This window comes from Lemur catta, chromosome 10 (assembly GCF_020740605.2).
Source record: "Lemur catta isolate mLemCat1 chromosome 10, mLemCat1.pri, whole genome shotgun sequence".
Lineage (NCBI taxonomy): Eukaryota > Metazoa > Chordata > Mammalia > Primates > Lemuridae > Lemur > Lemur catta.
Genome location: NC_059137.1, coordinates 82,868,829 through 82,940,917, shown reverse-complemented (window position 1 = coordinate 82,940,917; position 72,089 = coordinate 82,868,829).

Here is a 72,089-nt window from a genome sequence, read left to right as displayed (position 1 = left end):
GTAGTTTGCCTGGCTATAAACTTACCCATTTTATTGATCTTTTCAAATAACCAGTTTCTGACTTTATTTTCTCTATCAATTTATTTTTAAAATTTTATTGATTTTTGCCTAATTTTTATTACTTCATTTTATCTGCTTATATTGAATTTAATTTGCTCTTTTTTTTTTTTTTTTGGTTTCCTAAGGTGGAAGCTTAGATAACTGATTTTAAATCTTTCTTGTTTTCTAATATTTGGATTCAATTCTATAAATTTCCCTCTAAGCACTTCTTTTGCTGCCTCCCACAAATTTTGAGTTGCATTTTCATTTTATTTAGTTCAAAGTATTTCTAAATTTTTCTTGAGATTTCTTCTTTGACTCCTACATTATTTAGAAGTACATTGTTTGATCTCCAAGTATTTTGAGATTTTTCTAGCTATCTTTCTGTTATTGATTTCTAGTTTAATTCCATTGTGGTCTGGGAGCAGACAATGCCTTATTTCTATTCTTTTAAATTTGTTAAGGTGTGTGGTCTATCTCCTACTTGTGGCAGCCAGTGAGTGTTTCTCATAGCTTCCTTTCTATTTTTTTAAATATGACAGCTTTATTGAGATATCATTCATATACCACACAATTCACCCATTTAAAGTGTACTATTTTAGTTATGTTCACAGATATGGGCAACCATCACCAATGTCAATTTTAGAACATTTTCATCGCCTCCAAAAGAAATCCCATTGCTTTCAGCTATCCTCCCTCTATTTCTCTCCCCATTTTACTCCTCATCCTGAAGAAGCCTCTAATTTGCTTTCTGTGTCTACGTATTTCCTGGTTATGGACATTTTATATAAATGGAATCTTATGTGGTCTTTTGTGACTGTCTTCATTCAATTTGCATAATGTTTTCAAGGTTCATTCATGTTGTAGCACGTATCAGTTTTTTATTCCTTTTAAAGGCTGAATAATATTTCATTTTATTGGTAGACCACATTTTGTTTATCCATTCATCAGTTGATGGACACTGGGGTTGCTTTTAATATGGGGCTATTATAAATAATGTTATAAACATTCATGTGAACATTTTTGTGTGGACATACATTTTCATTTCCTTTAGGTATATACCTGGGAGTGGAATTTCTAGGTCATAGGGTTTAACTATTTGAGGAATTGCCAGACTGTTTTTCCAAGCACCATTTTACCTTCTCACCACCAGTGTACAAAGGTTTTAATTTCTCTGCATCTTTATCAACGCTTGACACTATCTGACTTTGATTCTGGCCATCCTAGTAGGTGTAAAGCGGTATCTAATTATGATTTAGATTTGCATTTCCTTGATTTGATTTGCTTATTGGTCATTTGTATATTTTCCTTGAAAAAATATCTATTGCCCATATTCTAATTACATTATTTGTCTTTTTATTATTGAGTTGTAAGAATTTTTTTTTTTTTTTTTTGAGACAGGGTCTTGCTCTGTTGCCCGGGCTAGAGTGAGTGCTGTGGTGTCAGCCTAGCTCACAGCAACTTCAAACTCCAGGGCTTAAGTGATCCTACTGCCTCAGCCTCCCAAGTAGCTGGGACTACAGGCATGTGCCACCATGCCCAGCTAATTTTTTCTATATATATTTTTAGTTGTCCAGCTAATTTCTTTGTATTTTTAGTAGAGATGGGGTCTTGCTCTTGCTCAGGCTGGTCTTGAACTTCTGACCTTGAGCGATCCTCCTGCCTCGGCCTCCCAGAGTGTTAGGATTACAGGCGTGAGCCACCGCGCCCAGCCTGTAAGAATTCTTTATATATTCTTGATATAAGTCCCTCATCAGATATATACAGCTTCTTTTTTTTTTTTTCTTTTTGAGATAGAGTCTCAGTCTGTCGCCCTGCATAGAGTGCAGTGATGTCATCATAGCTCACTGCAACCTCAAACTGCTGGGCTCAAGCAATCCTCCTGCCTCAGCCTGTGAGGCCTGGCTAATTTTTCTATTTTTAGTGGAGATCAGATCTTGCTCTTGCTCAAGCTGGTCTTGAACTCCTGAGCTCAAGCCATCCTCCCACCTCGGCGTCCCAGAGTGCTAGGATTACAGGCATGAGCTACCGCGCCCGGCCCAGCTTCCTTTTTGCTGAAGCTCTCCACATGATATTCCCTATTCTCTTCACTTTTGACTAATATACCCACGAGGCACACAGGGAATCAAGAGGAAAAAATCTGTGTAAAAGCATAAAGTATGACTGTTTTTAGCCAGCATTCAAGAGCATGTCGTATCTATTTTCTCACCCTAATAAATCCAATAGCGATAAAGCCAGAACTGGTCTTTTTCAAAAACTACCTCATTGCAGAGGGCTGCTTATTGGTTGGTGGATTAATGTCCAAATCTCTTAGCTAATTAGTGTGAAACACAAATCACCTTTATGTAATTAGGCTTGACAATAAAATGAGAAGTCAAAGCAGATGTTTCAACTGGGTGTCCGCCCCTGAGAACCTTTGAGACAGGCTGGATGGGCTGCAGTGAGCCTTCGCCTAGTACAGTGCTGATAGATCTCATGTTGAGTAACAATTTGTATTTTGCACAATTAATGACTTCATGGAAAAATCCAAGGGCACTTTATATATTAAGATTATTTTCTGGAGTTCAAATGGAGAATTAATCTTAAACAATTGGATTTCATTTCAGAATGAAATTTTAATGGATTTCTGTAATAGGAAGAGTCTGGATTAGATAGGAGATAAGAGCAATGGTACTGATTAGTGAGGCAATTGTTAAGTTGTAAAAGGAGGAAAAAAAAAAACATTCGCTATCCAGAAAATTCTCCCAATAAGCCCTTGAAATTCTTAATAGACATGATATATCTAAATTGGTATCTGAAACTGTTATTCCAAAGACATTCCATTGGACAGATGTCTGATATTTGTCCCTGTTACATAAGCCATCCTTCATTTCAAGAACATATTGTATAATGGTAATCAGTAAATGATCAATTTGGTACTGATTATCAGCTGTTCAGAAATTGAAATATTTAGTCTGTGGCAACGTGAATATCTGCTTTTGATTTGTTGCTCTTGGTGATTTTAAAACCACCCACCCCAGGGAGAATTAATTCACAAGAGAGTCTTAATAATTATTGCAGGCCAAAAATATTATGTGAAACTGAAATGCCAATTAGAGTTGGCTGGGTTTATGAGGGTGGTGTCGACTACGAGAACAGAGGTATTTGGGGAGAAGGACTCCAAGCCATAAACAGGGCTTCTCAAGATGCTTATGAAAACTCGCTTCTACCTGGCTCTTCTGTGCAGGCCACAGTGCATTTCCTAGGTTCCCACTGGCGTTTCCACTTTGGCTGGGAAAAAGCGTAGCTGTGGGAGTCACACAGACCTGGGTTGTACTCCTAGGTCCATCCCTCACTAACTGAATGATTCAGGAGAAGTCACTTGGCATCTCTGAGTCTCTGTTTTTGCATCTCTATGGAGATAAGAACCTACTTCATCTCAGAGGTTCATTGCAAGGCATAAATGAGAATATATCAATAAAATGCCTATTCCAGTATCTGGCCCAAGATAGGCACTCACTACATCTTACTTTCCTTCTGTTCACCTTTTTTCCTTCTGTCACCTTTCCTCTCGCCAAACTGCTCCTCCACAATTGAGGGCAACTCAGCACTTGAGCTCTTAGGAGAGTCTGCTTCATCTATCACTGGAAGAGAATAGTTTCAGAAGCTCACCTGCAGATCCACGTAAGGTGGCATTCCTTCTGGTTATCACCAGCCTTTTGGCAAAATCGACTGACATCCCCATTTCCTAACTCTTTCCTTGCACATTTTCCTTTCAGTTACTCTTGATCTTAGCTGTGAATTCTACCCACCTTCTGCTCACCTTATAGGTGCATCACTCAAGAGGAAAAGACAACCCAGTAAAAATATTGGCAATTCATAGATAAATGACTCAGTATGATCATAAGAGTTATGAAAAGATGTTCAAACCGACTGGTAATTAGGAAAATTCAGAGAAATACCACTGGCAAAAATCTGAAGACTCTTATAGCCATTGCTTGTGGGGACGCAGGGTAAAGGGCACTCTCATTCGAGGCTAGTAGAAAGGTGAATTGTTACCGTGTTTATGGAAAACAACTAGACAGTCTCTAGTGAATTTACCCATTAAAATGATCTCTTAAAATTTAAATATACAATATGCTTTTCAACCTAGCAGTCCACTCCTGTGACTATATTCCTTAGAAGTTAAAGCATCAATATGGAAAGTTCTATTTACAAGGACATTTATTGAAACATTGTTAATAAAGGCAAAAAACCAAAAATACCAACAAATACAAGCTGGAAACAAAGAGCTATAGGGAAATGGCCAGTGAAATAATTAGATCCTAGAAATAATGGATTAGAGCTATCACAGTTGACAAAGTATTGTTGAATAAGAAAAAAAAGAATACAAAGAAATCTATATAAAATGATCAAATGATCCAATTTGTAACATAAACATGGTCCAACACAATTCCATATATAGATGTATATGTATGTGTGTATTTTTATGATGATATGAGCATAGAGACAAATAAGGACTGTAGTTTAGCCTATAATCATGGGACAGGGAAATGGGAGTAAACAAAAAAGAAGAAAAGAAAAATGTGCACTAAGCATATCTGCACCAAATATTACATAATTCCATTTATGTAAAATTAGTGTATATATAGATATGTACAAATAAATAGGAATAAAGAGTTAGAACTTGATCTACTGAAGTGACAACTGTTACATAGTAAAAAAAAAGAAAATATCAGAGTAATGGCAGCAGTATTATTCTAGTTTGTAAAATCAAGCCATCCAATCAACCAACCATGAATCTGTCCTTCTTCCCACTTAGATATATGTGTGTCTCCTTTTGTATTTACATGTGCTTGTATACATGTGTATGAGCCTAGAAACATTAAGGAAGATGCACATGACACATTGGATAGCTTTTTCTTCATTCATCTTGTGGTGCTAAGCTTTTATTATTTTTGTAATTTGAAAAAATATTTAATAAAGAAAAGGAAATTGCAAAATAACCAAAAGCTTTTTTTCAAAGAAAGAAAGAAAAAAAAAAAGAGGCAAGCTAATGGTTATGAAGACCTGAGAAGTCGTTTATAATTCTGTCAGAAAAGAGTCCGGTTACCTGCCTCAGTGGGCCTTAACACAACGTCCCATATGTATATGAGTGAGCTATAAATGAAAATGGTAAGAGGGAGTCGGTATCCAGAGCTTGCTCTGGGCCAGACCCATCTTGTCCGTGTGAGTTTCAGCCAGAGGGTCAAGCTGCAACAGCTCACTGTGACCCTGGCCTCTGTTTCCAAGGGGCTTCTCTTCCAAAGGCAGGGCCTAGCTGACAAGGGTCTAGACAGAGGCGCTGGTTTTCTTGCCCAGAACACCAGACTTCAACTTGGACTGCCATTGTGGTTTCCATGAAGAGTCCCAGGAGTTCTATAAACTCGAGGTGAAACCCTGGCCAGTACACAGAGACCTGGGAACAACCTTCCCAAAACAACCCTTTAAAAATGCTCTGCTTTAGTGGGAGGAGGAGCAGGAGGAAGGGAGGGACACACAGCGTTCTGTGGCTGCGAATAATTGATCGAGCAGCCGTGCTGATTAGAGTGCTGGACAGAAAATTAATGAAAGATTTTGTTTTCCTATGACTTGGGGTTTGTCTGACTGCCTGTGTTGGAATTCCAGACTCTTGGGATCACTGTGATTGTTTAAATCCTTCTGATATTTAAAAATGAGATCCTGGGGATTCCGAGAGGTGAGACTCTGAGTAGCTCCCATTATCCTGACATTCCACGGCCCCAAATGAACAGTGGATGAACAGGCCTCCTATACAATCTCCCAACATTTCTCTTCCTCCTTAATTTACCATATCACAAGGCGGTTATCGTTATTGACCCAAAGTATATCACTGCAATGGAATTTCATCTCATGCAAGTATTTCTTTCACTGGAGATGATGAACCTATAAAGGGCTCTGATCTATCAAGTAGCCCTAATCCAGAACATTCATATAGACACTAACTGTGGCCCAGGCATGACAGCATTGACTGAAAGGTCTGCTATAATTTCTGATAAATATTAAGCTTCTTGCAGCTTACCCCTTTGGATTTGTACTTTTTAAAAAAAAATCCAAGACTTCTTTGCAGATATAACAGGAGAACAGATATATTTCTGGGCATATTTATTCCTAATCTTACCAAGAAAACATTGGGTCTTTAAGAAAGTATGGAGCAACTCAGACACAGTGAAACACTAGTTAATTTTGAGCAAATTTGCATTCTTTATATTTAAGCTTAAAGTTGGACAAATTCTTCTGAAGTAACTACTAGGCTTGTAAAGAGAAAAACACCAGTTTTAGCACCTTTCCTTCAACTGACTGAGGATGTTCACCCCTTCACTTTCCCTTCTACACATTTTGTTTCTTTAACTTCTCTTTCCCATTTTTATACTTTTATGAGATGCCTCAAATATCATATCTGACACACAGTAGGCATTCACTGTATGGTTTTTATATGAGAACATGCCATGATAATTAATTTATACATTCAGTTAGGTTAGGATAAGTTATGCTTTTGTAACAAATAACTCTGAAATCTCACTGGCTTAGCGCAACAGAAGTATATTTCTTGCTCACCACAAATTCTGATGTGAATTCACGGGGGTGGAGGGGTGGGGGCTTTACATCTGGTGGGTTGGGGATTCCATTGGGAGGTCATCATCTCTGCACTTGAATTCCAGAGTTGTTCTAGCAAAAAGTGAGAAAGGTGAAGGGGACACACTGACTCCCAAGTGTCTTGGAATGGAAATGGTATAATACATCACTGCCTCTCATATTCCTGTATGCCAGAGGCGGTCATGTGTCCCACACTCTGCAGTCAGATAGTGTGGGACACGCAGGGAGCCCGGGAATACTCAGTGAGTGCTGATGGCCTCTGCGCCCTCGGTTTCAGGAAACAGTGAGGTGTAAAGTCAAAGCCAATGAATGTTTCCACTTTTACTTATCTAGACTTCGTTAAAACTAGTCTTGCAACTAGACTTTGTGGAGAAAATGGTTTTCTTTTCATGATGAAACAAGTTTGGGAAATGCTGTGTACTACGTTTACCTCATTGAATTTATGATGTATTAAGGGTTTCAAAAACTTCAACATTTAAAGAAACTAATTATAAAACACAAAAAATCATGTTGTGAATCTAATTTATTTTTTATTTGATAAATATTTTTTGACACTTATTATTTGCCAGGTATTGAGGTAGACTTTTGGGGGAAATTAGATGAGTAAGGCCTTTTTCTTGCCCACAGGGGATTGATTCCAGGGGAGGAACATAAAGCAATTCCATAACAGTGCTCACATTATAGCACGGACAGATATTTTATCTTCTTGCCAATTGGTGTCTATATCTTTTTATGCTAAAGCAAAAAGTGTTATAATTCACTTGAGTGCATTTGAAGCACTATTTTACAATCTATTGATCCTGAAGTATCAGGCAATTTAAAAATACAATGACTCCAGTTTACTTCCTAGTAGTTGAACTTTTCCTTTGTAGTATATACTGTAAAACAATTATGCTTTAAAGATAAACTACCGTAGGATGCCAATCACATAACAAAATATACTCATGTGATACACATTTTAAACATTAAAACAGTGATGTATTCTTTTGGTAAAAAATATTAAACAACTCCGGAGAAAGCATACACAAATTCTTAGACTTTTGTCTACAGCCTTTAGACTAATTTCCCTAGTATATCTTTCCAGAAATAACTACTGTTACTAGTTTTTTTTTCTGTATTCTTCTGGAGATAGTCTGTTGTATATAGCATTTTACATATATATAAATATATACATTTTACTATATATTGTAATTTATAATATTATTTGATTTTGTTATATATTATATATGTCTCTTTTAAAAACATAAATGAGAAATTGTGATAAGCACTACTTTACACTTTTTAAACAATTAAAAACATCTGGAATTCCATTCTGTGAGTGTATCTGTGTGTACATACATACACACACATATACATACACACCAAATGTACCATGATTTATGTAACTAACACCCTACTGATAACAACTGAAGTAAAAATGATTTTCAGAGTTTATTTTTTAAATAATTCATGTGTTTAAATTTCTTAAAAAGCACCAAAGTAAGTTAATGTATCCCTAAAATTGTGGCTCTTGTGAGACATTTTTAATACCTAAATTGGTTTTTAAAAAAATTATGCATTTTTTTAAACATATGAGAATATATTTACGAGTTTATTCTATATCCGTGTGTACATGTATGTGTGTATGTGCAACTTAAAAATGTGTGGCTATTTTTTCTTTTTAAAAGAAGGTTAACTGATTTAGGTGTTAGGCTCAGTAGAAGATAGCATTCAAGATTCATCTGTTTTTGAATTCATAGAAATGTACCCTTGGACATAATGTGGACATAAATTGATGCGTGTGGAAATGATTATTGGTGATAATTCCATAGCCTTTGTCAGATTTTATGAAGATGTTAATTTTAAGTTATTGCATCCAAAATTATTAATACCTTGAGTTGTGATGAAAACATGTAGATCTGAGAACACAGAAATTTAGTAAAAGGGTTAGTATGTTTCACTTTGGATATTCAGTGTTGGGAGGAAAAGGAGCTGGAAAGAGTGCTACTGTCTGTCTGTCTCTTTAGGGTGAAGCCTGGAAACCCGGAGAGAGAACTCTTCCACCTGCCAGAGTAACCAGCAATCACGCCCATCTTCAAAGTGATTTACAAACTTTAATGGAGGTTTCCAAGAGCCATAGAAGGCAGGGAGGTTATAATTACCTCATTTTACAAATGGGAGATGTAGACACAAATAGGTTAAGTGCTTTGCCACAGGCACACTGTGGTTGCTCCCAGAGTTCTGCCCAGGAGAGCCTGGTTTCCCCGGCTTGGCTCACACCCCAGCTCCGGCGCTCCAGAAGAGACCAGCACTGCACTGGGAAACTCAAGGCCAGGTCTTCACTAGCACAGAAAGGTAGAGAGTTAGGGTCACAGGTGAGGTAATTCACTGACTCCATGTAGATATCTCTTTAGCTGTCTAAGGCTGAAGACTGAGAATGTCTTTCTACAGGGATGTGCACCCTGTGAACATTCAATAACCTGCTGGCAATCATGGCCAAGTACTCAGATTATAAAGGCAACAGTCATCCTTCCCCCTTAACTATTTAGATAATGGTCCAATTTGACTTTTCCAAAGACTTGGCTGACTCCAGATTTCAAAGTAGAACAAAGGTCTTCAACACCCCTCTGAATGAACTGGACAAATCTTCAAAACAGAAAATAAGCAGAGAAATAATGGACTTAAACAGAGCTCTAGAACAAAAGGGTCTGACAGACCTTTACAGAGCATTCCATCCAAATAAAGCCAAACATACATTCGTCTCATCAGCTCATGGAACTTTTTCCAAAATTGATCACATACTAGGTCACAAATCAGACCTCAACAAACTAAAAAAAAAAAAAAAAAAATAGAAATAATACTGTGTATCTTCTCAGATCATAGTGGTATAAAATTAGAGTTCAATTCCAACAGAAATACACGCCACTTCACAAAATCATGGAAATTAAACAATTTATTCTTGAATGACTATTGGGTAAAGGAGGAAATACAGAGAGAAATCAAAACATTCTTTAATCTTAATGGTAATAGGAACACAAGTTATCAAAATCTGTGGGACTCAGCAAAAGCATTCCTGAGAGGAAAACTAATAGCATTAACTACTCACATCCAAAAAGCAGAAAGCTCAAATATCAACAATCTAAAAAACAGTCTCAAGGAATTGGAAAAGGAAGAGCAAATCAACCCCAAACCTAGCAAAAGAAAAGAAATAAGTAAGATCAAAGTAGAACTAAATGAAATTGAGAATGAAAGAACTATACAGAAGATCAACAAAACCAAAAGCTGGTTTTTTGAAAAGATAAACAAAATTGACAGCCCTATTGCCAGATTGACAAGAACTCAAAGGGAAAAGCTCTAATAAACTCAATTAGAAATGAAAAAGGAGAGGTCGCAATAGACACCACGGAAATATAAAATATTATCTTTGAATACTATAAAAACCTGTATGCCCAAAAACTACACAATGTGGAGGAAATGGACAAATTCCTGGAAACATACAACCTCCCTAAGTTCACTCAGGAGGAATTAGAATTCCTGAGAAGACCAATATCAAGCACAGAAATTGGAGCAGTAATTAAAAACCTTCCCAAAAGGAAAAGTCCTGGACCGGATGGCTACACTTCCGAGTTCTACCAAACACTCAAAGAAGAACTCATACCTATACTACAGAAATTATTCTACAACATTGAGGAAGATGGTATTCTCCCTAACTCATTCTACAAAGCCAACATCACCTTGATACCCAAACCAGGAAAGGGCACAACAAAAAAAGAAAACTACAGACCAATATCCCTCATGAATATTGATGTAAAATCCTCAACAAAATTTTAGCAAATCGAATCTAATAGCATATCAAAAAAATAATTCACCATGGCCAGGTGTGCTTTATACCAGAGATGCAAGGTTGGTTCAACATATGGAAATCTATAAATGCAATTCACCTCATAAATAAAAGCAAGAACAAAGACCATATGATTCTCTCAATTGATGCAGAAAAAGCATTTGACAAAGTCCAGCACACCTTTACAATAAAAACTCTTAGCAAAATAGGCATAGACAGAACATACCTTAAAATTATCAAAGCCATATATGATAAACCCACAGCCAATATCGTTCTGAATGGGGAAAAATTGAAACCATTCCCGCTTAGATCTGGAACCAGATGAAGATGCCCACTATCCCCACTTCTATTCAACATAGTGCTGGAAGTCCTTGCTAGAGCAATTAGACAAGAGAGGGGAATTAAGGGCATCCAAATGGGGGCAGAAGAGATCAAACTCTCACTGCTGATGATATGATATTGTATCTAGAAAACCCCAAGGATTCAACCAAGAGACTCCTGGAATTGGTAAATGAATTTAGTAAAGTCTCAGGATACAAAATTAATACACACAAATCAGAGGCATTCTTATATGCCAAAAACAGTCAAGCCAAAATTCAAATAAAAAACACAGTACCTTTTACAATAGCCTCAAAGAAAATAAAATATCTAGGTATATATTTAACGAAAGCGGTAAGAGACATATATAGGGAGAACTACAAAACACTAAAAAGAAATTGTAGAAGATGTAAACAGATTGTTCATGGATTGGTAGAATCAACATTGTTAAAATGTCCATACTCATTGTGGTTTTGATTTGCATTTCCCTAATGATTAGAGATGTTGAGCATTTTTTTTATATGTTTGCTGGCCATTATTCTGTCTTATTCTGAAAAGTTTCTGTTCATCTCCTTTGTCCATTTATTGTTGGGGTTGTTTGATCTTATCTTGTTGATTTTTTTGAGTTCTAGATAGATTCTTGTTATCAGCTCTTTATCGGATGTGTAGAGAGCAAATATTTTCTCCAATTCTGTAGGTTGTCTGTTTTCTCTAATGATAGTTTCGTTGGCTGTACAAAAGCTGAGATATCACCTAACTCCAGTAAGACTGGCCTTTATCAAAAAATCCCAAAACAACAAATGCTGGTGAGGATGTGGAGAGATACGAACCCTCTAACACTGCTGATGGGACTGCAAATTAGTGCAACCTCTGTGGAACAGAATTTGGAGATACCTCAAAGAGCTACAAGTAGAACTACCATTTGATCCAGCAATAGCACTATTAGACATCTACCCAAAGGAACAAAAGTCATTCTATTATAAAGACATCTGCACTCGAATGTTTATGGCTGTGCAATTCACTATAGCAAGGATGTGGAAACAACCCAAGTATCTGTCAATCCGTGAGTGGATTAATAAAATATGGTATTATGTATACAATATTGATACAATTGAATATACAATTGAATAGTACTCAATTATAAAAAACTATGGTGATCTAGCACCTCTTATATTTTCCTGGATAAATCTTGAGCCCATCCTCCAAAGTGAGTCAATCCTCCTATTCATTCATCACAAGCATGAAAGAATAGGCACCACATGTACTCGCCATCAAATTGGCACTGACTGATCAACACTAAGGTGCTCACACAGTAGTAATATTCTTTGGGGGCAGGAGGGTTGAGGGAGGGCAAACTCACAACTAATGGATGCGGTGAGCATTGTAAGGGGGGGAATGGCACGACTCAAATCATGGTTGGGATGTGGCAAAGTCGTAACATGTAACCAAAATTTTTGTACCCCATAACTTCCTGAAATAAAAACAAAACAAGACAAACAAACAAAAAAGTACAGTTCCAATGCATAGTAAGTGTTGACTGAATATTTGTTCTGGTTGGTACTAATTAATGTTGTATTTGCAATAGTGTCTCACACACAATAGATGCTAAATAATTGTTATCTATTACCATTATTACTATAATTATTAAACAATACAATGAGTGAGAAAATAATTCTGCTATTGAATAGGCTGTTGTGTTTGACATGGACTTTAGAAACCTTCTAGCCCAAGTTCCTCATCAAAGTGACTTGAAACGTGGCAATTTGAAGCCCTTTGCCCAATGTCACTCAAACTGTTAAGACCTAGAACTTAGCTCACATCTAACTTCCAGTCACACACCCATATTACTAAATTATGTTGCTTTCTTAATGTGTAATGCTAAATTTTAACCTAGTAACTATAAAGCATTGTCCATATCATCTATACCAGTGTTTGGCTCATAAATGATGTGCAATCCATGTTTGTTGAGTCTAACTGATCCATTAAAATTGATGCTCTCAGAATGTAAAAAAAAACCCAAAAAGACAAAAGTTCTCTTTTATCACCATGGTGGTTACTTCCTTCCACAATAATGCTTTAAAATGCAAAGCAGAGAATTGAAAAAATTGGCTGAGAAATAGATAATAAGGTATAGATGGGCAGTCTAGCAATCTGAATCATGCAGATCCCAAAAATGGATAATTGGATCTATCGTGCTACTTGTCCTAATCTTGTAACATTCAGCTGCAGTAGTTGTTAATCTTGCTGAAATTCTGAAGGTGAATATATGTAAGGGAAAATATAGAGAACCTTATTAATAAATATCATGTATGTATTCATTTGCTAGTGGCTGGGCATAGGGTAAGTTTTGGGAAGGGTAGCAATCAGAGCGAAAGTAGATTTTTTTTTTTTAAAGAAAACAGTGCTTTATTATAGCTCCAGAATTAATGAGCAACCTCAAACCAACTTTATATTAACTATGACAATGGGAACCACAAATAGACAGACTAATGCGAGGCCTATGAAGACGGGACTTGGACACACATGCACACAGGGAGGAGGCCCAGGGAATAAATCTACAAGTGTCTCTCTGAGAGTGCTTTCCAACATATCCCCAATACAATTACTCCTGTTTTAGGGATAGAACCCAAAGATAAAGGTCAAAGTTTGTTTTTTAAATGTCTTCTTTGTCACTGTCACATTGTATTTTCCTTATAACAATGAACAATGATTAACAAAAATTAAGAACTCCCTGCCAAAGATGATAACAAAATACTAAAGTGATTAGTATTTTTTAAATCTCACCTATATTTTGGGGGGTTTATAATTTCAATAAATTTCAGTGAGTTCTCTGCTTCTTTCTTTTCCCCTGAACTCCTAGCCCAGTGAATAACCTTCAGTGTTGATCTACATTTTCATTTTCTCTTGAAGAGTTCCAGTTAAGACTGCAGATGTTACAATTGCACTGTAATTAACGTCAAAAGGCACACATCTCGTTTTTAAAATGATTAAATTCATTCCTCTCATATATGTACATAGATAACTCAGAAAGTTTTTTTAGAAATAAATTCCAGTGACATTTATGCTTTTTTAAAATTTTTATTTCAATGAAAAATCTTGCTGCTTTTTCACTTGCTGGTTACAATACTACCTAATCTTTTGGTTGCTTTCCTCTTTGGTTAGCTCGCTTCTTGTAGTTCTGGGTTCTGGCTGGCTGCTGGGTGTGGTGCAGATTCCTTCTTTATTGCTGTGCACGCTCTCCCAGGTCCTAGGTGTGCTTTCAGCCAGCGCCAGGGCCTCCCTGCTCCAGCAACGCTCGTCCACCTGTGGGTCGATCAGCTCCATCTGTCCTCAGGACTCTTTGCATACTGGCTCACTTCAGAGCCATAAATGCCTAGGCACATGAGCTAATCCAGTCTCCTGTGCTGATAGAATCCATGACAGGATCACAAGCTGCAGGGTAATAAACTTCATTTGGGTGCTAATAAATTTCAAGCTCTGAAAGTAGGTGTTTATGTCTAGTGAGAGATACTGTCGGCAGAAGGGCCTTTCTTGGGGTATCTGCACATTGTTTGGTAGCAGTGACACCGCAGTGGGCTGGCAAGAGGACTGATCTGAGGTCTCAGGTAGAGGGAGGAAGGGGCCACTCGGAGCAAGAGCCCTGGGACTGCCCAGTCGACTGGCTCATTCCAGGCCCAGCCCTGCCCCGATACCCCATTCTTCCTTGAGCTCTGTCTTTTGTAGCTGACTCTCTCCATCTGTAAAGGGATGCCAACGTAAGCTTTGATCTTTTGGGGACAGGGGAGTTAATTTTTATTACATCCTTTACCTGCCTTTAGTCTCCCCACTTGCGTACCCTCCTACTCGCGTGAGAGAATTTTGGAACCTTGATATTTCAGTCCAAGGTTTGGGGTTGGATTACACAATAAAATATATGGAATTTTGTCCTTTGGATGTCTTTTAAAAGAGGGTAAATTCCTGTTTCAGTTGGTCTGTATAGTGTGGGCTGATGTGTTCAATTGACTGCTTAGACAGGATCAGCAATTTGTGAATGATGTTTAGCTTACTCAGGACTCTTCAGTGATAGCAGAGATGCAAAGGAAAGAGACGGCACAGACTTGCAATCTAGAGGGGAAGGAAAGAAGTATGACCATGAGAAGTGAAGCAGTAGGCCTGCGGGTGCTTGGTGTGCAGCTTCTCACTCAGCCTCGAGGGCGGGGATGGCGGTCAGCGTGGGCACGTTCCTTCCAGGCCAAGGGCACACGAGGGCACACAGCCTGGCTTCACCAACTGGCCGCCAGGAGCTCAGTTTTTGTGGTGCTTCACTTGACTGCTTTGCAAGGACAAAAACAGATGAACAGAAGCCAGCTTGGTAACTTCACCTTTCCCCTCATCCTTCCTGGCTCATTTGTGTCCCAGAGATGCGGTGTGGACTGGCTAGTAGTGGAGGATGATGCTTTGAGGCACTTCTGGTTTCCTATCCCCGACACCACCCTCTCATTCTGATGCCTCTCTCTGCCTGTCCTCTGAAGGTCCCCGTTAGACACTCACGTGCCGGTGTTCCCTGCCCTCCAGTGTGACTGGAAAGGCTGCTGGGTTAATAGGTGAATGCCAACTTAGTTCTTTACAGTGTAAAACGTCTGATTGTCATATGAGTTTTGTGGCCAGAAGGAGAAAAAAATATCAAGTCAACTTATGTCAGTCTTCTGTGAGGTCCCTTCGGTGAGTATTTGGCGGAACTATTTCTTCTGTTTTTAAAGTAGGTGGGGGGAGTGTAGCTGCCACCAGCAGGAAGGTCCCTGCCAGCAAGAAGCATGTGGGTAAGTGACAGCTCCCACCTTCAACTTTTGCCCAATTCCTAAATGTCCCCTCCCTGTATGAAACATATACCCGACACTCTGATGGATGCTTGTCCCTGTAGGTACTGTGGGTAATGAGTCTGCTGCTGATTAAATCGCAGGTTTCCCATATCACTCTTATGAGGCCTGCAGCGCAGTTCCTTGAGCTGACAGCTGTACAATAGCACCTTTTGAGTCGTTCCTGGTCTCATGCCAGAAAACTTATCTTTTAACGATTTTGAACCCACCTCCCAACTCCTAGGGAAAGTAGAGAAAGGAAGGAGTATGTTTTGAAAGAAATTCCAAGCTTCTTTGTGTGTTTTCCCGCTTGGTAGTCCAGTTTGTCATTGATTAAAAGCATCATGGAAAACAGCTTTAGAATGTCTGCACGAAGGCCAAGTTCATCATGTTTTAACACTTCTGTAAATTATCTTTTGAATGTGTCGGGCACTATGCTAGGTGCTGGGGATAGCAGGGTAGCAAAAACTGTTTTGTCGTCAGCATTCTTGATTTTCGTGATCTAAATTTCACACCGTGACTAAGAAGTAGGTAAGTTAGTGTCTGTTTTGTTGCTTTGAAAAAGATCCCATACTAGAAAATAAAGAAAAATATATTCTTTCTTCTCTATTTTCCATAACCGGATAGGTACTGAGAGCAGTAAAAAACTCATTTTTGTAGCAATTTTTTGAGAACCTTGTCAATGTATCGATATATTGTCTTATGAGGACTCATGAAAGAAATTACTCTCGGGAATCTCCACCCTCAATAACTGAGCTCTTCAGAAATAATTGATTTGCTTTGGCTTTATGGGCACAGGGAAGTCTGGAACAGTTGTTTCCCTGTTTGCAGAGATGTTAGCACACTCAAAGCTATGGAGACAGCTGGATGTTATAACATGCATTTTTTTCTACTAACACTATTTCCGACTTCATTTATTTTTCCATCCTCATTTCTCTCCTGTTTGATTTTCTCACTTATTTTATTTTACTTTCCAATATATAGTACAATTTTATTACTTATAGTCCTCATGTTGTACATTAGATCTCTAGACTTGTTTATCCTACGTATCTGCTACTTTGTATCCTCTGACCTACATCTCCCCATTTCTCCCCCCCACCCCCATCCCTGGTAACTACTGTTTTGTTCTCTATATATTTGAATTTGTTTTCTTATGTTTTCCACACATAAGTGAGATCATGAAATATATTTCTTTCTGTGTCTGGCTTATTTCCCTTAGCATAATGTCCTCCAAGCTCATTTGTGTTGTGGCAAATGGTAAGATCTCGTTCTTTTTTAGGGCTGGATATTATTCCATTCTATATATGTACATATATAGAACGGAATATTATCCATTTGTCTGTTGGCAGACACTTAGGTTATTTCCACATCTTAACTTTTGTGAGTAATGCTGCGATGAACACGGGAGTGCAGGTATCTTTATGAGTTGGTGATTTTATCTCCTTTGGGTATATGCCCAGAAGAGGGTGTGCTGGGATGTGTGGTCGTTCTGTTTCTAATTGCTTTGGAAACCTCCATACTGTTTTCCATAATGGCTGCACCAATCTACATTCCCACCAACAGTGTACCCGAATTTCTTCTTCTCAACACCCTCAAAAGCATTTGTTATCTTTTGACTTTGTGTTAACAGCCATCCTAACAGGTGTGAGGTGGTATCTCAAATTGGTTTTGATTTGCATTTCCCTGATGATTAATGATGTTGAGTGTCTTTTCATATAACCGTTTGCCATTTTTATGTCTTTTGGGAGAAATGATTTTCAGGTTCTTTTGCCCATTTTTTAATCTGCTTATTTGTTTTTCCACTATTGAGTTGTATGAGTTCTTTATAAATATTGTGTATTAACACCTTAACAGATTTATGGTTTGCAAATATTTTTTCTAATCTGCAGGCTGCCCTTTTATTTTGTTGATTGTTTCCTTTGCTGTGCAGAAGTTTTTTAGTTTGATGTAGTACCATTTATTTATTTTGGCTTTTGTGGCCTGAGCTTTTGGGGTAATATCCAAAAAAAATCATTGCCAAGGCCAATGTCCGGGAGCTTTTCCCTTATGTTCTCTTCTAGGAGTTTTATAATTTCTGGTCTTTTTTTTAGTTTTATGGTTTCTGTTTTTATTATTTATTTATTTATTTATTTTTCTAGGTCTTTTATCCATTTTGAATTGATTTTTGCATATAGTGGAAACAAAGGATCCAATTTCATTCTTTTGCATGTGGAAATCTGGTTTTGCCTGTACCATTCATTAAAGAGACTGACCTTTCCCCATTGCACCAGGAGTGCACTGTGACATCTACAACTGTTGTGTTTCCCTGCTTGGAGGGATGTTAGGGTGCTCAAAGCTATGGAGATACCAAGATGTTGTAACGTATGTGTTTTTTTCCCTGCGAACACTCTTTCTGACTTTGTTTTTCTTCTTATAGTTCCCTTCTGTTTAATTTTCTCACTTATTTTAATCTTACAGAACCATCTATACACATTTTAATAACTCTCAAATTCTTTTTGGAATGGGGTGCAGGTATTCATAAATAAATTGATGAAACAGGAAAAATTATAACTGAGAAAAATTACAGGCCAGATCTGTTTATGCTAGAAATTTTCTGGAGGTTTTAAAAATTTATCTAGGCAATTTCAGTATTTTTCAGGTCCCCAAGTAAAGAAGTATACTCCAGGGAGTTTTACAGTCAAGATGGACCATATATATCTAATTTGTTTCTGAGAATGTTCCATTTAATCTCATTGGGGTTTGTGTATGTGGAATAAGACAGTAATTCTCCCCCACTTTATATTACAAAAGTAATACAAGTTCATGTTAAAATATTCACACAGCATATAAATTGAAATTAAGCACTAAGTTAAAGTCTTTTCCCCTCCTCAGTCCTCTAAATTTCACTCCCCACTGTGTAACATTATAGACTTTTCTATGCACTTATAAGGATACTTATATATCCTGCATATAGAATATATATTCAAAGTCCATATGCACTTTGATGTTACCTGAATGAATCATACTCTTCTTTGAAGCAGATTTTTGTCAGTTGATAATATAAGGGCATTTTTTTCATGTCAGTATAAATAATTCTATTTTATTCTTTTTATAGTTGCTTAATATTCTATTGTATGAATACTTCCTACCTTATTTGACTAGTCTCCAACTAATGGGCACTTAGTACTTCCCCTTTTATTTGTAAGCAAACCTAGCTGTAACAAATGTCCTTGCTCATATAATTTTTATATACCTGTGGGAAAAATACATTTATGAAAATATAATTCCTGGGTATATGCTTTAAAATTTTGGATATATATTGCCAAACAGCCTTCCATATAGCATTCTCCAAAAAGTGTTATTTCTACCCTTTCACCCCTTTCAGAGACTGGATATAATCAAACATTTTTTCCTATATGGTAAGTGAAAAGTGGTATTTCATGTCTGTTTTCATATGAATTTCATTATTATGAGTGAGTTTGGGCACTTTCATTTACTAGTTGTGTTTTTCAATTTCTCTGTCTCCTGGCTGTATCTTTAGACCCTTTGTACATTTTTTCACTGTTGGACTATCTAGCTTTTTCTTATTCTAAAGAGGGTTCTTTATATTAATTTTCTGTCATGGTGTGTTGTAAATTTTTTTTATCATGGTTGACCATTTGATTTGTTCTATTGTCATATATATGTATGTGTGGGTATGTGTGTATATATTAATATATATAACCCACCCATACTGGATTTCATATTTAGTAGTTGAATTTCTTAATATTTCCTTTGTGGTATCTTTTTTCATCATGCTTAGATATCCTCAGCAAGATTTTAAACATGTTTAGTCATACTTTTTCTGGTTTAATTTTTTAATGGTTAAGTCTTCAACCTATTTAGGGTTAATTTGACTCGAAAAGTGAGGTATGAATTAAATGTTTTTTCTTTTTTCTGACTAGTCAGTTTTCCCAACACAGTCTTTGTTCTCACTGATCTGAAATGCCTTCATCTTTTCTTCTGGGCATTTTAGTCTATCCCATTGTCCTGTCTGTTCCTGGCACTAGTCCTAGAAAGGTTTACTTATTTGAGGTTTAGAATCTATTCGACTACATGCAGGTTTTGTGAATAAAGTTATTTTCCTATGCTTGGACTTTCCATGGGACTTGGGGGAATGTGGTGGTGTGGGAAGTGGGGTAGGATAAATGAGCTATTAATAAAATTATTCACTTGGGCTTCTATGTACCTCTAGACATAAGCCACTGGAGCAACCAGCTCATATTCTACTACTATCATGTATTTATTTTGTACTCTGCAAAATGTGTTCACGCACGGTCTCATTAATCCTTACAATAGTTTTGTAAGGTAGAGGTTGCTATTCCAATTTTCAGAAAGTGTCTTACATTGAGGCTGTGGGGTTTGGCCGGCATCTTATAGCTCTCAAGTGGCACAGCCAGGACTCAGCCCCTGCTCCTCCCCTGAACCACAGGTGTCCTGTCTCCCGGGATAATACTGGGTCCTTCACTGAGCCTTAGCCCTGCCAGGAGGGGGTCCTTCTTTAGGCCTTTGACTAGGTGGTTCCTCAGCTGAACCTGAGACTTCATCTGTGGCTCCTATTCAGTTCCTTGTCAAGCACCCTTTTGCAAATAGGTAGCTGACTACCTATTAGCTGACTACCTATTAGCCTACCTCTGTAGCTGACTGCAGAACTGCTCAGTGCTGAGACCCCGTTCCCAGCCAGCTTTGTCTGCAGCTCCTGCAGCAGGAAGCTGGCACAAGGGCAAAGCCTGTTGATGGTCAGGCCTGTATGGTACTTTCTTTCTTAAAAGGATTAAATTTTCCACTCTCTGCTGTTTTTTTTTTTTTTTTTAAGAAGGGAATTTTTCTGTAACACTATAAATTCTTTGAGCAGATATTTATCAACAGCGCCTGTGATAACGAAGTACTTTTCAGCAGAGAGAAAGTCAGTTTGACAGATAAACATGCTGCATAATTAAAGGATTAGCGTCATCTCTCCTAAAATTAAATTAGGAGGGGAGGACTTTTGTGCTGACTTGTTTATGATAAAATTATTTGTTGTCATTTTGCAGGGAATAACTCTCAAGCTGTGAGATAGTGTCAGTTTTAATATTTTATCCTCAGAGGTGAGTAGAAAATGACATTTACACAATGTGGCCGGTGGCACATACCTGACTTGTCTCCAGCTAGTCAAATCCAGACATCTTCCCCTTGGAGTGAAGGCAAATACTTCCACCCCTTGCTCTCATTTGTTTTTCTGTGGAGGAAAAAATTTCATCTTCCATTGTATTCTGGAAGCAACATGAGTTTTGTGCAGATTGGGTGGTTGCTTGGATTGGGTGATTAATTATCATTGACCCAGGACTCAGAGACTGGACAGTGGATTGTATAAAGATTGTTTGGAGGGGTTTTGGGGGACAGAGGACTTTGCTAAAGGATTGTGGAGGAGACCAGCTGTATCTAGTTATCAAAGCCTGTTTTGCACCTTCCAGCCCTCCTTGCTTTCTTTTATGCAAGTATTTTCTTGTTTCCATGAAAGCAGAGACCATCTGGCTGGAACATTCTGGGCACTTGCTTCCTGGAGAGCTTTGGCACAGGAGGACATGTTTGTCTTCAGCAGAGGCTCTAGTGGAGCCAGACTCCCATGTGTCTGTGCCCTGGGAGGGCATTCATCTCTCTGAAACCCTAAGTTAGCTCCTCAGGTCCGATGCAGCTGGGAAGAGGCTGAGCTGGACTTGGCACCTATGTTGGACCCCAGAGTCCAAACCTTCCACACCACCATGCTGCCCCCAAAGGTAGTATTTGATGCTGGGCTTTGAAAGATGGTGGGTTATTTTAGGCTCAGATTAAAGTGGGGATCACTGAAGGGGGAGAAAAAACATTAGCCAGACGGTGGAAGCAGGAAAGAGACATTTTTGAGAAGGAGCGGGAGACGTTGCAGGAAGCCAGGCATGGGCTTGCTGGAGAGGGGTGGTAGCAGTCACTCTCTGTGCACTGTGTCACCTCCCCTCGGCCCTCCTGTGATTTCAGCGCCTCTCTGGTGGACAGTTACCTGCGTGCTGCCCCCGCCACCTCACTTGCATGCCTCAGTGTCTCTCTGCTTTGCCTCAGGTCTTCCTCCCGAGTCCAGAAGAGCACTCCACATGTGTGGAGAAGCGTCCCTGACGTATAGGGGACTTCGCATTCCTGGGGGCCACCCTAGCCAAGGGGAATGAGAGCTGGTGGACAAACACTCCAGCCTCTTTTCCTTTAGGGGGCAACTCTGAGGTGCTATCTCCACAGTTCCCCTGAGGGGTGAGCCCAGGCACCTGCAGTGGGCACCAGCTCAGTAACCCCGTCTTCCTTCCTTCCGCAGCTCCCTCTATCTGCTCTCTCACTCCTGCTTCCTGGGCTCACTTCCCAATATGTCACCTGCACCCAAGTCCTTGTCTCAGGCTCTGCTTTTCAGGAAGCCCAATCAAAACAGGGACCGTGACAGGTTTCCTTGGAAATATGGACTTTATTGAATAGGAAACAATTCAAAACACCCAAGACAGAATCTCTTAGGATAAGTATTAGTTGACTAACTGACCAATTCTTTCCGTAGTGAAATGTGGCAACTCAGTTTTACAAAAACGGTCATCATGAGATCTCAGCAGGAACATTCTCATCTGTGCATTGACCTTGAAAATGTTCATGAGGAAGCAATGTGGACCCAGGAACATTCTGCAAATCATTGCCTCTTACATAAATTAGCTTTCTTCTCTTCATATGCAGTGAATAAAGATCTTGAATAAGTGCAAGATCCTTGATACATTTCACACTATCCAGAGCATAAAATGTATCAACTTTTTAGGTGAAATTAATTTGTTATGAGTGAATACAAGTCGTTCCACTTAAGAATTTAGTCTGCTAGTACATAATTGAGCAACCCTCTGTAGGCAAAGGGTTAGATCGCTAATGTGCAAACAGGCTGACAAATATCCAAATGTAAGACAAGCAGCCCCAAGAGAAAACTCAGTGAAAGACATGAAGAGCAATGCACGAAGGGCAAGTCTCAACCATCACAGATGAAGAGATGTCCAAAGAGGAAATGCTCCCCACAGAGGCAAAGAGATGACACTTCATATCTATCACACTGGCAAAAAATAAAGAGGTCAAATTCTTACTGATGGTGGAGACGAGGGAATCAGATTTCTCATACTGTGCTGGTGAAATGTGAGGTGTTGTAGCCCTTTCCATGAATACAGTACAATTAATGTGTATTAAAAGTACACATCAGGTTCAACATAGCAATTGCACTCTTGGGAAGCTATCTCCCAGAAATAAAAGTTCTAATTACTTCACCATATGTGTTCAAAAATGTTATTTGTAGCCCCATCCATAGAGCAAACAATGATACAAAATGAAGATACATCAATAGGTGAGTTTTTGATTTAAAATTCGGCACATCTGTAGCCTATACTTTTATGCTGCTATCAAAAAAGAACGAATTTGAGCTGGTTGACTTGGTAGGATTCCCACTATCTATTGTGTAAAGAATGTGTAGTGCATTCCCGTTTTTGTACCAAAAAATAGCTCTGGGTATGTATTTGTGCTCATTCACTTCTGAAGCCAGAGTACGGCTTGGTGACTCTGGGAACTTAATGTAGCCTCTCTGTGCCGCTACTGTTCACATATTAAATGGAGGCAATACTAGTATCTACTTCATAAGGTTGTCATGAGGACTAAAGCAACTATTATATGCAACAACTTAGAATATAATGTGTTCAATAATTGTAGCTGATATCAGGGTAGTTTGACTATCAATGTCTACAATTGCATAGGATTTTGGGCATGGAGAAAAATACCAAAGGATACACCATCAGTTGTTAGCGTGAGTTACTTGGTGTGAAGTAGAGAAGGAAAGTCCTGGAATATGGGTCAAGGTTGGGGAGAAAAGAATGAGGGGTAACAGGCATAAAATATTCAGGAAAAAATACCTTAAACACAGCATTCTAGATTCTACGTTCTTCAACAGATGACCTGTACAGAAAAGAAAAGGATGGAGGGAGAACCAATGATGAGAAGAAATGAAGACTTTACCAAAAAAAAAAAAAAAAAAAAAAAGGACATGACCAGGCTCTACTGTCTAAGCATTCATGTGTGAGTGATAAGACTATAAAGAAACATAAGGAAGGGATTATCGTGAAAGTCCCAACAGTGATTATTTTTCGAAGGAGGGGGGTAGTGTCTGGGATGGAGCATACAGCAGGGATTTCTGGGGTGGCTGCCAGAAAATTCTATTTCTTGACCTGGGTGGTGGTTATAATAATTCATTAAGATTTACATTTGTTTTGTATACCTTTTTTTGCATCTGGATTATATTTTACTTTACAATGAAAAGGTTAAAACATCTTAGTAAATATGGTACAATCAATCTGTGCATTTATGAAAAATTATATGTGTATAAAAACAAATACACAAATAAAAACAGCAACTGACCAGTGAGTATATAAAATTCCCCTTAGAAGCTAAAGAGCAAGTTTCAACGTTAGGTTGAGGCTGCCCCTCTCCAAATCCATGGGGCCTGAGGGTGCTGAGCTCGGCAGCTTTCCTACCACACCTTGTCCAGACAGATGAAGGCAGGAAGGATTAGTTTTGATCATGCCCGCTAGATGCGTGAGTCACATTCTGCCTGGTAATTATTTTTGACATTTGACAGTTCCAGGCACAACCTTTTGCAGCTCTGAAATCTTGGCAGGGCACTTATATTTGAAGCTTTCATATTTTCCTTAAAGTAACCAAGTATTTGCAGGACACCTCTTTGGGTGTCTTGTTCAAATTAAGGTAGAGATTTTTGGAGATTTGCAAACCTAGAGGGGGGCTTAGAGTGTCAGGAGAGAACACATCACTTAGCAACAACAATACTAACAACAACAAAAGTGTGACCTTTAAATTAATTTAAAAATATCAGCCCTTGTGTACAGTCACTTAGAGCAGGCACTGGGTAAATCTTTGTTCCCAAATATTTCCTTCACCTGCCTGCCACACTGCTGGAATTCTGTTCCCAGACAGATAACTCCTTTGACCAGTGAGTTTAAAAATGTCACTTTCCCTAGAAGAAGTAGCCCAGTTAGGCCTGTTATAAGACATTCGTACTATGGTGAAAAGAATGCATAGAGAAAGGGATTCTGAATAAGAGGGAAGAGGAAGGGACCATTGTAAAGAACAGAGAATTGCTGGGAAGAAAAATGCCTGGAGCTTTGCCAAAGCAGGCAATAAAAAGGCACTGAGTGTCTGCCCTGACACATATGGGAATTTCATCCATCAGTTTCTTTTGGCTTAAAGTGACAGAAAGCCCAACTCAATCGGGCTTAAGAAAAAAAAGGGAATCTATTGGCTCAAATAATTTAAAAGTCTATGGTAGATTTTGGGGTGGTGGGGTTTCAGGCACGGCTTAGTCCAGGCATCAAACAGTATTTTCAAAACTTGGTCTTCTCTGCTCTTGGACCTGCTTTCCTCTCTTTTGGAATTCCTTTCAGCAGGCCCTCTGCTCACAGGGCTCCTGCCATGTCCCACCTAGAGTATAAAACTTTCTTCTTTGCACTGGTCACTACCGCAAAAATGGTGGGATAAGCTCTGGTTGGCCATGCACTCAGCCCTGAATCAGTTGAGGTGGCTTCCAGATGCAAGGCTCTGGTGGGCCATGCTGGAGTTACATGCTTTCTCCTGGAGCCAGAGCTGGGTCAGCTCCGCTGACACACTTGCGCCGAGGAAAGGGCATGGTGTTGCCAGAAGTGAGGGGGGTGGGCGCTGGAGATGCAGACCTGAGCAGCTGTGAAATTAAGGTGCTGGGTCATGGCCAGTGTGAAAGAATTATGATAGAAGGGAATTTAATAGAATAGAAGATATTTGAGTGTGTCATGTACAGGAAGGATCTGTTCTGTGAAGGCTTTGTTTCAGTTACATACAGGGCTGTGTGTGTACTTACAAATGTGAATATATTTATATACATGTGTGCATAAATACGTGTAAAACATATCTTCCACCACAGCTCATGGTCAACAGGTATAAACACACTGCTCCCCAGGGATGCTCCCCCGCCGGGATCCCAGGTCCTGGCCGGGGCAGTGTGCATGGTGTTGCCCTTTGTGTCCACAGCCTGTGTCTTGCAGCCTCTCCCCTCTGCCCCGCTGCTCCCCTGGCCTGGAAGGACCTCTCTTCTGCTCTCATCTAGTCCCTCCTCAAGATCTGGCTCAAATGGCCCTTTCTCTGCGAAGAATTCCCTTCCAGACTCCCTAACCTTGCTGGAGTAACCAAGCTCTTCTCTGTGTCCCTGGAAAGGCTGGCCTTTCATTTCCCTACTACACACGGGCACTGCCATGCACGCGTGGGGACGGGCCAGAGCTGCGCAGTCCAACATGGTGCCGGTTGCCTCTGGTTGGCCAATGAGCCCTTGAAATGTGGCCAGTCCACGCTGAGCTGTTCTGTGTTTTAAAGATGGGGGGGGGGGGGGAAAGGTAAAATGTCTTAACTTTTGTACTTATTACATGTGGATAAAGTGGTATTTTTGGACATAATGGAATAAATAAAATGTAAAATTAAAATTAGTTTTTCCCTGTTTCTTTTTACCTCTTTCAAATGTGGCTAATAGAAAATTTAAAATTATATCTGTGGCCCACATTCCATTGGTACAAACCAGGGCTGGGGTAGAGCAGCGCAGACGAAGGCTGGGTGCTGGGGCCAGAGGGAACTGGGCAGGTGTTGGGCCTGTTCCCGAACATCCTCACTTCCACAGTGGAGAGAGTAACAGCCCACGGTGTGGGGTATTTGTGCATGTTAATGGGATAATTAATGGCGCTGCTGCTTCTATTATGCGCTGTGAGGCCTGATCTCTCCTACTTGATTAGCTCTCTGGCAGTTGTACTTTGATAGCACCGCCTGGCTCATAGCAGGAACTCAATAAATGCTTCTTGAATAAATGTATGAATGAATGAAGGAAGGAAGGAAGGAAGGAAACATGAGAAATGACATGAGAAAATTTCCCCAGAGACAAATTTACCCACTTGATCATTTTGATCAAGGACAAACCTATCAGAGGTTGTAAACCACTTATGAATTTCCCAAAGAAAAGTTATTAGCCGGAAACTATGGCAACCAGGTGATTCATGTCAATTCTGCTAATCCCAGACCCGTCTCACTTCTTGCCAGTGGGTCTAGAGGTTGACCTAATCTCCTGTCTGAATGAGCATTTAAGCAATTTCAGTTCCTACCTCATTCTTGCTTGTCTTTTTCTTTTTTGTTTAAACTTTGGGTTTTTCTTTATAGCCACATCTTTTTCAGTTTTACACTTGCTATGTGTAACCAATACCATGTGACAATTACATGCACTTTGCATGGTAACTTCATGTGGTTTTTCCAAGAGCTATTAAATATATTCATATAGATATGTATACATGTGCATGCATGCGTGCACACACACATACACATACTTTTTCTTCTCTAAGGGTGTTTGATGTAGCAGATTCAGAAATGGAATTTTTGTATTATGGGTCCCCGTTGGAGATTGGGATGAAGCAAAGGCAAGCCTGCAGAGGCAGAAGATGTTAAAAACATTAGAATAAGGAAAAAATGTCCTTCGTACCCGAAAATGTTGGAGCCTTGTAGAAACTGCCAAGAAGTTCCGGGAGAGAAATCCCTTTGGGTATTTCCCGTCCTCCTGGTCCCCGCCCCTGCCCCACCCCCCAGGGTTTTGGCTACAGGCGTGTCCATCAATGTGCAGGAATAACATTCATCTGGATCCGAAGGGCTGGGGGTGTAGAGCTGCTGCTTGTTATCCCTGAGGTGGACACTGTGACCCTCAGACAGGTTCCTTAACACCTTTCAGCCTCAACTTATTCATCTGTAAAATGAGGATGTGCCACTTGCCTCACAAGATTTTTATGAAGATTAAATGTAATAATATATTGGAAAGTATGTCAAGTATATGATATCTTAAAAATGAAGCCAGAATTATGCACATGAGTCTGAAGACCTGAGTGAAGGCAGTGTCTGAGGAGAGAGTGTCAGCGCCGGCTGAACTCAGGGTTTTGTCGTACAAGATAGGGCTCAAGTGATGAAAAATTGGGAAATCTCTTCAACTGAGACTTCGGCTAACACAGAATTACGCTCTTGAGACAATAATAGACTATCAAACAAAACAAAAACCAGGTCCTGGAGCCACTGAAGGATTGTGAGCAAGGGAATGTCATAATCAAACTGATGGCTTAGAAATACTGATTGGGTAAAATGATGTAGGAGGAAATGGAGGTAGACAGACAGTTGGGAAAGATGCTATTGTCAGGTTTTAGTGGAAAGAGCAAACAAGGAGTGTGGAATCAGACAGATTTAATTTTGGTCTTGACTCTGAGACTTATTAGCAATGTGATATTGGGAAGTTTCTTTAGCTTTTCTAAGCCTCAATTTTCGTATCTGTAAAATGGGGATAATAATAGTACTTACTCCAAAAGATTGTTCAACGAGATTCTGCAATGAAGGTAAAATACTTGGCACAGGGCCTGGCACCCATCAATGACTGGATGAGTAGTAGCATTAGGTAGAAAGTCCATTCAGGGTGTTTCTGCCAATAAGCTAGAAGGCAGATAATAAGGTTTAGACAAGGAGCCAAAAAGGAAACCATGAGAAACCTGGATAAAATCCTCTCTTCCCTCTACCTTATAGATCAGGAGTCAGTAAACTCTAGCCAGCAGGTCAAATCCAGCCTGTGGCCTCTTTAGTATGGCCCACTAGCTAGGAAACATTTTTACATGTTTAAAGCTGCTTAAAGCGTTGTTTTAAGAACAAACAAATAGACAAAGAAGATGTGACAGAGACCATATGTGACCCACAAAATATTTACTATCTGGCCTTTTACAGAGAAAGCGTGCTGACCTCTATTCTAGAACGAACGCTCAAACATCTGAGCAAAGTCTATATCCATGGAAAGCATATATCTATACAAAGATATTCACATGCTGAGGGTCCTGTTGGTCAATTTCCTCTTGGCTGGAGGGGCCAGCAAACCTTTGTCCACATTGGAAGCAGCCGACTCTCTTGGAGGCTTCACTCACTGAGTGTTTTCTTAAATGCAGTTGGCTCCTGGAACCCTCAATGCCTCCGTTCCTCAAATCTCTGGCTCTCGCTTGATACAAAAGAATATTGTGAGTATCTCCAATGTCTGCAAACATTTATAGGACCTTGGGGGGGGGGTGAAAGGCATCTTTAGTATTTGTACAATATTTTGGAAAAAAGAGTCTTCATGTTCTAGAAACTTATAGAAGGTTTTCTTCGTACAAAGGGTAAGGCAGAAAGACAGGGTCCCCAGTACATCCATCACATCATCGTGTGACAAATCTTGGGCTTATCTGAGGCGAAACAGACTTGCTGGCCCAGAGAGTCCTGTAGAAACCAGATATTTATGCTACAGTTACAAAATACATGACATAATGGAAATGTAAGAATATTTCAGTGAAAAAAATAAAATAAAAAGCAGCGGCAAAGATCCAACCAAATGAGATCCAGATGGGATGGGTGGATTTGACAAGAGGGAATGAACTTCAGAAATAATATTTTCCCTTCTAGTGTTGTGTCTCACTGTACCTTTAAAGAGACATTTTAAAAGCACATACTTTTATTTATTAAGCTATTATTATGATGCTTGAATTTAGAATCTTAATTTTCTCAATGAAAAAAAACTGTCCTCCTTGAACTTTGTTTTGACAGTCATGGAATAAATCCATCTATTTATTCATTTATTCCTTTAAGAAATGTACTGTACGTGCTAATGATGAACCAGGAACTGTGCTAGGACAATGGTCCCAGTATTTATGGAGGGTACAACCTTGTGGACAGAGACACAATAAGTAAATGAACAAATGGTTAGAAATTGAGGAAATTTCTATGAAGGAAAGAACAACATTTTGTGATAGGAAGAAAAGGAAGTATTTTGTTCCCGTACTTTAGAAAGAGGGCTTCAAGGAAGTATCTCTGAGGATTTGACCCGTTAGCAGAGAATAGAGGATCTATTCCCGGGTGCCCCAGAAGCAGACCTAAGATGAGGATTCCTGAGCGAGTCATTTATTAAGGACACTTTACTGAGAGGGCAGAGACTAGGATGAGCACAAAACTTAAGGAGGCGCTCACTCTCAGGCTCATGCAAGGGCAGCGTTGGCACCTGGGAATGAAAGCCTTCTTAAATTTTGAGCCCCACGTGCCACATTCCCCTCACCCAGGCTGTGGTCCCCATTCACAAAGTGCAAGCATTAGAAGTATAAAAAAGGTAAAATGAATATATAAAGGCCTCCTCCGTCTGCTCTGTTTCCATCTTCCACTCCTACCAGCTGACAATTATTACTACTTTCTTATTTATCCTTCCTGAGAATTTTATGCATATAAAACCTCATATGTGAAAACTACAGAACATTGTAGTGTGTGTGTCTTAGTTTTTAACCAAAAAGTTTAAAAGGTAAAAATTTTTTTTAAATAGAAAAAGCCTTATAGAATAAGAATATAAAGAAAAAATATTTTCTTACTGCTATATAGAGTTTGCGTTTTAAGCTAAGTGTTATTATGAGTCAAAAAATAAAAAATTAAAAACTTTATAAAATAAAAAAGTTACAATAAGCTAAGGCTAATTATTATTGAAGAAAGAAATTTTTTTAACTAAATTTAGTGTAGCCTAAGTGTATATAAAGTCCACAGGAGTGTACAGTGATGTCCTAGGCCTTCACGTTCACTCACCACTCACTCACCAACTCTCCCAGAACAACTTCCACTTCTGCAAGCTCCATTCGTGGTGAGTGTCCTCTACAGGCGTACCATTTTTTCTCTTTTATACTGTGCTTTTACTGTATCTTTTCTATGGTTTAGATATGTTTAGATACACAAATATTTACCATTGTGCTACAGTTGCTTACAGAATTCAGTACAGTAACATGCTGTACAGGTTTGTACCGTAGGAGCAATAGCCTGGCTGTGCGGTAGGCTATACCATCTGGTTTGTGTAAGTACACTCTGTGATCATACAGTGATGAGATTGCCTGATGATGCATTTCTCAAAACCTACCCCCATCACTATGTGATGTGTGACTGTAAACCCTTGGACGTATGGTCAAATGTTTTTTGACAAGAGTGTCCAGACCATTCAATGGGGAAAGAGCAGTCTCTTCAACAAATGGCTCTGGGAAAACTGTATGTCCACATGCGAAAGAAGGAATTTGGACCTTTACCCTGTACCATATACAGAAATTAACTTAAAGTGGATCAAAGATCTAAAATAAAAGCTAAAACTGTGAAACTCTTAGAACAAAACACAGGGGAAAACTTCACAACGTCAACTTTGGCAATGACTTCTTGAAAACAACACCAAAGGCATAGGAAACAAAAGGAAAAATAGACAAATTGGACTTCATAAAAATGAAAAGCTTTTGTGCATCAAAGGACACTATCACAGAATGAAAGAAAATATTTGCAAATTATATACCTCATAAGGGGTTAATGTATAGAATATATAAAGAACTCCCACAACTCAATGACAAAAAACAAACAACCCAATTTAAAAATGGGAAAAGAACTTGAATAGATATTTCTCCAAAGAAAATATACACATGGCCAATAAACACATGAAAAACTGCTCAACATCCTTGGTTATTAGGGAAATGCAAATCAAGCCACAATGAGATACCATTTCACAGCCATTAGGATGAATATTATTAAAAACACACAGAAAATAAATAGCCTCAGTATTGGTGAGGATGTGGAAAAATTGGAACCGTGGTGGGAATGTAAAATATGATGCAGCAGTTCCTCAGAAAACTAAAGATAAATTACCATATGATCCCACAATCCCACTTCTGGGTGTATACCCCAAAGAACTGAACACAGGGACTCAAAGAGATATTTGTACACCAACGTTCATAGCAACATTATTCACAGCAGCCAAAAGGTGTCCTCTGTGGAGGGCCATCCCCCTAGCCAGCCCACCAATGTGCTCTCTACCTCCCCAATGGGCCCAGCAGGGAAGACAATTCCCACAGCAACACTAGTGGCAAATGCCCATCAGTGCTAGTTGTTAAATAGTTTGAATATCACACCTGATGTCAAAATATATTTTTGAGGTAACAGCAACAGGTACTTAATTGAATATAAGAAGTGGGTCAAAGGGAGAAATCAACAATGGTTTTGAGGTTTGGCTCAAACAACTTAGCAGATGGTGGTGCCATTTTGTTAGCTGGCAGACCCTGGGAGAGAGCAGGCGTGGTGGGGAGAGGCAGGAGTCAGGAGTCCAGCTGGGGCATGTTGAGTTTTAGATGCCTGGGAGACTCCAGATGGCACGTACAGGGCTGCCGGATGTGTGAGTCTGCAGGTCAGAGGGAGGTTTTGAGCTGAGGATACATATTAGGGGTTGTCACCACCTAGAGGGTATTTAAAGCCACCGGGATCAGCTTAGAGAATAATGTAGAAACACTAGAGGAATGGGGGTCTGGGACAGAGCAGCCCGAAGGAACTCCAGGCTCATCTTTCTCCTCCAGAGATCAGGAGAAGGAAGATGAGCCAGCCGAGGAACTCGAGATGGAGCCCCCGGGAGGCAGGACAAAAGCCAGGAGAGGGAAGTGTTCTAGAGCAGGAATACTTAGCTGTATTGAATGCTGCAGGCAGTAAGTTTTAAAGGCTACAGGATTTAAGAACATTAGACTTTCTATTTCATAATTTGTAAGATTTTGACTATAAGTCAGTCTCAAAATTTTCCAACGTGGAAAGGAAAATTGGAATTGTTGGTTGCTAACATGGCCAAAAAGCACAGGCCACTTACTGTGGGCGGATGAGTGGCCCCGAGAGATGCTTGTGGATGTACGAGGGAGTAAAATTGGTTTACTAAAAACAAATGATACCAACCGCCTTGAGAAAGCCAGATTGCTCTGACCAGTTTGCCCTGCGGCTGCCCTCTCAGAGTTGCCACGTGGAGCGTGGATTGGTTAGAGAACCGAGGTAAACCCACTGGCAGGATGTGCTGTTACGTGAACTCTTGTCTAGCTCTGAAGCTTTCAGCCGCCGCCAAAAAGGTGAGGCCACGTACCAAAATGCTTTCAATCTTCAAAAACATGTTTTTTTAAAAAAGTATTTTAAGTATGATGAGGGTTGATATAGGCAGAGCTGAAGCTGGTGCCATTGCCTTTTCAGGCAGCTTCTTTGTGAATACAAATACACCTCCAACCTCACTGAATTTCACCGAGGTGGTTTCCTCTACTTAAAAGTTTTTTGTTTACAGGATGGAAATTGACAGAGAAAAAAGTGTTTAATGAGGTTTTTGATATTAAGGGGTAAGGCAAACACAATTTACTTTATATACATTAAAAATGCAAATTATTGCTTAAATTGCTAATTGTCCCTGCATCTGTCTCTGTGTTTGGTAACGTCTGGCCAAGAGAAAAGAGCCACATTTTGATAGAGTGACTCAAGGGTCTGTGTTGGCCTAGCGACCTTGTTGGGCTCTGCCTAATTTTAGACAGGACTTGGAAATTCATTCATTTCCTTCCTTAATTCCATTCCCATGTGACATGTCTAGAGACAGTTATGTGCAATCTACATGTGTCTGTATAGATGAAGAATGATGGCAGCTTGAGGTGCATAAGGACTCACATAAATACTGTTAATTTAGAAACAAAACAAAGCAATGACTTGAAGATATGAATTACCATAGAACGATAGTCTGTTAGCGAAGAATGACCTATGTTGCAAGGAGTGGTCTTAAGACATTCTTAAATTTCTAGCTTTAACATTAAATTTAGTTCTGACCTAGACGTGAGATGCAAAACTCTGTGATTTAGTAGAAAACAATATACTAAAAGAAAATTAAGGATTACAGTGATCTTTCTCTGGAATGTGTGTTAGGGCTGGCCGTGCCTCACGGGTAGCACAAGAGGGTAGTAAGGAAATGATCCATTCAGTGTGAGGAATGAGGAGAGGCCATAAATAGGAAAAGAAATTATGAGGTCAAAAGTGAGGAACACCAGGGCTGGAACGGGGAGTGAAATGTGATAGAGGTGGGAGAAAGCTCCAGATGGATGGGAGCAATGGCTGGGGAGTGATGCCTGGCTTAGGTGTGAGGGACAGCAGGCTCTTAGGAGGCATGGACAGCAGGGCACAGAACAGGGCTTCGTGGGGTAAAGGAAATGGGTGGAACTAGATAGATATTAATTGACAATTATTTTTCAAATGTGCAGCAATTGGGAGGCACTGGTAATTCAAGGCATGGTTCAACAGCATTAAGTATTGCCTTAAAAAAGAGGTGCTAAACTGGCAGTTAAAAATGGGTATGCACAAATTTGATTGTTGAAGTTGAACATTTTCCCACGTTTGCTTGTTGTTTTTTTCTTTCATGAATTATCTATCATTTTTGTCTGCTTATTTTCAGTCTCTATGGAGCAAATCTATTTTCCAAAATGGAAGTAGCTTTATTGTCTTTATCAATAATCAATAAAATAATCAAAAATTGTGCATGTATGCTATAAAAATTCAGACATTCATCAAAAGATCAAGAAGTGAAAATCGCCCATGATTCTATCACTCAGAGAATAAATATTTTCCTTAATAATAATATCACTATTTTTTAAAAATATTTTCCTTAATGTTTATGAAAATTAGATCTAACCGAACATGCTGGATTTTAAAAATTGTGGTAAAATATATATAACATAAAATTTATCATTTTAACCATTTTTTTTTGAGACAAGGTCTTGCTCTGTTACCCAGGCTGGAGTGCAGTGGCATCATCACAGCTCCCTGCAACCTCAAACTCCTGGGCTTGAGTGATCCTCCTGCCTCAGCCTCCCAAGTAGCTGGGACTACAGGTATGTGCCAGCACGCCTGGCTAATTTTTAAAATGTTTTTTAGAGATGGAGTCTTGCTATGTTGCCCAGGCTGGTTTCAGACTCCTGGCCTCAAGTGATTCTCCACCTTGGCCTCCCAAAGTGCTGGGACCACAGGTGTGAGCCACCATGCCAGGCCTCAACTAAATCTTATGGTTTGTTTGTGTTGACTGATATTCTGTTACCCATTCACCGGTTATCTACCCACGCCTCCCTCTCTCCTTCCCTCCCTTACTTCCAAGAAGGATTCAAAACTGTCTTGACATACTATCATAGTTTTTTGAATTGTGGTTTGTAGACATTTGCATCAGAAAAACCCCAGGTGATTTTTTTGTTTTTTAGATTAACATGTGATGTTATATTTATTTTGACATTTTATTTATTTTTTATTTTTTTTTATTTCAGGAAATTACGTGGGTACAAACATTTTGGTTACATGTTATGACTTTACCACATCCCAACCATGATTTGAGATGTGCCCTTCCCCCCCTACAACACTCACAACTTTCATTAGTTGTGAGTTTACCCACTCCCAACCGCCCTACCCCCAAAGAATATTACCACTGTGTGAGCACCTCAGTGTTGATCAGTCAGTGCCAGTTTGATGACCAGAACAGGGAGCAGATCAAGCAACCACAGAATAGGCACCCGGTGCTTTTTAAAAATGCATATTTTTGAGTCCCACCATGAGCCTACTAAATTGGAATCTCTAGAGGGTAGGGCCTGGGCACCTGCATTTTTAACAGCCCCCTCACATGATTCTGATGTATCTGAGTTTGAGAACAACTAGAGAATATTGGATTGTTGGAATGTAGAAATCTGATCTTCCCACCAAGTAATTAATCTCTGTAGGAAACACAGCAGTTATACTAATTCTGTGGCCATTTTTTCAACCACTTGCTGTTTTTTTTGTTACTGAGAGTCATGCAAAAAATGTTGCCCACTCTCAAATGTTATATAGCTTTGAAAGTTCTTCCATCCTAATCCAGTGATTTCCTCTATGAAAAGAAACAATGTTGGGAAGAAAACCAACTGAATAGCAACAGCAACACATTTACTTTCCCAGACCAGTTTTGGAGGAAATTGCCAGTTGTTTTCAGAGGCAACACTTCTGCCATAAAAGCAAAGGATGAAAACTTGTATCTTTTTGAGCCGCCTGATTCTACTGGAAGGGACCCCAAAATATGTGCTCTTTATGAAGGGCAGTAGGGATAACAGAGTCTTTTCCTAACTCACAAGGTAAGAATCACCTGGGGGTGAGTCATCAGAGTTACAGATTCCAGGGCTTGCTGCAAAGATAAGGAATTGGAATCTCCAGGGGAGCAGGATTTCCAATATCCTGGGTGATTCTTGTGCTCAGTCCAGTTTGCTTTCAGAGTCAGATTTATCTGGGTTTTGATCTTTGCTCTGTCACCTCAGCTCCACAATCCTTGGCAAATTACCTACTTCTCAAAGCCTCAGTTTCTCCATTTGTAAGGCTGAGATGCTTCTTTACTCAGGGGTCTTGTAAGAACTACACAAACTAATAGTAGGTTAAACTGCCAACACAGTTCCTAACATGTAGTCAGAACTGCATAATTGTTACTTCCCGTTCCCTTTAGAATGATTCTGTTTGTTGAAAGCCGACCAGACGTTTCAGGAATTGATGCTTGCCTGTTTTGCAAATAATCCAGACTGGCACACTGGAAGGGAAGTATGTGGCAAAGCCATGCGAGGGAAGGCCTCCCTGTGGATTGGCACTCTGTTTCTCAAACTGTGATCCACGCATCTGAATCCTCTCTGGCCCACTGTACCATTCCTGGCTGTCACTCCCTATCCATCAAATCTGAAACTCTAGGGGTAGGGCCCATGATCAGCTTTTTAAACAAGTACTCTCAGTAATCCTCATATACCCTGAAGTTGAGAAGAAGAGAGAAGGGGCTTTTAACATTTGGAAAGGACCTCTTTCCAGAGGGAGCCCAGAATTGGCCTCTGATGTCCGAACGTAGTGCCATAACCTGACTCACTCCTGAGCATCCTTCCTGTTAGTATTCTCTGTTACTCTGGATCCACTGCCCTTGGAGGGTCGTGGGACATAGTTGTTCCAGCTGGAGCAGAAATGAAATCTGATCTAGCATTTCCTGCTCTGCCTTCTGGTCTCCATAGCTGTCTTTCGTGTTCTCCCTCCAGCCCCTCTCTGCTGGCAGCAAGGGCCGTGATTTGTGTGCAACTGTTCATTTGTGTCATCTTGGGTTGACGTTGGTCCTTCTGGGAGTGTTGGCTGAGAAGATCACCTTTGTTGAAAAGTCATCTAAGAAACATGATCCCTAAAACAAAAATGCTGAAAGTACAGCATGTCCTGAGGGCTGCTTCGTGGAAGTGACAGGTGGTGACTGGATTGAGCCCAGAGATGCCTGAGTATTCTAAGAACAAATGCCAAATTCTCATCCCTCCTGGCCTCTCTGTTTTCCAACGATGATCTCAGTATCTGAACACAGGTTTGTTCTAATTTCACGGGTGCTCGGCCTATCTGGCAACGGTCTTCAGGAGTTCCTGATGCTTTGAAAACAGGCTCCTGTGCCCATGTTCTGGCCAGTAGGTGAGAGCAGGTTCAGGCTCAGAGGGGGAGCTTTGCCCCTCTTCTATGGCCATGCACGCTGGTCGGTGCTCAAGGAAGCCCTGCCTGCAGCTCGCTAAGAGGGATCCAAGCAGAGGAGGGGCTGAGCTTGTCAGAGCTCAGGGTTGATCCTGAAGTTAATCCTCAGGTTTACACTTCCAGGAGAGTACAAGCGGTTAAAGGGGGAGAAGGTTCTGCTCTTGTCTGTGTTCATAGGTCCCTCTTTTCCTGCCTTCTCCACATGGAGAGAGTGATGCATGGCAAACACGATTTGAATAGTATGTTAATATTCTTCATCCTGGTTTTTAATTAAAGTATCTATGATGGATTACCATTATTAAGTCAGGTCTCTGTGGCCAAAATGATTCACACAGCTGAAAAGAAACAAACAAACAAAACCAAAACCAGAGTTCCCTCTTGCCAAATTTATCCAGGCAGGCTCTCTATGCCGTTCCTCTTTGTGTGATAACAGTTTATCCTGATGTCAATAACTCTTGTGTCCAGGAAACGCATGTCCGTAAGTCAAATGCCTAAACAAATTGATGATCCAGGTGTCCTATGGATTATTTTCAGGTGTTAGAAATTAATAGTCCATTAATCTCCAGCTGCATCATCCACTGGTGCAGCTGGAGATTAGCCAGTTTAGCCATGAAAGCTGCCAAGGAAATCCCAGATATAGACGTGATAAAGGTTGAGTTTCCCTGCAGGCAGGTCCCGGGTTGGTGTTTGGTGCGTGGGAAGTTTACTAAGGAGTGCCCTTGGGAAGGGGAAGTCCACACGGGGAAAGAAAAGGAATCAGGAGAGGGCAGAATACAGGCCCAGGCCTGTCTCACCAAGCCATGAGCTGGGAGCTCTGGAGCTAGAATGGCCCTTCAGAGTTGGCCCGAGTTGGGCTGAGATGGATCAGTAACTGGATGTGGGCTTCCCTGGGAAGGGGCATGACCTTGGACGAGGCGGCTTGCTGCAGCTGAGGCAGTCCCAGGAAGGGGCTGACAGTGAGGCTCTGTGCCAGTAGCACTGCAGTGGCGGAGACAGAGGTCCTTCAGTGCAGGGGCCTGGTCGGGGCATCTTTATGCCCACCACAGATGACGCTCCATATGCCAACGACACATTCCTGTGAGAAACACACGGATGACTTTGCATCACTCTCCACTTTGATTGGGGATCACCCTCTTGTTCTTATCTTCTCTGGCTCTTTATCATCTTCTCTCTCCTTTCTTCCAAGGTAAGTCTTCTCCTCTAGCTTCTGTGTTAGCTTCATCCACATTGGACCCGGCTGGAGAGTTGGGTTTTGAGCACTGACCGAACCTCTGCACTTTTCTTCATGGCCTCACAGAATGTAGAAGGTCCCTGACTTACGATGTTTTGACTTAGGATTTTTGGCTTTACAACAGTGTAAAAGTAATACACATTCAGCAGAAACTGTGCTTCCAGTACCCATACAACCATTCTGTTTTCCACTTTCAGTATTCAATAAATTACATGAGATATTCAACACTTTATTATAAAGTAGGCTTTGCCTTAGATGACTGTGTCCAACTCTAGGCTAATGTAAGTGTCCTGAACACGTTTAGGGTTAGATGCCTGACAGGTTTGATGTATTAAATGCATTTTCAACTTATGGTATTTTCAATTAACTGTGGGTTTTCAGGGATGTAACCCCATCATAAGTCGAGGAACATCTGAATACTGCACCCACGCCTTTAATGATAGATGTCACCCTTTCTGCATATTTCAGCCTCCTTCTACAAAAAGAGAATACTAGAAATGAGCTCAGATTTGAAATAAGGCAGAAACCTAGAAGCCATGTTCTGTCTTTGATGCTTATCTCTGCCATTCCCTAGAGAGAGATCTTATACCTTTCAAGGTTTTGTTGGGATTTTCTTCACATGTGCTTATATTGCCTCATACCCGGACATCGGCCCTTCAAAGAAAACCAGCTGGCTATTTATTAAGGGCTTTGCGGCTGAGTTCACATGCATGAATTTTTCAGGGCCTATTACTCAATGTCCTTCAATACCCAAGAGTTGTAGACCTGAGAGGACTAGATCTCTGGGTGGAGGGGCCTGAATGTCCACCATTGTAGCATCAGCAATGACAGCTGCTTCCTATTTGCTGCTCAGAGTCAGCTGAAACTCATTGGAAATCAGATCTGATGGTGGCCTTAGTTCTGATGACTACTCTAACTTCATCCGATCAAATTTCCAGTTAGTCAGGCTGGTTTCTGAGCCCTTTGTCCTATTGTTTCCTTTAGACCAATTTGGGATGGTGGTGCTTCATGAATAATCCATGAACATTAACCAGCTGCACGCATAAAGGCATTTCCACTGTGTCTTTGCCATGGAATTTTAGATGATTCTGATGTAATTCGTAAGGTAATCAGGAAGAGCCAGACCCTGATTTAAAGTATCTAGAGATCTTTGAGAATCCTGTCAAGTTTCCAAAAGGAAGGTACGATACTTATCTCTAAGTGGTCATAACAGGGATATTGTCCCTGGAGAGTCTTTAATGTCAAACTTGGCTGTATTGCAGGGACAAGGAATATATGGAAATGAAGAGACTTCTCAAATTGTTGGAAGCAGGCCTTTTCTTCAGCTTCTAGGGTTCCTTTGGTTTCTGTTGTTGCCTTAATCACCAAGTGGTGTGGGTTAAAACAAAAGCCATAATTAAATTGAACCTAGTTTGGGGGAAAAAAAGTTGGGCAACTCTTTGCTTAAACAGAAGCAGGTGGTACTGAAATGCTTAGTGGAAGTGAGCTGTGAGGAGGGAAAGCAGATTTCTTTTTTCATTGCAAACAGCTAAAAATACTTGTGGTCTTTTATGCCAGGCTGTGATTAAGATTTTATATATGTGTGTGTGTGTGTATCTCCCAGTTTCAGGAAAACTGTGATGGAAATGAAATATAGTTTCATTTAGAGAGTGGTCTTTTGTGGTAAGAGAGGATGGGATTTTGTGCATTTGTGTGTGTGTATGTGTGTGTGTGTGTGTGTGTGTGTGTGTGTGTGTGTGTGTGTGTGTGTGTATTTGTTTCCAGGGTTATTTTAAGTAAAGATATTCTATTCCAGTGAAGATGTGATTTAGTTTATACTCTATTCAGGAATTCATCTGTAGAGTAAAGCAATGCACATGTTTTACATAACTAGCTTTCACGAATGGAACAGAGGACTCATGGGAGGACTTGGCCATGACCCCATTGGCTGCCTGGGATGGGAGAGCCAATCTTGTTGACAAGGCAGGCATACTATTCTTCCCTAATCGCTCTAGAGTTTTCCTTCCTGAGACCACATGTTTATTGAATGGAACTTTCCCAGTAGAGAAACACATCTCCAGGAACAGGGAAGTAAGAGGGGGTATAGCCCAATTGTGTAAAATGCTATTTTTTTATGAAAGTATTGTTGTCAGATAAAGTACAGGATGTCAAGTTAAATTTGAATTTCAGATTAATAATGGATAATTTTTTCAGTATAAGTATGTCCCATGCAATATTTGGAACTAAAAATTATTCTTTGTTCACTTGAGGTTTAAATTTAACGGGCACCTGGCGTTTTTTTGGTCATGCACCACGTATGGACTGCATACACAATAGTAGTCTCATAAGAGTATAATGCTGCATTTTTACTGTTCCTTTTCTATGTTTAGATATGTTTGGATACACAAATATTTACCATTGTGTTACAGTTGCCTACAGTATTCAGTACAGTAACACGCTGTACAGGTTTGTAGCCTAGGAGCAATTGGTTATACCATGTAGCCTAGATGTGTAGTTGGTTCTGCCATCTAAGTTTGTGTAAGTACACTCTGTGACGTTCACATAATGATGAAATTGCCTAATTTCTCAGAACATATCCCTGACATTAAGTGGCTCATGATTATAGGCTAACTCTGGCTTTCCTACCTCCAAAGGGCAATGCTTCCTCTGATTAAAAGTGAGCCAGCCGCTTATTGAGGTCTCAGATTTTGTTGCATTGTTGTCATTGCTCTTTTCTATTTTTTTATTTTTATTTATTTATCTTATTTAGACAGGGTCTTGCTCTGTTGCCTGGGCTAGAGTGCCATGGCATCAGCCTAGCTCACAGCAACATCAAACTCCTGGGCTCAAGCAATCCTCCTGCCTCAGCCTCCCGAGTAGCTGGGACTACAGGAGTGTGTCACCATGCCCAGCTACTTTTTTCTATTTTTAGTTGCCCAGCTAATTTTTTTCTGTTTTTTAGTAGAGACAATGTCTCACTCTTGCTCAGTCTCGAACTCCTGACCTCAAGCAATCCTCCCGCCTTGGCCTACCAGAGTGCTAGGATTACAGGTGTGAGCCACTGCACTCGGCCTCAGTTTTAGGTTCACAGCAAAATTGAGCAGAAAGTACAGAGAGTCCCTGTATACCTCCTGCCCTTACACATACATAGCCTCCCCCGTTATCAACATCTTGCATCAGAGTGGTACATTTGTTATGATTGACAAACCTACATTACATATTATTATTACCCACAGTCTGGAGTTCAGGGTTCACTTTTGGTGTTGTACGTTCTACAGGTCTTGACAAATGTAAAATGACATGTAACTACTATGATAGTATCATACAGAGTAGTTTCACTGCCCTAGAAATCCCTTATGGTATGTCTATTCATCCCTCCCTCTCTCCCAATCCCTGGTAATCACTTATCTTTTTACTATCTCCATAGTTTTGCCTTTTCCTGAATGTTCTATAATTAGAAGCATGCGGTATGTTGCCTTTTCAGACTGGTTTCTTTCACTTAGTAATATGTACTTATGGCTCCTCCATGTTTTTTCATGGCTTGATAGTTTATTTCTTTTTAGTAGTGAATAATATTCCATTGTGTAAATGTACAACAGTTTATTTATCCATTCACCTACTGAAGGACATCTTGGCTACCTCCAAGAATTGGCCATTATGAATAAAGCTACAATAAACATCCATGTACAGGTTTTTATGTGGACATAGTTTTCAACTCATGTGGGCAAATACCAAGAAGCATGACTATTGGATCATATGGTAAAAACATGTTTACTTTTGTAAAAAACTGCCAAACTGTCTTCTAAAGTGGCTGTACCAATCTGCATTACTGCTAACAATGAGAGTTTCTGTTCCACAACCTAACCAGCATTTGGGTTGTCAGTGTTTTGCATTTTGGCCATTCTAATAGGTGTCAAGTTTTAATTTGAAATTCCCTAAGGACATACGATGTAGAACACCTTTCCATAAGCATATTTGCCATCTCTATATATCCTTTAATGAAGTCCAGTTTATCTATTATTTCTTTCATGGATCATGGCTTTGGTGTGTTTTCCTAAAAAGTCACTGCCATACCCAAGGTCATCTAGTTTTTCTCCTGTGTTATCTTCTTGGAGTTTTATAGTTTTCCATTTTCCATTTAGATCTGTGGTCCATTTTGAGTTAGTTAACTTTGTGAAGGGTGTAAGGACTGTGTCTAGATTTGTTATTTTGCATATTTATGCCCAGTTGTTCCAGGACCATCTTTGCTGCATTGTATTGCCCTTACTCCTTTGTTAAAGCTCAGTTGACTATATTTATGTTATTAATATATTAAATATTCATATGTTTCTGGGGCTATATACTCTATTCCATTGATCTACTTGTCTGTTCTTTCACCAATACCACAGTGTCTGGATTATTTGTAGCTTCCTAGTAAGTCAAAGTCAGGTAGTGTCAGTCCTCTGACTTTGTTCTTTTCCTTCAATATTGAGTCGGCTATTCTGGATCTTTTGCCTCTCCATATGAACTTTAGAATCAGTTTGTTAATATGCACAAAATAATTTAGATTGGGATTGCATTGAATCTATAGATCAAATGGGGAAAAACTTGCGCCTTGGCAATAGTCTTTCTCTCCATGTAATAAAATACCTCTCTATTTATTTAGTTCTTTGAACTAAATTTCTTCAGAGTTTTGTAGCTTTTCCTCATATAGATCTTTTACATATTTTGTTAGAGTTACACCTAAATGTTTTAGTATTAGGGTGCTAATGTAAATGGCAATGTTTTTAATCTCAAATTCATCTTATTCATTATTTATAGGAAAGTGATTGACTTTTATATATTAACTTCGTATCCTGCAACTTTGCTATAATTACCTATTAGTTCCAGGAGCTTTTTGGACAATTCTTTCATCTTTTCTACATAGACGATCATTTCCTCTTCAGACCAAGACAATTTTATTTCTTTCTTCCTTCCAAATATGTGTGCCTTTTGCTTTCTTTTCTTGTCTTATTGCATTAGGTAGAACTTCCAATATGAAGCTGAAAAGTGATGAGAGAGTACATCCTTGTTTGGTTCCTTATCATGCCTTTTGACTTCATTAAATCCACAAGGATGCCTGAATTTTTACAGCTTCTATTTATCAAAATGAAAACAGGTATCACTATTTATGCTTTTAAAAATGGATAATTTGGCAGAGAGAATTTTCCCCTACTTCTGAGTTATCATTCACTTTTTCTTAGTTGAATGTACAATGTAAATGCTATAGTAATTTGCCAAATTGGTTCTTTGAGGATTTTTGTAGATGATAAAAAAAGACCAGGATTGTGCTTTAGGAAGGCCAGTTATGAAAATAAAGGATGTTTATTAAAGCCTGTAATAGGACCAAGGGTGTTCTGTCAAATGTGTGATGATATTACAGGTTTGGTTCGCAGCTCTAGGCTAACTACCTGTATAACCTTACACAAAGCACTTAATCTTTCTGGGTCTTCTCTTCTCCATTTTGAGAATGAGGTGGTTGAATTAGATGACTTGTAAGACCCATCTTGACTCCATTGTTCTGCTAAAAATATACGATTTTTTCAACGCTCCACTGTCATTTCTGATTAACTTGGGGAGTCTGATTTTGTGGGAAGCTAGGGAAAAGTACTTTCTGGGGATAAAGGGATTCTTTCAATGATTATGGATATGAATATGAATGGCAGTTGTTTTATCACCTCGGGAACAGTAACATAGTTCAGGAGCAGTTCTTTCATACTTACTGTATTTGTCCCCCCAGTCAATATTTGCGTGGTTGTATGGGGAGACACCAGAAAGAATAAGACAAGGCAACTGCCATGGTCTAGCAGGGGTGGGGTAAGAAACACAATGAAAAAATCAGAACAGCATGATAAGTCCTGGGCTAAAGACAATAGCAGAGTATTATGAAATATAGCACATATGATTGTTTTTAAGAAAATTGTTTCCTAGTTGATGCACATTAAGTTGACTATAAATTGTAGTATCTGGCTACTGTCATTAAGCATAATCTTTAGAATCACATTATTTACTTTTATTAGCATGGGCATATATGTACACATGAGCTAGTGCATGTACATGCACATCCACACACGCATACACACAACTACCCATGAGTATAGAGAACAAAAAAAGTCACGTGCAGAAGAAAGGACAGGAAGAAGGAAGAAAGAACTGCAGTTAAAAAGAGTCACTTTTGTTACAGAGCAATCAATGGGCTCACTGCCTGATGTGCGTAGGAACCAATACCATGGCACCAGTCTTGGAGAAAAGAAAAGCTTTACTGCAAGTCAACTGGCGAGGAGACAGAAGGGAATGCTCAAATCTGTCTTCCTGATCTGGGTCAGGGTTGGGATTTATAAGCATAAGGTAATGAGCCGTGATCTGATTGGATCTTGCAACGGGGGTGATGCCAGGGCTCAATCTGATTGGATCCTGGATCCTACCATACACTGTCCACTTCTTAAATCAGTCCCTGGTCCTCAATCAGTCTCTTTGGTCTCAACACTTAGTTTCTACCAATGGCGGAACTCTTGGTTCATCTGGGCATGCTCAGATTACTTTCAACCTTGGGGGTCCATGGCAATCGAAAAACAAATTGGAACTTTATTACATAAAAGTTGAGCCATATTGGTCTGGTGTGGTTACACCTTTTGTCTACATTTTTTCTACTCTCTATTATATTACTAAGGTAAGGGATTAAAAAAAGTTGCCAAACTTTTTGAAGTGCTTGTTATTTTTAAGGTGCTACACTTATTTAAATATGTCAAGTGACCTATGCAATAGATACTATTATTATCCCCATTTTATAGATGAGGAAATATAGGCAGAAAAAGGTTTTTTGCTTGTTTATTTTAAGGTTATATGTATATACACACACATATATTTTAAAGTTTTATAAAGTTATAAATACACACGCACATACACACACACACAGTCTTTTTTTTTTTTTTTTTTTGATGGGTTCTCACTGTCTCATTGTGTTGCCCAGGCTGATCTTGAACTCCTGGACTCAAGAAATCCTCCTGCGTCAGCCTACAGAGTAGCTGGGCCTATACAAGTGCACACCACTGTGTCCAGTTTTACATATATATTTTAAATTAAAAATACCTCTACCATTATTAAAATGTGCTTGGTCCAGGTCTAAGAAATACATTCAGCATTCTGTTGAGGCTTCTATTTCCTAAGGAACTAATAATTACAATTTTGTGAAATATTTCTCTGTATCAGGCTTTGCACATCTCAAATGCAATGTTTTTATTATAACAATTAGTCTATTTCTCATATTTCCCCCAAGTTCCAACTGAGCAGTTTTTTTTTCTTTTCAGAAGGGATGACTGTTATGTGATGTGTATTTTCCCTGAAAGCTGGATCAATATATTACTTGAATTGGGTTGCACAAGTAATTGAGAAATTACTTTTTAAAGAACTAGTAGACATGAAAGTAAACATTCCAAACCAGTCCCTAGATCAGAAGCCACTGAATCTGAGCCAAGTATAACTGGGATCTTAAGAAGCATGCTAGAAACATGTGGAAAGCCTTGATTAGGAGGCCAAGAAGGTGGAAAGTAATGGTACAATGAAGGGTAGAGCTTGTTCTTGGCAGTGGTATTTGTCCACACCACCCACTGGAGGATGGGGCATGTCCAGGGACAAAGCAAATGTTGACTGTCCTCTCTGTCATGGACTTGGGAGATTTATCTTGAATTTATTAGCCAGATAAATTACTTTTCTTTAAAGGGCAACCATAATTCAACACAGAAAGACTGAGATGGTATAATTTCCCTGGGAATAATAAGCTTGAGCTGGGGTGGCAATCCAAGAGCAATTATAACATAATCAAACCTTCAGATCACTCCCTACCTGTCATTATTTATGCCTGGGAAAAGTGTACCTAGAGGTCTATATTTTTAGAAGGAGGTCAGAGCTGTTGAGTAGCCAAGAACAATAAAAAAAGACATTGAAGATTCCCAAGTGGAAGACTAGCAACTTACCATTTCTTTCTTAGAAACAAAGATATATGTATAGCAAAACTATGATTTTTTTTTTTCTGAGAGTCTAATGAGAAACAATTATTGGGTTGGGAAAAATGATTTAATCTGAAATAGGACTAAAACCAGTTTTAGTTTTAGTCTTATTGTTCTAGAATGTTTGAGTTAGATGGGAAATAGAGATCATTCCCTTCAGCTACATAGTTACACTAAACTATTTAACAAGTATTTATTGACTTCCTACTAGGTGAGTGGTGCTATTTTAGGGTAAAAAAGAAGTAAAATGACACCAAAAGCACCGGCAACAACAAAAAAATAGATAAACTGGACTTCTTTAAAAGTCAAAACTTCTGTGCATTAAAGGACATTATTAAGAAAGTGAAAAGATAACCTACAGAGTGGGAGAAAATTTATTTGCAAGTTCCATATTTGGGAAGGGTCTAGTATCCAGAATATATAAAGAACTCTTATAACTCAACCCACCCCCCCAAAAAAACAAATAGCAATTTAAAAAGGGGTAAAGAACTTGAATAGACATTTCTCCAAAAAGGATATACGAATGGCCGATAAGCACATGAAAAGATATTCAACACCATTAGTCATTAGGGAAATGCAAATCAATATCACAATGAGATACCACTTCATACCCACTGGAATGGTTATAATGTAAAAAAAAAAGGAAATAACGGGTGTTGGCAAGGATGTGGAGAAACTGGGGCCTTGTGCATTGCTGGTGGGGATGTAAAATGGTGCAGCTGCTGTGGAAAACAGTCTGGCAATTCCTCAAAAAGTTAAACAGAATTACCATATGGCCCAGCACTTCATTACTTGTATATCCCCCAAAGAATTTTAAACAGAGATTCAAATAAATACATGTACACTCATTCGTAACAGCACTATTCGCAATAGCCAAAGGTGGAAACGACCCAAGTGTCCATCAAGTGAAGAATGGATAAGCAAATTGTGGAATATGCATGCAATGGAATATTATTCAGTCACAAACAAGAATGAAGTGCTGATTCATACTACAGCATAGGTGAGCCTCAAAAACATTATGCTGAGTGAATAAGTCACGCAAAAAAGATTGCATGTTGTATGATTTCATTTACATGAAATATCCAGCACAGATAAATCCAAAGAGATGTAAAGCAGACTAGTGTTTGCCAGAAGCTGGGGAAGAGGTGAATGGGGAGTTGACTCCTTGATGTTTTGGGGGCTTCCTTTGGGGTGATGAAAATATTTTGGAACTTGATAAGTGTGGTGGTGGCACAACATTTGAATGTATTGTCACTAAATTTTGCACTTTAAAATGGTTAATTTTTATGTTACATGAATTTTATCCCAATGAAAAAGAAAAAAAATAGACCATTGTATAGTGAAAAGGACACTGGATTTGGATTTGGAATCAGACTTGGGTTTGTGACCTTGTATTGCCATGTCCTGTTTATATGAACCTGGATAAATCATTCAAACCTCACTCTGGGAAGGAAATGTGTATTCATAAAAGAGGTGTCATTCCAACCTACCTTGGGTGGGCATTAAATGGATATCAAATGCTTTTTTTATCTTTGATCATTATTTTTATATAAACAAGGTATCATCTACTAAGCAAAACTGGAACAATTGCAAAGCAACACCAGTCGGAAAAATGATGCACAAATACCACAGAAAGGAAGAAATGCAAGGGTAAGCTAAGGGAGGTGGGGAGACACTCAGCAAGTCTGGTTTGTTCAAGATCTCCTGCTTTATGTTTCTGGGAAGGCAGGAACAAACCCTGTGAGTCAAGCAAAGGATCAGGCAATGGAGGGAGAAAAAGGAGAAGAGAGCTCGACTCTTGCCCGGAGGCCTAAACCGCTGCTGTAACCAGGAGCCAGCTCACCCCTGGGAAAGAAGGAGCCGCCCACAGGAAAGGCGCTCAGCCAGGCCAACCAGCTGCTGACTCAAGGGCTGCTTAGTATATTCGTTTTGCAATATGTAGATACACCGAGTTGCCCTGGCCCCTGAGCACAACAGTGATCACAGAGCAATTCCTCAGCCTTGCCTCATCTTCCGGGATGAACCCAGGCCATGTGTCCACTGACAGTTGACTTCTTCCAAGGGAGAAGCAGAGAAGAAAGATCCCAGGGACCCAGACAGAGGGGCTGTGCAGGCACACAGAACACCGCATGCTGCTTCTGCCTTAGCTGTGTGCACACTGCTTGATCTGCAGGGGCAAGAATAGGGAAGAATCCTTTATTCAGACAAAAAATTCTTTGCGCAGTGGGTTGGCAAAAGTCAGAAAGGCGAATTCATTCTTCCAGTAATGGAAAAATATGTTTGCTGTGGCAGGTACTATTTAGAGCAAATATAAATAAATATATACTCATACACACACATACACAGAGATAATCATGTTAATGTTTAGTATAACTGAACTAGAATCCCCACGCTGGAATGGAGAGAAAGAGTGCATTTATCACCAGTCCATGTCTATGGAATAGCAATACAGAGAAAACTCAAAAATTTTTAGTGTAAAATAGGATAAATGTAAAAATTTGAAAACTTCCAGTCCTTACTCTGTGTGTGTTCATGCATGTGCCTGCACAGGTATATGCTTGTGCACAGGTATGCATGCATGTGAGTTTGTGTAAATGCCTGTTGCTGAGGACTACAGAGCTCTGGTGTAGATTTAGGTCTGGTCTAGTAGCAAAAAGCCCAGCTCATCTGACAGCTGCTCTGTGATTCAGAGCATTCATGGATTCAAGTGTCCACAGTATCAAAAGTTAGGATGGGAGGACTGATTTGCCCTAGCTTAGCTCCTGCTTATTTATCATCAGGTCTCTGTTTCTAAAAGGAAATTGAATTTGAACTTCTAGGACTTCAGTTTTGTTTCTTTTTGACAAGGCATAGTTTTTGATTTGAGAAGAGAAAAGGGCTTTTCAAACATGGGCAATACATAAGCTGACCCGACTCATGCACAGGTGGGCTCATACGGCAGGTGCAACATACAGCCCAGCTGCTTCTCAGGGTGTTACCGAGACTTCTGTAATTGCAGTGTGATGATGAGTTGGAATGCCTGCCGTAAGTCTACAGAGGGTGGAAAAAACAAGCCCTCTTGTTTCAGTCTGCTTTTAAAAAGAAGGAAGGAAGGAAGGACAAAGGAAATTGTACAAGCAACAGTTGCAGTGAAGAATGTTAAAATACCCGGAGGCCTGATACGAAACACCTTTGTGGTTAGGCTGGCCTCTGCATTCAACAACTGCGGTGCTTTCTTAGACTCCAGCTTCCTTGGTCGTCGTTGCATCCAAATCAGCCAGTTCATTTTTGTCAAAATCTCTCTCCCAGTGTCCCAAGTTCAATGAAAAATCTCAGAGGACTTTTGTTAAAGGGCAGAAGAAAGAAAAGTGAATGGCCCCATTGAGTGGCTGGAAAAATTTTGGCAATTGATTTGTGCTCCCCTGAGTCTTTTTGATTCTAAAATCTAAGGCAGAAGTGTTTTGAGAGGTTAGTACAAAGCGGAGAGTGATGAGAAGACACCGTCACTGTATCCGTTTTGACAATGCAGAATAAGCAGCACTCCAGGACTTGGTGGTGGGAAGTCACACTCAAGGGTGGTGGGCGTCCAGCCTCAGGGTCTGACCCGGGCATGCTCTCCGGGATCCTCTGAGCACAGGACGGGCAGCGTTCGCTCTCACTCTTCTTCCTTCTTGCTTCCTTCAGCAGGATGGAAAAGAGGTTGGTTTGTGTCAGAATAACCTCAAACAAATGGGAAATTAGGTGCTTTCCTTATCTGCTCAATGCCATGGCTGATACCACCACAGAAAAGCACCAACAACTGTTTACACTCTGTCTCCAGCCATTTTCTTTCTAAAGAGCAACAGAAAATGGAAAAGACCCTTTCTCTGTCCAGGGTTTCTCGGGAACTGTCCAGAGAGCAAATCCCCAAAAGGCTCCTTGTGTTGCATGAACCCAAGGAGGGGTGTGGTGTGGTGAGCGATTCCTGCAGGGGGGCTCTCACAGGTCTCTGGGAGGCAGCAGTTCTGCATTTTAGATTTGAAATTAGAAGCGTGCACAAGAAACCAAGAGCTGCACATAAGGGACCGGACGTGGGGTGTGGGCGGGAGGGCCGCGGTGGGAATTACAATAGGAATGTTGGCCAAGCCGGCTGTGGTCCCGACTTCCAGTGCAGCTGTTCTTTTTGTACCCAGAACCAGGGAAGAAGAATGGTGCCCTGGAAAACAGAAGGGCACAAGGGTCCTTGAAAGGCCCTTGGCAATGGGAAGTACAAGCCCTGCCATGCCCTGAGCTAAACTGTCAAACTTTCAAACTTCCGGCTGAATGGGCACTCAGGCGTCCTTGCACGGAGGGGCCGTCAGGTGCTTGGAGGGCGAGTTGGCACATTTACCTCCAGGCACCATTTCGAAGTGAGGCATTAGCAGCTTCCTATCTGAACAAACAGGAAGCCTATTAAAAATGCCCGTTGTCCCCTCCGGCCTGTGCTGAAAGGACTGTGAAAAGACCAAGTCCACAGAGTTCTTGCCAAGTCAAGAAACTCAGGGAACAGGCAGCTGCCGGTGCCACCTGTGTCCATCTGAGTCCAGCGAGGAGATTTCCTTGTTGGGCACCCGTCCGGGAGCAGTGGGCCCTGCGGGGGCAGGAGGAGGCGCGGTGCTGGACGAGAAGGGAGGGAACGGTGTACCGTGCACAGCTATCGTTTGCCAGAAGCGCCCAGCCTGTCCTGTCTTCTGCCTGGGTTTCAGCAACGATCAGGAATTCATCTCTGCCCCCGCACCCCCCACCTCTGAAATGTTCTGGCTGCAAATCAAATCCCCTACGAAACACCTGCCTTCCACTGCTGTACCGCAAACACAATACACCACATGCCAGTTGGCAGCACAGAGAAGTGGCCTGTGAAAGAAAAGTCCCTGACGTTATTAAGAAGTGGAGTCCTGCTGCTGGCCTCCCTCCCTCTCTCTCTCTCTCTGTCTCTCTCTTTCACCATACACACGCATGCACACACACACAAACACACTCTCCCAGGCCTCTAAAGTTTTGCACGTGTCTCTGGCTGCTTCGCTGTCAGTCAAACACCGCGGGAGAGAGACAGCCCTCTCCTAGGGCCACTGCCTCCATGGGAACAGGTGTGTCTCTAGGGTGTGCGTGTTTGCGTGTGCGGTGGTCAGGCATGGACCAACCCCAGAGGGTGCTCTGCCTACGGAGGGGAGGGTCGTTGTCAAGAGTACCCGGTGCTTAGGCGAGGCTCTCACATCCCAGTTGGAAACGGATTCTGTTCCTAGGGGCTTCCAGCACGCCTTCAAGGCCCTCGCAGGGTCTGGGAATGGCAGAGGAGGTGTGGCGGGCACTGAGGATGCCTGGTACACTGAGGCTTTATACCTCACAGCGGAGCAGCCTCGGAACCTGGAGGGCGGCATCTCTGCGTGACAACCTTCCCTCGGGGAAGAATGACAATCCACACTGTGGCATTGCCACGTCACCCCCATGCCTGGAACTGGGGGGCAGTGTCCACATCACTTGAGCTGGATGGTCTCAGTGCCTGGTCTCCCTGCCCCATCTGTGCCCGGTGGCTCCCGGCCAGCCCTCCCTGCCCTCCTGGCCCAGCTGGGCCACGCAGTGGGCGCATGCGAGGCCTGGGCAGACAGTGGGGCTCTGTAAGAGCCGTCTCTTGTGGGCAGCTGAATGTTTTTCTATAGAGGGAACTTGTCATTAGAGGACCCAGAGGATGAGGGTGGCACCTTGGGCTGTTTTCTTTCTCTTTGGTCTCCATTTACTTACCCTCTCGGAAGGAGCAAGGCCGGGGACGGTGCCCGCAATTCACTTGTCCTGGTGAAGGCAGCTTGACAGCTGCATAAATCACACCGCGATGTCACTAATAGGTTGCTGCCGAGACTGTACCAGACCACCCAGGCGCAGCTCCCGGCCCTCCGAGGTCTGCACACAAATACAGTAATGCAAATCGCTTAACCCTTTGTCACTCCCCAGCACGCTGGAACAAACAGGCTTCATAATGTCCTCGCTCCTGTTGTTCCTGGTCCCCCAGAACAGCCTTGGTCTGTTTCTCAACTCTCCTCCCCACCGACTTCTTACACCTCCCGTCCCTCCCCCACAGGCCTTCCAGTCCCTCAGGCTTTAGCCCAGGTCTGTGCACCCAGCAGGTAAGGAGAGGAGGGAGGCCTGGCCAGAGCTTTCGGTGGCAGAGGACTGGCCAGGAGGGGAGGAGGGTGGGACAGGCAGTTGGTGGCAGAAGACTATGGCCCAGTGCGACTGCAACTCCTGCTTCTTGGCCTGAGGGGACGGTGGCGCTGTGCGTGCGGGGTGCCTGGCTTTCTGCACAGCCCAGTGACAGACACTCCAGGCCTCTGTCCCTGATGCAGAAGGAAAGGTGAAGCCTACAGTGAAGCAGTAGAGAGAAACCATACTCTTTTCCTTGCCCCTTGGAGAACGAAAACAAAATTCTTCCCTCTAGCCACATTTCTCAAGTGCTGTCTATGAATACTCAACCTTTGCAAGGTGCCAGTGACACCAATGTCCCTGCTCTCCTGAGCTCACGGCCCTGCACCACCGAGCTGACCAGCCTCCTGCCAGCCGGCCCTCCCATTTCCCAGCTGTCCTCACCTCCTGCCTCTGCCTGCTTGCCCATCCCGAGCAGCCAGCTGGCCTCCCTGTGCCTGGGACCTCCCAGGACTGCCCCCACTTGGTGCCCTTGTGTTATGTGCTGAACCCCCGTGGCTCTCACCCCCCCATTCAAGCCTTTGCTCAAATGCTGTCTTCTCAGCTAAGCACCCCATTTAGTGCTGCAGCTCTCTCCCAATATGGCGCTCCCTACCCCTCTTCCTGCTTTGTTTTTTATTGCATTTAACCACTTTCAAATATGCTATATCATTTCCTTCTTTATTTTGCTTATTGTATGCCTTCCCCTACTAGCAGGGTAGCACTTTGAGGGTAAGAGCTTTTGATTTGTTCACTGATGTGTCCTAGCTAACTAGAATATGGTCTCCACATGGTAGATGCTCAATACATATTTGGTAAGTGACTAATTACTATAGCAAAAGAATGTGCAGTGAGCCCTGGGGACCAGGGAAATAATGATGAATTAGCCTACAGAGGGCTGGGGATGGAGGCTTGAATTCCGAGTTTATCAGCCCAGGGATCAATCCCCCTGACAAAGAAGCTGGAAGCAATATTGGAATTAAGGAGTTCCACTTCCTCTTTGTCATGTCTTAGCATTGCACCATTGGCTCCAAGAAATATTTTTCTCTGCAAACAGTTAAGTATATCTGTGGTAGGCTGAATAATGGCCCCCAGAAATATTCATGCACTGACCCCAGTAAAGGGGATTTTGCAGATGTGATTAACTTAAGGACCTTGAGACAGGGAGATTATTTTGGCTTATCCTGGTGGGACCAATGTAATTCCAAGTGTCCTTTAGGAGGAATACAGGAGGATCAGAGAGAGAGGGAAATGTGACCACAGGAGCAGAGATTGGAGCAATGTTGGGCCACAAGCCAAGGAATGTGGGAAGCATCTAGAAGCTGGAAAAGGCAAGGAAATGGATTTTCCTCTAGAGGGTCCAGAAGGATCACTTTGCCCCCTGACACTGATTTAGCCCAGCGAAATTCATTTTAGACTTCTGACCTCCAGAGCTGTAAGATAGTAAATCTGTATTATTTCAAGACGCTGAGTTTGTGGTAATCTATTAGAGCAGCAACAGGAGAATAATTCAGTACCCTTTTTATATTTTGAGCATTTTTCTCCCCAACCCTACCCTTGTTTTGGGCTTTCACTCTGCTGACATTATTCCTCCAGGTGGGCACCACTCATGCATCTTCTTTTCTATCTTTACACGTGACCTTCTCAAAGGTCATGGAATCAACTTGAGAGCTCTTTAAAAAGTGTGATTCCTAGGGATTTTTTTTTCAAAAAAGAGTTGCCCTCATCTCTTCTTTATCAGGATCATTTGAGTTTGCAAAATCTACATTGTTCATATATACGCATATTTATAAGTGTTTCCCAAACTTCTTGAGCTGCTCTCAGCCATTCCCAAAGGGCCGTGCTTTGGTCCCTGGGGTGGGCTGGCCCTTCTATCTCTGGAATGTCTTTGCTGGGCTGGGTACTCTGCTCCACTTCATCCCTTCGAACTGAAGCCTGAGAACAGCCCTGTAGCCCATGTCCTGGCTGTGCCATTTCTGTGGCACCATCAAATATGGGTGGGCTGGGGCAGGAGTTAGAATTCCAACTGTTCATCTGAGCAGAGCTACCTGGTGGCTCCTCGATTGTCAGCATCCTCCCCCTCCCTGTCTCTGTCCTCCTGTTCACCCAGTGTGCATACTCAGCCAACATGTATGGAAAGAATAAATTAATGAGTCTAATAGAAACACCCTTGTTTTTTTTTATATTTCAGCATATTATGAGGGTACAAAAGTTTAGGTTATGTATATTGCCCTTGCCCCCACCCCCCAGTCAGAGCTTCAAGCATGTCCATCCCCCAGACAGTGCGCATCGCACTCATTATGTGGGTATACACCCATCCCCTCCCCCGCCATCTGCCCGACACCCAATTGGGAAACAACCTTGTTATTTGAAACACACAGCACTGTGTAATGGTAAGAGCTAACATTTGCGTATGCTATGTATGTGTATGCTGTGTGCCACTTTTTGTGCTTCATTACTATTTACATACTAACCACAATAAGAAGAGTAACCATAATAATAGCTAGCATTTACTGACCACTTACTCTGTGTCAGGACTCTTCATTTCATCTTTACAAAAGTCCTAGGAGGTAGGTGCTGTTTTTTACCTGTCCTACTGAGAGATGGGTGAACTGATGCTCACAGAAGTTAAGCAACCTGCCCAAAGTCAGCTGGTGAGTAAATGGAAGAAGCCATACGAGTTGAGCCCATCAAACAGCTCTAGACACATTTCTCTTCCCTTATGTGTTGTACAGAGTGTAGAGCCAGGTCTGCCACTTCCCATGTGATATCAGTTCTCAGGTAGACATAGAACATCTGTGACAAATTAAAACCTCGAGCCCACGTTGGGGGCAGTGTGTATGTGCATTTGATATATATAACAAGTAACTTTTTGGTATATGTAAGTCCCCAATATTACAGCATGGGACATACTTACACCAAAAAATGTTTCATTGTTTATCCAAAATTTCAATTTAACTGGCTGTTCTGTACTTAATCTGGCAACCATACATGTTTAAGACTTATTGAGTTTGATACTTGGAAGGGTCTCCAGATTTAGCAAGTACAGGACACCCCGACATGCAATATTTTGGCCATATTTATAATAAAAAACTTGTTGTTTATGTGAAATTCAAATTTAACTGTACATCCCAAATTTTATATGGCAACCCTAATTCCTGAGGTAGTGATTTGCTGTGTATGACCACAGACTCTGTGTAGAGGTTTCAGGGGCAGGAATGGACATTTCTGTCTTTAGTTCTGGTAAAGCCTCTTAGGGAAGACCAGAAGCCTGGGGGGCCCTGGAGTGGGATAGTTTCTGCTTGGGGTTCCTGTAAGAGGGTCCAGCTTGCTCCTCGATTTATTAGAGAGGGCGTGAGACTTCCATAGCTCTCAGACACCTCTGTTGAAGAGTTAACATTCAAATCCTAATCAGAGCTACTCGGATTCTCATGGAATAGAGCATCTCTGTTCCAGATATTTTGATCTACCTGCTTATCACTATGTTGCACTCTGTTTTTGATTTATTAAGTGGAGCCCAAACCATTTCATCATTAAAGGAGATCTATGTGTAGCTCAGGGTTTCTGAAAGGTTCCTGACATAGTTTTCCAATTGTTAATCATTTTGGGTTGTTAATGGTAAGACAGAAAAAGGGTGGGGGGAGCACATCCAGGTTCCACATTGGCTTCAGCCATTTAACCTGTGGCTTAATTCCCTTTTTAAAATTTTGTTTACCTTCTTCCACCCCACCTTCTTGCAAACTGCTTTCAAAAGAACATTAACCGGAGGAGGATCAAGGATCTTGTTTTCTTTTCATTCTTTTTGATTTAAGTTCCTTTGTCTTGAAAGCTCCTGTAATCGCCTCATCTTCAGAGCCAGTTCCCTGCTGACAGGGCGAAGGCAGCAAAGACTCCCCGGCTTTGAGATAAACCATCCCAAGCTGGATCGTTACTACACAAGCTTTCTCCCTTACACTGTCTCTTCAAATGTCTGGAACTCTAGAATTTCTTCCCTTGAAAATAAGGAAAAGCAAACATTATGTCTTTTAGAAGCATGTAGCAGAGCTTTTTATGAACTCTTGTGGGAGTAGGACCTTGCACTGGTGAGTCTGGTGACTTCTCTCTATGCCACCAGCTAGGGCTATAGGAGAGGCTAAGATAAATATGCTGAGGTCGTACCCACAGGAGCTTGCTTGGGAAGTAGTTGGGGACAAATGCAAATGATCTTCTAAGGCCCCACACTACACTGGGTCAGGTAACCCTCTTAAACACTCTTACAGAAGCCTGTATCTTTCCATCATTGCATATTTAAAAATATATTTCTGCACTGACTTCTGTTACAATGAGTGTCATGTCCATTCACTGATTTCTAAGCTCTGTGACCTTCAGGAGGTGAGGGACTGTGTATTTTTTGATTACTGTTATATTCTCAGTCTCAAATTGACACATGCTAGGGACTCATTAAATGGTGGCCAAATAAATGAATGATCGAATGAACAAACTATAATACGAGACAGAATTTTATCCATCTGTCATAAGTGAAGAGAGATTTGCGCAGAGAAGGCAGTGATTCACTCAGTAGTGGCTTTGCCAATGCTGTGAACAAGGTATAGGTGATGTGATAACTTGATGGAGGGCGACCCTGGACGTGGACCCTGAGTGTCCGGAAGTCAGAGGCTGCAGAGCTCCTATTATCCCAGCGTGGTCTGAGGGCCTTGATTTCAAGTAGGGTGTAGTGCTCTGTGATTTCTAAGGTCTTCACTCTTCTTTGATCTGTAGTTTTATGGCGATTTAAATAAGAAGTAGCTTTGCTTCTCTAAACTGTCTGTTCTGCCATGGCGGATAACACCTCTCCATAGACCTACTGAGCATGTCATGTGTATTTTTCAGGCACTTATCTTCTATGAATTGTAAAATGGACCCTGATGGCTTTTAAAATGTATGTCTGAAATTCATGGGAAATCCATCCATAACTCAAATCCAAGGGCTTACTTCCTGGTCTAACCACTTGGGCTTGGTCCATGAACCTCATCCAAACCCACGACTTGCATCCTCCAGGGCTCTTTACAGGTTCAACGACAAGGAACAGCTGGGCAGACCAGCTCTGCAGCACCGGCTGAATGACATTTTCCATTATCAAGAGAACAGGATGGTAGTCTCAAATGTCAGGGACAGTCAAAACAGGAAGGCTCCTAGCCTCTTTTTTTCTCTCTTGAAATACAGAATTTTTTTTAGAAACTGCTTAAAGTAGAAAAAACCCTGTCAAGAAATACCCAAGGTGGAAAATGGGTTCCCAATAAAGTGGAATTTTAGAGCAACAAAAGTCTAAAAGGCCACCAAAGAGAAGTAGCACTACTGCCATTTGAACAATGGCTAGTCACTTGCATTTTTTGGAGCTGTTAATCACCAAATCTGGGGTTTCCTCTGTATTCCACACACAGCGTGCACTACGCAATAGTTTTATCAGAAAATGCTAAAATACTTGCTCCTTATCCATCATTTGATCAACCTTTTGGGAAAATGGGGCCCAGGAAAAGAAATGACCTGTTCACATTGCTCATCACTGACGAGGTGGGGGTGGAGGACTCTAGGAAATATCTGATGAGTTATTTCAGCTCAAGGCTCCACTCTATGAGCAAATGGAGAAATTTATAACTATGTAATAACATCGGCCTGAAGTTCTCTACTTTACTAGGTGTGAGAATTAATTATGCGGAGGCCAGTTCCACTGGGACATCATGACAGCATGATGGAAAGATGCCAGCCAAGCGTCTGGCACTCGATGGAGGCTGAGTAAATGTGCCTTCCCTCCCCTCCTTTCTCGCCCCTCCCTCAGTGTGCTGAACCCGGATTGCAGATACAGCGCCGTCTCATCCCTCCCCTGTCAAAGCCAGTTCTGTTGTCTGTCCGCCTCATAGCATCAGTGATCAGGAAGAACACTCTTAAGAGTGGCTGGGGCCAGGCACGGTGGCTCATGCCTGTGATCCCAGAACTTTGGGATGCCAAGGAGGGAGGATTACTTGAGGACTAAGCAACACAGCAAGACCCTGTTTCTACAAAGATAAGAAAAACTGGTTGGGTGTGGTGGTGCATGCTTGTAGTCCCAGCTACTCGGGAGGCTGAGGCAGGAGGATCGCTTGAGCCCAGGAGTCTGAGCCTGCAGTGAGCTAAGATCATGCCACTGCATTCCAGCCTGGGCAACAGAGCGAGACCTTGTTTCTGACAAAAGTAAAAAAAATAAATAAAAAATAAAAAGAGTGGTAGGCGTACGCTGGCATCCCAGGGCTTGTCTGGGAGATGGAAATGCTTCCAAGTGGAAGAGATGTGAAGTCTGCTCCTCTTCCTGTCCTTACTGAGTTTGAAGCTGATGGGAGTAACCTTGTTTTCAATAAAACATGCCACACGGTCTTCTTAGACATCTCCAAAAGCTTGGTGGACTCAACTCGCAGGAAAGAACTACAGAGTTCTCGGAGGGTTTTCGTCCTACTGGGAGAAAAACCACACTGTCACACTGCACTGGCTCTGACTGTGGAATATCTGACTTGGCCTGGAGCTGAAGATGTGATTTCAGAGCAGGCAGCTTCCCAGTCTTCACTGCCCTCAGCTGTGGGGGAGTTAGCATTAAAACCCAAGTCCTTAGCATTGCAATTGGAAGCGCACCTCCTCACCCTCCAGGACAGGTTGGATCCTCCCTCCTGAAAGACTTTTCCTAAAGACCTCCTTCAGGGTCGGTGACTCTGTGTCAGGCCCTGCACAGTATAGTTTGGGAGAGAATCTTAGCAGAGTCATGGTGACTTTAGGGGGTTCCCAAAGGTTTGCTTCTCAGTGCAGTTAGGTGACACGTTTGAGAATGAAAAGGGGTCCCTGTTGTTAATTATGTCAGGAAAAAGGCATCAGCCAGGACTGTCTCAGGCAAACTAGTGTGAATGACAGCTGTAAGTGTCCTGATAACAGAGCAAACTCTGGAGCCAGGTGGCTTGGGTCCAATTCAAGCTCTGCCCCTCATTAGCTGTGTGACCGTCATCGTCATCGGAAGTTACTCAGCCTTTCTGTCTGTGCTTTGGTTTCCTCAACTGTTAAATTGAATTAAAAACAATGCAATCTCATGTGGCTGTGCTGAAGATTCAGTGAGTAAACACCAGCTAAATGCCCGCTGCAGAGCAAGTGCTACACTATTGTTTGCTGTTGTTTTTATTAAGGAATGGAAGGGGAAGGGAAGCATGCATTTTGCAAACTTCCGTAATAGAACAGGCATTTAACTTGGTGATCTATGTACATTTGTTTTATAATCTTCAAAATAACCCCACATTGTTAGTATTTCTGATCCCATTTTAGAGTTGGGGAAACTGAGGCTTTGATAAGCTAAGTAACTTGTTTAATGTCACATGGTCAGTCTGTGACCCAAACACTGCCCTGTTTGCCTTTAAAGCCCAGGCTCCGTCTGTCGTTACCATTTTGCACCAACCAAGTGAGCGCCTCCCTCCCCTGGCCCTGGCTCATTTGTTTGCTGAATATCTTGTAAGTTCCTCCTACACTGAATACTTCCTCAGGCCTTCAAGCCTCTGGCCACTTCTTTAGCTATTCAGCCTCCATTTCACTTCTAGCTCTAGCTCAAGCATCACGACCTCCAGTAATCCTTCTGAGACAGTCCTTCCTCTTGTTCAGTCTGGACTGGATGCTCCTCCATGGTGCATCTAGTCCTCCATTGTGTACTTGAAGTTCTCCCCTCCCACGCCCCTCTATAAGAGCTCTTAGCCCACTCTATGTAATTATATAATCAGCTATTGTCTGTCTCCCTCACTAGACTATAAGCTCTTTGTATCTATTCCTCAGCACTTAGTGCCTGGGCACAGCAGGTAGTCAATAAATGTGTTGATTGGATGGAATTTTGAGTGATTGAGGAGATATGTTTGGGGAGAGATGCCTTTTGGAAAAGGATAGAGTCTGGCGATGTTGAATGTGTGTGGAGGGTTGCAGACTTCGGGTTCTAGCAATACGGACATGTGGAAGAGATAGGAACAGGAAGGGGACTCAATGCGCTTGATGGTGTTCAGTCCAGTGGGGTCATGCTGGGTGGACTGGAAGGAGGAAGGAGAGGGGCCCTGAGGATGGTGAGGAGGTTCCTGAAATAGTCCCTGTTCAGGTGACCAGGGCTTGGCTGGCAGGGAAGAGATAGGAAGATTGAGGCTGAGAAATGGGATGAAGAGAAAATTGACAAGGATGGAGGGAAGATTCAAACTCTTCCTTGTTTTTGCTCAAGCTGGAAGTTAGGCTGTGACGGCTAAAGCAAGACTGAAGTAAACCTTGGAGACCAGGCCCAGGGCAGCCTGGATTCTTGAGGTTACCTGGCCCCTGCTTCTGTGATGCAGGTGGGAGCCAGTACCAAGCTAGCAGCGAGAGGTCTGAGGAGCAAGGGCCCAGCCCACTTCTGTTTCCAGGTCTGAGCCTTAGAAACAAGAAACAGGACCCCAGCCCCAGAAAGACCTCAAAATTAAGGAAAATTTTCCATTAGGTAATAAACTTTTCTTTTTTTCCTTCTACAGGGTGTCCCCAAAGTCCCCATACATAGGGAAAATGGGAAATTATAGCTAAAAGTGCCTTTATTTACAAAATATTCATTATAAAATTTTACAAGATTTTTCATTGTATGGAGACTTTTGGGACACCCCGTAGGGCATGCCCTGGGGGGTGTCCCAAAAGTCTCCATACAATGAAAAATCTTGTAAAATTTTATAACGAATATTGCTTGTGAGAAATTTTATAATAAATATTGCTTGTGAGAAATGTTTGAGCCCCGCTGGCTAAATCGACTATGTCGTGATGAGTTGGGGACTCAGTAAAAACAGAGTGTGAATGTCAACAGAAACAACACGTTTGTTTAATTGATTGCTATGTGGTAGCTTTTTAAAAAGAATTAGCACTTGTTTTGTTTTGCTTTTCAAATTAATACATATTTATGGCATAAAATTTGGAAAAGAGAATCACAATGAAGAAAATTAAATCACCAGTAATCCAAACACTCAGTGCTGGTCCTAACCAATGTTAATATGCTGGCGTGTGTACTTTCCAGAACTGGGAGCCCATGGTGCTGTGCGCTTTCAAGTTGCTGACATGACTCAGGGAGCAGGGCTTGGAAGAATACGTTCTGAAAGCCAGAAGAAAATTCCACTCTGGATGGAACAGAGAAACACTAAAAATTTTTTAAAATTAGTTTTATTTTTAATTGACAAATCATAATTCTGTACATTTATGTGATACAATGTGATATTCTGGAATGTGTATATAATGTGGAATGATTAAATCAAACTAATTATTAATAATGCATTTATTACCTCATTTACCTATCGTTTTTATGGTGAGATGTTTGAAATTTGTTCTCTTCATTATTTTGAAATCTACAATGCATTATTATTGACTGTACTCTCCCTGCTGTGCAAAAGATCTCAAAACTTATTCCTCTTGTCTATTTGAAACTTCAGAGAAACATTTTTTGACAAGATGGATGCCAGGACTTTGGTGTTTGCCATCATGCAAGAAGGGTTTGGTAGAGCTTCAGTATTTTTCCCCCGATGAAGTGGGAGTTTCCATGTCTAGTGACTGTGAGTGCATTGAAAACAAGGACTTTATTTTTAACTTCATACCTTTCACAATTCCTGGCACGTGAATATTTGTTGAACTGAACTGAGATATACTTCCTGTCATTCAAAACATTTCCATGGGCTCCAGGTTGGAAATATTTAATACTACCTTGTTGCAAAGGGCCACTATCAGTTTAATGAATCTATGTATTAATTATTGATTGCTGTGTAATAGATTATCTTCCCATTTAGAGGCTTAAAACAATAAACATTTATTATCTCACGGTTTCTGTGGGGCAGGAATCTGGGAGCAGCGTAGCTGGGTGGTTCCTGCTCAGGGTCCCTCAGGGGGCTGCGGTCAAGCCATCAGCCAGGGCTGCGATCTCTGAGGGTCTGACAGGGACTGAAGGGTCAGCCTCCGAGCTCACTCCTGTGGCAGTTGGCGGGAGGCTTCAGTTCCTCACCACATGGACTTTCTATAGGTCTACTCACATTGCGGTTTCCTCCAAAGGGAGTGACATGAGACAGAGAGAGAGAGAGAGAGAGAGAGAGAGAGAGAGAGAGAGAGAGAGAACACACACAGCTGAATGCTACAATATTTTTATAACTTAATCTTGAAAGGAACACCTCATTACTTCTGCTGTATTCTATTCCTGGAAGCAAATCACCAAGTCCAGTGCACATTTAAAGAGAAGGAATGAAGTTCCATCTCTTGAAAGGTGAAGTATTAAAGAATTTGTGAACGTATCTTTAAAACCATCCCAATAGAAACAGCTATATTGTTGACTTATATATAATCTCTAATTTATACTCTTTTAAATTGTTCATTATGTAAGTAATATATAAATGCATTCTCCCCGTAAAAAACCAACACATTACCTATGACCAGACTCCTCTTTCATCCCTCCCCTGACACTGTTCTTGTCAACTGAGAAGCTCTGAGCTGAGCGGTACTATGTTGCCACTGTGAGTCTTTCTGGATGTTTCATTGTGCGTTTTATCCTCCGACAATATTCCATGTTGTGTGTGCATGTGTCGTATTGCATGCATGTTCTTTACCTTAACTTTTTCACTCAACAATGTATTTAGAATTTACCTTTTTCATTTAAACTAGTACAATGTATTCCAGAGTAGGGATGGACCAAAATCTATTTAGCTGTTCCTCTCTTGCTGGGCACATAGGTTGTTTCTAGTTCTCGATATGGCAAGGGCTAACCCCTGTGTAGGAATCTCCTTCTGTGCTAGACATTCTTTAGAGCAAATACCAAAAAGAAGAGTTTCTGGGTCAAATTTCATTATTAAGGTAATGAATATGCCTAAAAGATAACCAAAGAGCAAATCTAGCTTCATTCAGCTTCTTATCTTCCAGAAAGTATCACCATTTCTTTCAGTCTTTCCCCAGTTCTTTCATAGCATAGGTCCAAGACCTCCATGAAATATGAACGGATGAATAGTTGATGTTAATTGTTCACTGGGGAATAGAAGGTGGACTGTGATGAACAGATCTTGCCTGCCCCTTCCCCCGCAGTCCCTGCCTCCTGGTATGTTCATGCCTTTTCATAATCTTGCCCCTTAAGTATGGGCAAGCAAGACCCATGACTTGCAAAGGCAGTGGGAGGTCACTCCATGATTATGTTATGTTAAGTAAGATTCGAGTCTCACAAGCAGACTTACTCTAATCTCTCTTCTCTTGCAGGCTTTTTGTTTCTCAGACAGGGTCTTGCTATGTTGCCCAGGCTAGTCACAAACTCCCCGGCTCAAGCAATCCTCCCACCTCAGCCTGCTGAGTAGCTGGGATTACAAGCACATACCACTGCAACCAGCTCTTCTTGCCGGCTTTGAAGAAGCAGACTGCCATGCACTCGGCTGAAAGGAATCAAATGCCACCAACAATCACATAAGCCGGGAAGTGGACACTTTCCCAGTCAAGTCTTTGATGAGAACTCAGCCCTGGCGGACACATTGACTACAGCCTCATAAGACGCTAGCAGAAAACCTCCTGACCTGCAGAAACTTTGAGACAACAAGCCACTATGTGGTAATTTGTTATGCAGTAGAGATAACTAATACACATGGTTCTATTGAGATTCACTTTTTCTGTACTATTAATAAACACCTTTTTATTGTTGAGCTTTCCTAAGTCACACCTTTTATTTTAAGTGATTTATAGTTGTACTAATCAGCTATTGCTGCTTAAAAACTACTTCCAAACCTCACGGACATGCTTAGTCTGTTTTCTGTTGCTATAATTGAATGCCTGAGACTGAGTAATTCATAAAGAAAAGAGACTTATTTCTTACTGTTCTGGAGGCTGGGAAGTCCAAGGTTGAGGAACCATGTCTGGTGAGAGCCAGGCCTTCTTGCTGGTGGGGACTCTCTGCAGAGTCCTGAGGTGTGCAGGGTATCACATGGCCAGAGGGACTCACTGAGAGCAAAATTGGCTTTTATAACTGACCCACTGTTGTGATAACTAAGCTACTCCCCATGATAACCCATCAATCCATTACTCCATGAGTGGATTAATTCATTCATGAAGGCAGAACCCTCATGAACTGATTACCCCTTAAAGGCCCCACCACTTAATGCTGTTCTATTGGGGACTAAGTTCCAACATGAGTGTAGGAGGGGACAAATTTTCAAACCATAGCAAATATCATAATAATTTCTTGCTCACACATCCATGGGTCAGCCAGCATAGACTAAGCTAGGCTGGGCTCTATGCCCTTGGCTGCAATCTCCATGTTGGGAGCACATCTACTTCATCCTCCTTGGACCAGGGGACGACTGAGGCATGTTCTTCTTGCCATGTGCAACACGGCTAGCCCAACTGTGAGAATGCATTTCAAGCCTTGCTTGAGTCAGGAGTATTAATATCTCATTAGCCAAAGCAAGTCACATGGCCATGCTCAAAGTCAAGGGAGAAAAAGTACACTCTTTGGACCCTGGGGCATGGCACAGAGGGGGTGGGTTGGGGGAGGGATTGGGAGCAATAAGTCAGTCTCCCAGTGGAAAAAGCCCTGGGTTGGGAGTCTAGACATCTGGATGCTAATCTTGCCCTCCAACACAACCTCGAGCAAATCAATTAATCTCTCCAGGTCTCAGTTTCTTCCTCTGTAATATGGCAAGTTACACTAAATTTGCTTCAGCCTTGAAAATAATCACTGAGTATCTTCTATGAGCAAGGGACTACTTGGTGTGGTGGGAAAAAAATGAGCATGAACTTGTTATCAGGACAAAAGATTTGTGGAAATAAACAAAAAACACACAACTGAGAGCAAACTGAAGCCATTTATTCAGAGCTTCCTATGGCAAGGGAGTCAGCCACCATCACTTATATTTGGCAGGGACTCAAAGGCAGGTAGGAGAATGGAAAAGTTTCATAATGAAAAATGGGGAAAATGTCAGGGGTGCTCTGATAGGAGGGTGTTGGCTCTGGACACCAGAGACAGGCTAACCAGAAGCGGGGCAGTCTCGAGTGATTGGTTTGGGGAACATATTTGGCTTCCTTTGGTTGGTCCCGATTTGGAAGCAGAGGCAAAAATTAGGGATCTGGTAGTGACTGACCAAGTCCTGACCACTCTGGCCAATTGCTACGGAGGTCGTAGGTCAGAGTTCCACTGCCAGCAATGGGCTGCCGTTGGCTGTTTTGTATATTTAGTCTGTCAGCTTTAAGCAGCGCATTACTTACTTTTCTATGGCCACTGTTAACAAAATATCAGAAACTTGGGGGGCTTAAAACGCACTTGTTCTTTCACAGTTCTGGTGGTCAGCAGTCCAAAGTCCGTTTCGCTGGGTTGAAACGTGGTCGTCTGCAGGGCCACGCGCCCTCGGGGGGGGCTCTGAGGAGGATCCATTTCTTGTCCCTTCAGTCACCATTCCTGGGCTTGTGGCGGCGGCGTTACTCCTGTCTCTGCCACTGTTGGCACGTTGCCGCCTCTTCCTCCCTGTCTCTAATTTCTCTCTGCCTTTCTCTTATAAAGATACTAGTGATGGCATTCAGGGCCTATTTTAGTCCCCTTGGCTTCTGTAACAAAATACCACAGACTGGGAGGCTTAAAAAACACATTTATTCCTCACAGTTCCGAAGGACAGGAGGCCAAGCTCAGAGAGTCAGCACAGTCAGGCTCTTTCTGAGGGTCCTCTTCTCGGTCCGTGGCCGGCTGCCTTCTCACTGTGTCCTCGCAAGGCAGAGAGAGCTCTGGCCTCTTCCACTGCTTATAAGGACACTAATCCCATCACGTGGGCCCCACGCTCATGCCCTCAGCTAAATCTAATCACCTCCCGAGGCCCCACTTCCAAATACCATCACATTGGGTGCCTGGGCTTCAACTTATAAACTTTGAGGGGACACAGACATTGAGTCCACAGCGGGGCCCATCAGATAATCTGGGATAATCTCCTTGGAGCAGGATCTTTAATTTATTCACATCTGCAGAGACTTTACCATGTAAGGTAACATTTGTGGGTTCCACAGATTAGGACATGGACATGTCCTTGGGAGCCATTGTCAGCCTCCCATAGTGTCCGTAAGTCCTGCTCCAGTGGTTCTCAGATGTGGTCCCTGGGCCAACAGCATCAGCATCACCTGGAAGCTTGTTAAAAATGAAAAATTCAATTTCTGTTTGACCCAGACCTACTGAAACAGAAATTCTAGGATGATGACCAGCAATCTGTTTTAACAAGCCCTAAACTGATGCACGGTGCAGTTTAACAACCACTGTATTAACCTAGTGCTCTTTTCTCAACATCATGGCGCTCAGTCTCAAGTACCCTTTCATAAATATTTTGTTCTGAGCTCATTCAGAGATTCCCAGATATGTCCCAACTCAGTCTCTGCTTCCACACCATCCCTGATGGATGGGTAAATGCCTGGAATGTTTTGCTTAGGAGAAACAGTACCGTGATTGATTAACAAGGTCTGTCATGGCAGGGGAGGGATGAGGTGCCACCAGCCTTATTAGCCTCTAGTTCCCTGGGGTAATTTGTGATGAAAAAAAAAAAAATCACACACTTCACATTTTCTTTAAGACTCTATGGCAAATGGAGGCACTTAAATTGTCCTTGGTTTGTACTATTTTATATTGTGTTTACATTCTTGGTAATGTTAGATTTTGTATTAACCACAAATATCTACACGAGTAAAACAAAGCAAAACAAAAAAACAAAAAGAACTTACTTTTTTTTTTTTTTAAGCCAAAGCTGCAAATGGCTCTGTGTTGATGAAAAGCTTTTTATTTTTATTTGGCAACTAGACCTGTAAGGCTGGGCTTGAATTTATTCCCCTCCCAGGAGGCTACCCCAGAGCCCTATTCCACACCCACAGAGGACTCTGTGGTTACTTTTCATAAGCTGCCATAATTTTCAAAGCCCAAAGGGCTCATAATCACATTTGGGAAAGCTGCTCTATTTGTAAGCATCTGAGTGTGCCTTTCAGGAGGTTTTTCCCTGAAGGGAGCGATGACTGACAGCAAAGACGTCCTTTTTTTCCCCACTTGGGGATAATCCTTTGTTTAGCAGGTCTTTATTGTTGTGGAGGAAGTTTACTTAGCTTCTGATCCCACTGGACTGATTCAGCAGCCCCCACCCGACCCAACACCTCCGCACAGACAAGAGTGCACCTCCGAGAGGGGCGGAATGCTAGGGAAAGCACAGTGACACAGATTTTTATTTTTAGGCAGACTTTTTTCTCTTCAGGCTTATGGATTTCATCCTCCCACTTGCAAACTCGGTATCCCACAAGTGGGAGCTGTTTTCAGCTGGGGTCACAGCGAAAGAACCCATTCTGCAAAGATAAGACAGACGGAGAGAGCCCCAGCTGCGCCTTGTGTTCTTCCCGCCGCATCTCTGCCTCAAGAAAAGCCCAAATAACTAAAATATGGGTTCTACATCACATTGAGCTTCTTAGTATTAATCAAGCGAGTCTTCAGTAAGGCTTCTCTTCTGGATCCCTTTAATTTTCATAGCTTTTCCTCGCTTAGGCCTCTTCGAGGCATTTTTTTTCACTATGGTCAGGTTAAGACCCACCGATTCCTATGGCTTAACCATTATTTTAGCTCTTGCCCTTAATCACTTCTTCAATTTCCGTCAGGTTCCTTGATTCCTGTGAAGTAGCATGCTTTCACAATGGACAAAAATTCTACTGATCCACCATTAATATTTTACAAGAAAATAATAATATTAATTGTAGCTAACGTTTAGCCCTTACTCTATGTCTCATAGTCTTCTAAGAGTTTTCCACACGGTAACTCATTACTTAATCTTTGCAACAACCCTCCCTAGTCAGTAGTATTATAGGCTGCAATTTAAATATGAGAATAGTAAGACTCAGTGAGGTTAAGTAACTTGCCCAGGGTCACATTGGACTGCTTCATTTTTCCACTTACAGTCTTTTGTTCAGCAAAAAGGGTCTTACTTCTAGGAGGAGACTGTTTAGGAATGGTAGATTGATCTTTGGTTGTGAAAGAAAGCTTTCTCATCGTGATGCTTATTGCTAACCAGGCAGTGGTTTTGAATCCTGGGACTTGATCTTATTAAATATCAAGCTCCAAACAGCTGAGTTAACCGGCCAGCCAAGGGTCACATATTTGCAAAAGGAAAAATAAACTATCTTCACCTCCAACTAGTGTGGGTTTCATCAACCAAAGCCTATTTCTTTTTTCATGGCTCAAGAACTCAAATAATATTTTTCCCTGATTAGCATTGTTCCTCCGAACTCTTTCCCCCACCATCATTCAGGGCAGAGACCCCTTTTCACTGTGCAGTTCTGCTCTCCTGACCTCGAAGGTGCCGCTGATGCTGTTTGTGTTTGTATTTGTCCCTGGTACATGTTTCTTCCAGAGAGGCAAATCTCTTAGTAATTGATGGGTTTTTAACACTTTTACCTAGATTTTTAGAATCCTAGGTACTCAATTCACAAATAAAATACAAGGTTGATTTTTATTTCAAATATATTTTTAGACTTGAAGATTATCTAATTTTAATTTTGAGAGGATAACAAAATTCACCATATTTAAGTCATTCAAGTAACTTTGTACAAGCTGTTATTGAGGATTATCACTGGATGTTGAAATGTGTTTGTTTTTTCTTTTCTGCCTTGAAATCCAAGTGTCTTACAGAGAGTAGTATGACTCACCTTCCCTTGGGGGATGTATTTTGGCTTTCCTGGTCCTTAACTCACCTCGCAGATGTTGGTAAGATCCCAGGCAGGGCTGAGCCTCTGGGATCACAATCTCATATACTGTAATTCTAGATTAGCAAATGCTCTTGAATTATGTCATTGTTCACATATTTCTGACTACAGGAAGGAAACCAGGGAGAACTAATAATAGTTTCCTGTACAGAGGATGGTGCTGGATTTTGGATATAGTCAACAGGTGTGGGAACATCTGTAGCTACCCAACAGTGCTTCCCTGAATAGTGCTTTATAAACATAATTAATTCCACTTCCAACTGATTTGGCTGTATTGATGGAATAGAGCTAAATGACAGGAATAAACTACTGAAGGCAACTAATTTCTTTTGGTGAATTCTGTAATCAGAAATGTTTTGTCTTGAGGAAATACTTATAGAATTAGCAATTTACAAAGCACCCAGCTAACTATTATTTTTCAGTCAGTTTCTTAAGTTTTATGGATAAATTAGGCATACTTTGGAAAATCCTTGTTTAACTTTAAGGAGACAAAGCTTACTCTTTTTATTCTCTAGGTATATTGAGAAGAACGCAATGATTTCTGAAATAGACTGTTGTTAAATTAAATTTGTAAGAGGCCATTGATTTGGACTGAACTCCTGCACTAGGCCCCAACAAAACCAAGCCAAAATGGAGTTACTTATGCTAAAGTTCCATGCCACTAACTCAAAACTAAGTTGTTTATCTGACCCTCCCAGAAATCAGGAGAGAGAGAGAGAGAGAGAGAGAGAGAGAGAGAGAGAGAGAGAGAGAGAGAGAGAGAGAGAAATAATAGCTAAATCCCCAAACAGGCTAGTTTTAGCTGTCATATTAAGGAAGTCCCTTCTGCTTTAACCTTTACACGGAAAGTAACTTAGAAACGACAGATTTGCTTTTTGTTCCTTGTTTCTGTTTTCTTCAGCTTTCTTCTGTTTGTAAATACTCACTGCAGAGTAGAATTCTTTGAACCTTTTCTTGGTTCTGAGGGTTGCCTGAATTGAGAATCATTCCTTGCTCAAATAGACTTGGCAAATTTATTTTGTCTAGGTTTTTCTTTCATCACTGTCCATGAAAAGTAGGACATGATTTATAATCAATATCACCAGGGACTTAAACTTAAAGGTGGGAACAACCAACAAATCAATGAATTGTGTTTTGCTTTAACTCTTTTTTGGGGGGGTGAGGTGGGGATAGGAGGGAAGAGCTAATTGCTAAATTGTTTTAAGTAAAACATGCTTCTATGAGGCATAGAAATAAAAATCACTTTCATTCCAGCAGTCAGCTTTCTTTCATACCTGTTATCCGGAAGAAGCAAACCTTGATGTGAACTCTTTGTTTCAAAGGTTTTTGTCACATTTTTGGACCTAGTAAGGAATTATAAATGTTCGATTTGAATTCCATATCCAGAGCTAGACAAGTATGTGAATTCTGGTGTGAGCACAGCACTGTCAGTCATAGTGTTGCCGTGCGTTCAGTCTAGCAGTTGCTGTGTTTCTTCTCTCCCAATATACACATGCTTGCTTTTCAATTAGAACTTGAGTCATCTCCAGAAAGTTACCAAAATAAACTCACTATCAGTGAGCTCATAGGAAAATATTGCCCAGGTGTTCTAGCAAGTAGGGGTCATGATCTTTAGCCTTCTCTCTCACTTATCCTTCCTACAATTCTCAAGAAAGACTTCTCTAAATGAAGCTATTGCCTTCAAGTGTCCTTAGGAATTTGAACAGATTGAAACTGCCTGAAGCCGTGAGGTTTACTGAAAGGCTTTAAAAAACAGGCATTTCAAAGAGCAGAGGAGGGAGACCTCCTTCAAAATGGCCTAACAGTTCCTTGGTTCACAATAGGCAATGGATGTATATTTTAGGGCTACTGGATGCTCAGGAGTTGGCTTAGTAGCACCTAGAGGTAGATGCTAGTAATTATGTGTGTATGTGTGGTACAACCCTAGCAATTAAAAACATTTTATATGTATATATATGAAAGCATGCACCTCTGCATTGCATTTATTTATAAATTATATACATGTCCTACTGTATCAACATACAATGTATATTAAAACACCTATAGAAATAGAATATTTAGAAGGATAAAACGGAGAATAAAAAGAAATAGAAGTTCTGTTTTCTTACTGTAAGCCATTGTGCACTCCTGCAGTGTGCTCACCCTACTTTGGGGTCCGCTGCTCTGGAGCACACAGTAAAACATGTGGTCCTCCCCTCCAGTCTGGTCAGGGAGAGTAAAAGGAACCCTTCTGTGTGTGGAGCTGAAGGAGCACAGGACTGGGCACTGGTACACAGGGCATTAATCCGGCTTTCTAAGTAGCTCAGAGCTACCACTTCATTTCTTTCCAATTTTGTTTTGTCAAACAAAAACAAAAGAGGTTGAATTTACTTAATTTACTGGGAGGTTCTTTGCAACTCCAGTAATCTATTTTGTGGTCCCTGGGCAAAACGACTGAGATCTGGGGAGGCTGGAGAAGGTGGCGTAGAGGAATCGTTGGAAACAGGTGGGACTCTGAGAATCAGAGGAAGGAGGCGGCGGCTCCAGGGAAGGGCTGACTCGGGAATGAAGGTGGCAGGGATGGGAAACCAGCAAGCAGAAAAACTGGGCATGGGGGGAAAAGTCTTTGGGTAGGTAAAGACATGAAGTGTGGGATGGTTAATTTTATGTGTCAGCTTGGCCAGGCCATGGTTCCCAGATATTTGGTTAAACATTCTGGATGTTTCTTTGGATGAGATTAACTTTTCAATCAGTGGACTTTAAGTCAAGCAGATTACCGACAATAGTGTGAGTGGACCTCATCCAATCATTTGCAAGCCTTAATAGAACAGAGA